The 60948-nt window shown below is 30.5% G+C and overlaps 7 protein-coding genes and 2 pseudogenes across 7 annotated transcripts; 1 reads left to right on the forward strand and 8 right to left on the reverse strand.

The window, feature by feature from the left end:
* Positions 1-1154, forward strand: part of LOC127250421 (pectin acetylesterase 8-like) — a 5130-nt pseudogene extending 3976 nt beyond the window's left edge.
* Positions 1155-2915: 1761 nt separating this feature from the next.
* On the reverse strand, positions 2916-7415 carry LOC127250238 (pectin acetylesterase 8-like). The gene is made up of 12 exons (XM_051273408.1): positions 7246-7415; positions 7073-7155; positions 6701-6830; positions 5886-5965; positions 5688-5774; positions 5473-5597; positions 4857-4917; positions 4728-4781; positions 4568-4645; positions 4108-4213; positions 3865-4001; positions 2916-3299 (listed from the first exon to the last, which is right to left on the reverse strand). Exons 1-12 carry the CDS (start codon positions 7370-7372, stop codon positions 3135-3137), a joined length of 1233 nt encoding a protein of 410 aa, XP_051129365.1. The 5' UTR covers positions 7373-7415; the 3' UTR covers positions 2916-3134.
* A 5257-nt stretch (positions 7416-12672) lies between these two features.
* Positions 12673-15343, reverse strand: LOC127250422 (methanol O-anthraniloyltransferase-like; annotated as a pseudogene).
* A 3428-nt stretch (positions 15344-18771) lies between these two features.
* Positions 18772-21552, reverse strand: LOC127250396 (methanol O-anthraniloyltransferase-like). The gene is made up of 2 exons (XM_051273674.1): positions 21062-21552; positions 18772-19951 (listed from the first exon to the last, which is right to left on the reverse strand). Exons 1-2 carry the CDS (start codon positions 21515-21517, stop codon positions 19055-19057), a joined length of 1353 nt encoding a protein of 450 aa, XP_051129631.1. The 5' UTR covers positions 21518-21552; the 3' UTR covers positions 18772-19054.
* Positions 21553-24240: 2688 nt separating this feature from the next.
* On the reverse strand, positions 24241-26247 carry LOC127250549 (methanol O-anthraniloyltransferase-like). The gene is made up of 2 exons (XM_051273883.1): positions 25665-26247; positions 24241-25323 (listed from the first exon to the last, which is right to left on the reverse strand). Exons 1-2 carry the CDS (start codon positions 26133-26135, stop codon positions 24439-24441), a joined length of 1356 nt encoding a protein of 451 aa, XP_051129840.1. The 5' UTR covers positions 26136-26247; the 3' UTR covers positions 24241-24438.
* A 2239-nt stretch (positions 26248-28486) lies between these two features.
* LOC127250423 (methanol O-anthraniloyltransferase-like) lies at positions 28487-30150 on the reverse strand. Its single transcript, XM_051273703.1, has 2 exons — positions 29680-30150; positions 28487-29371 (listed from the first exon to the last, which is right to left on the reverse strand). The coding sequence occupies exons 1-2, from the start codon at positions 30148-30150 to the stop codon at positions 28487-28489; spliced, it is 1356 nt and encodes a 451-aa protein (XP_051129660.1).
* Positions 30151-33087: 2937 nt separating this feature from the next.
* On the reverse strand, positions 33088-34935 carry LOC127250424 (alcohol acyl transferase 1 allele GSa-like). The gene is made up of 2 exons (XM_051273704.1): positions 34465-34935; positions 33088-33972 (listed from the first exon to the last, which is right to left on the reverse strand). The coding sequence occupies exons 1-2, from the start codon at positions 34933-34935 to the stop codon at positions 33088-33090; spliced, it is 1356 nt and encodes a 451-aa protein (XP_051129661.1).
* A 4678-nt stretch (positions 34936-39613) lies between these two features.
* On the reverse strand, positions 39614-41404 carry LOC127250429 (alcohol acyl transferase 1 allele RGa-like). Its single transcript, XM_051273711.1, has 2 exons — positions 41021-41404; positions 39614-40543 (listed from the first exon to the last, which is right to left on the reverse strand). Exons 1-2 carry the CDS (start codon positions 41402-41404, stop codon positions 39650-39652), a joined length of 1278 nt encoding a protein of 425 aa, XP_051129668.1. The 3' UTR covers positions 39614-39649.
* A 2743-nt stretch (positions 41405-44147) lies between these two features.
* Positions 44148-45837, reverse strand: LOC127250430 (methanol O-anthraniloyltransferase-like). Its single transcript, XM_051273712.1, has 2 exons — positions 45388-45837; positions 44148-44817 (listed from the first exon to the last, which is right to left on the reverse strand). Exons 1-2 carry the CDS (start codon positions 45835-45837, stop codon positions 44254-44256), a joined length of 1014 nt encoding a protein of 337 aa, XP_051129669.1. The 3' UTR covers positions 44148-44253.
* Positions 45838-60948: the final 15111 nt, after the last annotated feature.

Here is a 60948-nt window from a genome sequence, read left to right on the forward strand (position 1 = left end):
GCTGGTCCGCTGTCGCTGACATGGCGCTGACGCAGCTGACATGTATCGCCACGTAAATACCACGGACCATTTTAGCGAAAAAAGTTACTTGCAGGACGGCTTTAAGACAAATTCCATTTAAATGTTCTAAAAATTGATAAAATAGGTCATATATAGGAGTAAAAAATAGTTTATTAAGACATTTTGTAAAGAAAAAAAAAAAATTCACATGTCACTGACGTGAAATCTACGTGGCAATGACATGTCAGCCGCATCAGCAACGACGGGCCAGTGTGGCGAGTCTGGGTCCAAAAGGCCATTTTAGCAAATTTTTTTTACTTACGGTACTATTTTCAGACGGTCTATTTAAAGTTCTAAAATGATAAAAGGGTCTGGGACTTAGAAAACAGTTTTTGATGATCAATATAATGCAATTTTCCAATTTTTATAAAATATTTTCACACTATCTTTGCTGTTGTCTGAATGTTTTGATGTCTTAACTTTCACCATGTGATTAATCTATTTGTGCCCAATTTCACTGATCCTAATGGCCGTTGGACGAAATGCAAGGAAAGTCTTTCAGACTGCTCTGAATCCCAAATCGAGCTCTTGCAAGGTCGATGAGCTATCCTCGAATTTCATTTATTTACTTTTTTGTTTTTACGGTTAAAATATATTTAGAAATAGAGAATTTCAAATTCTTATTCTAATATTTACAACCTCAATCCCTACCAATAGTTCAAATTCTTGATTGAATCGGACAATGTATTTCAGTTTTCAGATTAAGATTTCTAGAGGCACTATTGCGAAATGTCCGGAGCTTGACAGGGTTCTACATCGTCTCTTGCTACTTGCACGGCGAAGTCCTGGGAAATTGGTTTGGCGAGGCTTCTACCCGGTTATTCGGGAAGGTCATATAATATTCTTATTTCTTTGCAGAAGCCGATGTTGTCTTTACATATTTGTGTAATGAATTTTGAATTTGATTGCAGACAATTGCCGAAGCAGTTGGAGATTGGTATTTTGAAAGAGGTTCGATGTTCCGGAAGATCGATGAGCCCTACCCCAGCGACAAAAGTTTTTGTCCTGGTCACATTTCTGCATCGGACGGCTACTCTATACTCGACGCACTACAAGAAAATATTATTTTTCTAACGAAATTTTTTCGTTTCTAAATCCAGTTTTTTCATTACTAATGATATTAGAAACATAATTAAGGATGAAATTACGTTAGCTACGTGAACTTTAGAGACAAAATTCCGTTACAAATATACTATTTTATTTTTTTGTAGTGATGGCTCATAGCAGCCTGCCGGGCTTAGGTGAGGATAGTACTAAGATGGGGTGGTAAAAATCCTCGTGTTGCAAAAAAAAAAAAAAAAAAAACAAAAAAAAAAAACTCGATGTATATTTTGCAAACTATACATATATGTGAGAAGTGTTATTCACAAGATATGCTATGCTATGCTTTGATGACAATGATTCTGTTAAGAAGGGATTCTGAGCTTCGTCTTGTTGAGGACTCCCGTTTGCGGGATATGTAACTTAATGTCTTAGTTTCCCTAACAAGTTCGAGCTTTTAGGTGAGACGGTCATTAGTTTCCGACATGGTATCAGAGCCTAGGTTAGGTCTCGAGTTCGAGTCCCGCCCGTCCCTATTTGTGGCATATGCATGTGCAAGTTTCGCAGACCCACTTGCACCTGAGGGGCGTGTTGAGGACTCCCGTTTGCGGGATATGTAACTTAATGTCTTAGTTTCCCTAACAAGTTCGAGCTTTTAGGTGAGACGGTCATTAGTTTCCGACACTAAGGAGTGTTACATATTTATAAACAACGTATCCAATATTTATTTTGTAATCAATATATAGTATATCTAACAATAATTCCAATATATATAATATATTCTATTTTTATTATAAATTAACATTTACATACAATTCCTCGAATCTCACAGATTATATATATATATATATAAACCTCAACTTAAACCCTAAACAAACAAACCCATTTCTCCAAAATCTGTGTTCTTTTTGCGAAAAAAAAAAAAAAAAAACACACGTTTTTTCTAAAAAATTAATATGTTACACATATTTATTATTTTTTAAAAAATATTTTTTAAAATTATTTTACAAAACAAACACATTCACAAGGAGTGTCATGTTGTGGCTTTTTTGGCTAACATAATAAAACTAATGCATACTCAAATAATAGCAGTTATACATTTACACATCTAAAAAAAAATACAAATCTTGCGAACGCAACCAAACGCTTTATTAAGAGTTATAAACTCATCGAATAGTAGAACACAAAACAATCAATACTTAATAACCATTCGAAGAGTAGCAGGTTTCGATTCTTTTATATAGAAGCATTCATGAATATGTTTTAGTGTATCCCACGTTGAAAAAATATTGAAAAATCCTCTTTGCTTACCAGAGCGAAAGACAACTACTTTTATCACCAATTGATTTTGAGACGTGTCGGAAGCTAATGACCGTCTCACCTAAAAGCTCGAACTTATTAAGTAAACTAAGCCACTAGTTATATCCCGCAAACGGGAGTCCTCAACACGCCCCCTCAGGTGCAAGTGGGTCTACGAAACTTGCACATGCATATGCCACAAATGGGGACGGACGGGACTCGAACTCGAGACCTAGCCTAGGCTCTGATACCATGTCGGAAGCTAATGACCGTCTCACCTAAAAGCTCGAACTTGTTAAGGAAACTAAGTCATTAGTTACATATCCCACAAACGGGAGTCCCCAACACGCCCCCTCAGGTGCAAGTGGGTCTGCGAAACTTGCACATGCATATGCCACAAATAAGGGACGGGCGGGACTCGAACTCGAGACCTAACCTAGGCTCTGATACCATGTCGGAAACTAATGACCGTCTCACCTAAAAGCTCGAACTTATTAAGTAAACTAAGCCACTAGTTATATCCCGCAAACGGGAGTCCTCAACACTTAGCAACGTAATATTCTTCGATACATAATAATAAGCAAAATACATGGAGAATTATGACATCGAAAAATAGCCCCCGAATTGGAGAGCGTCGCTCTTCCATTTCGGTAGCAAATTATTTACTAGTTTAAAAGCCTCGATGAATCCTCATCGAAGCATATAATATATGTATATCATCCAAAGAACACTTCTCACGTATAAGTATGTTCTTGAAATAGCGCGTCGTCGACTATAGATTGGTCGTGAGATCCAAGAACATCGTTGTGACAAGTTTTGTCGCAAGGGAATGGACAGTCGATCACCCGGAACAGTGGACCTCTGTTAAAATACCAATCTCCAGCTGCTTCGGCAATCCTCTGCAATCAAATTCACACATTGATTACACTGAAAGGGATAAAGACATCATCAGCTTCTGCAAAAGAAATATATTTCCTCAGCAGAAACAGGGGATGCCTTCTTATTATCTGAATTTGGAAATTCTCAAGCTTTCTTATTAAAATAAAATAAGATATATAATAAAACCTCAGAAATTTCGAACCTTCTTAGTAAAATAAAATAATATATATAACAAAACTTCTGAAATTCTGAGACCATTTAAATAGACTCAAAAAATTCCGAGCCTTCTTATTAAGATAAAATAATATATAATAGAATTTCTGAAATTCCAAGACCGTTTAAATGGACTCAGAAAATTCCGAGTCTTCTTATAAAATAAAATATTATATATGTGATAAAGCTTCGAAAATTTCGATATATTTACATGGACTCAAAATATTCCAAATTTTCTTAAGAATTTCCGAGACTACGTACATTAAAATTGGTTTTATATTTTTTAATTTTTTTTTAGAGTATCGGAATTGATTCCAAAGTCATTTCCGAGGCAACACACATTTTTTTTTGGGCAGTGAATTTTCATATGACCTTTCCGGCTAAACGGGGAGAATCTTCACTGAACCAAGAGTCTACGTCGATTTGGGTATGCACGAAGCAAGAATTTATGTAGATCCCCGTTGACGGGCGCGCATTGCCCAATGCCTTGATAAGTTTATCTCTGTACCCTGAAAAAGCACGTCGTACATCATTAGAGTGAATATATATAGTTTGTCTCGAATTGTAAGAAAAAAATAGAAAGAAAAAAAAATGCTTGTTTGATAGTTCATTTACCGTCCAAAACCTCGAGCTCCTCTCTCGAGCATTTGACAATATTGAGCTTGCATTTCATCCAAATTTCATTAGGATCCGAGACATTTGGTATGAATATAAAGTTTATCTGGTGAAGTTAGGACATGAAAACATTCAGACAACGATAAGCATCGAATTTAGAGAGTAAAATATATCATACACCCTGCATTTTATAAAAAATGTACATGAAACCGTATATTTTATTTATTGCATAAAAATCTTTCGTGCTAACATAAAGTCGGCATAAAATACTCTTTCTGTCTACAAGTAACTATATCACACACCCTTGTTTCTTGTTCGCTCGTTACTTTTGAATAAAAATATTATTTATGTCAATTTTATTACAATACGAGGGAATTTTATACAATAAATAAAATATCAGATGTTCTGTACATTTTTAATAAAACACATGGATATATTATATAATTCTAGCGCGCATCACCTGATACCAATCGTAGGCGGAGTTTATAAGGAAAAGGGGCGTTCGAATATCTTGAACCACATTTTCCGGGAAAAAGCACTGCAGTTCGAGGTTTTTGTAAAATTCTTACACAGGCCGAGAATGTCTATAAAGAAACTTGAAAGAAAGGAAATTATTTTACCAAACTCGGTTTCATTCTCCGAGTACACGAAGATGGCAAATTCTTGGCTGATCCCTAAAGTGAGAAATTTCAAGAATTACCAATCGAAAGATGCCATTCGAGAAATGAGAGAAATGGTAGGAATCTTACATGCAATGCAACGACTTCAGCGTAAAAACTTTCGAAGTGAGGAGCTCCCGAAATAGTATTTCTATCGAAGCGAGACCAAAAAATGAGACAAGTTTAGTTAAAGATAACAACGCGATTTCTTACAGCATTAAAGTTGTATGCTATACATTTTGTAGAATATAAGAGTTGACGCTAATAATAATGAAATCAAAGGCCTAGATGTGATACAAACTAAAAATATTCAATTAATAATAATCTAATCTAATGCATATAACTAAATAATAACAATTTAATCTAGGGCGACTGCTATAATGTTAAATTTAAAATTCAAGGTACTAATAGACAACACACAATATTATTATTGACAAAACATCATTTATATTAATATAATAAAAAACCCATGCTATAGTCTTACACAATATATATAACAGTTGATTTTAATACATGACATACTCTTATACAATATACAATATACGTTGTAGTTATGAACAAACATCACATCTCTTTATTACAAACAACACATACTCTGTATAATGAAGATATGTATTGTTTCTATATATTTTACGTATGTTCACAGTGATAATAGAAATTTTAATCTAAATTATAAATTAAATATCTAAAATATCTCAATACTTACACATGTAGGAAATAGCCGGCGTCTGCCAAGCATTTTACGTGGATGGTCCAGGGGAGAAGTTCTTTGAATTTATCGCAATGGAGCATCGTTGTCAATCCTCCTGCCGAGCTTCCGGAGATTAGCACCTACAAAGGAAGTGCGATTGTAATAATTTTGGAAGGACTTGGAAGAATTCTCATTGTCAGAAAAGAAGAAGAAACATATTTTGCGCGTACATTATGGGCATCGACCATTCCTAAACCTAAAAATTCTTCGACTACAGCATCGAAGATCCTTGATCCTCTAAAGTGAAGATTCGTAAACTGTTTGGATTCAAAAATTACTGTCGGTTAGAAGCATGTATTGCATTTGCTATTAAATAAGATTATAGACTTTCTCGAAACTTATAGAAGTCGAAAAACCAGATGTCTCACCGGATCCACTTCTTCGACATCGCCGGTATACGATCCTCCGTCGCAGTAATTAACTTGGATTCGATTCCAATTATGAAAATCTGGTGTTGATTCATTATTGGATTAGCAAAAGATAATAGTGTTTAGTTGGTGATTTATTTATTTTTTATTATTTGATTAGTACTTTATGTGTAATGTTTTGTGAAGGAAATTGATCTATTATAGGAAATTATCAAGATTAAATAGTAGACACTGAAAAAAAAAAAATTGCAAAAGAACAAACCATATTGACGTTTGATATTAGAACACCTCCAAATATTCGACTTTTATACTCCAAAAAGTACATACGTCATGGACTTGCCAACATTGACTTGAAAATATACGACCTCCATCCATAAACTAATATCCTATTTTTCTATTTGAAACTTCCAAAAATGATTGTCTTCTTTCTATATTTATACATAAAATTTATTTTTTTATCTTTACTTTATTTATCTTTTTTATATCTATACACAAATAAAGGGTTAATTTGTCAATTTACAACAAAAAACTAATTACCTAAAACAACGTGTAAATATCACTTAGTACATTAGAAAATGGACGGAGGGAGTATAATTCTTAAAATTTAATTTAACTAAAATATACTAATATAACTTAAAAATAAAATATGTTTAACTTCAGATTATTAAAATTAAGATTTGGGTGTAGTTTGTGTACTATAAGCTCAAATACCTCCTCTTATACAAGTTACAAATGGCATGTATATATATATATGTATATATTTCTGAAATATATATAATCCCAAAATCAATACATATCAAAACTCTAAAACAAACCGGGGTTTTTTGTAGCCTTGTTTGAGAGAATTCCGGCAAACTCGATGGTTTTATTCATGAACTTCGAAGAACCTATATAGCTTTTACTCCGGTCGAGGCAGTCGGCAACAGTGTTGCACCATGCTCCTCCCTAGATAGACATCGCCTTAAGAGATACTAAAAATACGAGTAATAAACTAACGACTTTCATTCGTGTGAATTGATTAAAATATTTCACTGTAAATTGTATAGTTCGATCGAGTACATTGATAATAGAAACAAACATTTCATAACAAAATAAAATAATTACATACAATCTACTAATTAATCATAATTATATGGATATTTTAAAAAACATAAATTAAGATTTCGAATTTATTGAAGTGTATTGACCTGAAACCAAATCAACCAATTTTTAATCCCTGATCCAAATCCTCTATCAAAATGGTAGGCTGGAGGACTTCCATCCAAACACACTGTTTCAAAACAAAATAAAATATGAAGACATAATATAATATATGTTGGAATATCTATATATATATATATATGTTATATGTTTTGATTACCAGCCCCTTTTGCGACAGCACTCTCAAGATAAGAAATATGAACAGATTGGCTTTCAACTCTGAGCACAAAAATCAGGAAAATCACAATCTGCACTATCCATTGCTGCTGTTGCTGAATTCTTCCCATTGTTGCTTTCTTGAGGCATTACATATGCTGAGTTGTTATATATATATATAGAGAGAGAGAGAGAGAGAAAGGGAGAGGAAGAGGGAGAGAGAAGCTTGGATCAATGTGAAGGTGACCTGACCTCAGTGGCGGAGCCAGAGTTATTTCACTGAGGGAGTTGAAGACTTTCGTTGAGGTCGAAAATTCAGACACTTTTATTGTATTGAGTGGGATTAACGGAAAAAAAGATGTATCTTCATTTGGTAGGGATGGTTCAACTCTAGTAAAGACAAACAGTCCATATAGTCAACATAATGTAATCAACGTATGTGGATGGGAGGATGAGTTGGGGGGCTCGGGTCCCCTAGCCCCCATGTTGTTCTATCTCTGCCAAACCCATTTGCGCCGGATATGATAAATTAGAACTGCTATCGGATCGAATCAAGATAAACTTTTCATGTTTCAATTTGACTAATCAAGGGCGAAGCTCGGCTTGCATTCATTCGTTAAAAAATTATGTCATTTATTATTATATATAAATTAATGTTATCACTATCATATTTAATTGCAGACTTAACATTACTATATATATTAATAAATAATGACTGTTGAAAAATGGAGTTTGATCAAATCTCTTTCGAACACTTTAAGAAGGACCAACTCCCCAAAATGTGGGTAACTCACTGTATAACAACCCACTGCCAAGAAATAAATATGAACTCCAAAGTAGTAAATGGGACAAGTGTTTCTTAACGCATCAGTTCGGTTATAAATCAGCCTGCATTTGAAGGATCTAATCTGTGCTGATTAGAGAATAAAAACAATCACAAACTCCATCAATCCATTTCTTCTACAATGGCTCACATTGGAATATTTTCAAAGATATTGGTTGTCACAAGCTCGTACGGACAACAATTATAGAGTAAGACAACTGAGAGTTGGTCGTCTCCTCTGGAAACTCCTCCAGCGAGTTTTTTTGATAAACACATGTTGAAAACATAGAGATAAAGTGAGACCAGAATGAGAACTCGAACAATAATTTCTCTCTCTAGAATAAACTTTTAAATATCTTTCTCTCAACCATGGTGTCCCAGTTGATCAAGCACTTTTGTTTTATTTAAATGTAATTTCAATCAATTATTATCAATTTTATTAAAAAATTTTGTGAAAATTTTAGAACTATTATATAATATTATATATATATGTATTCATGTCTAGAAATTATTAATTTAAAATTTTAACAAACACTATCGAACATTTCTTTTGACAAAGCTCAAGATTGTTTATAAATGTAACGAGTTAAATTTTGAATTTTTGTTAAACTAATATATATTAGAAAATGAGTTTTTCACAAGTTTAAACTAGCTTAATCTAGCCGTGAATAATTTGATTGTTTTCAAGCTCTATCATCCATCGCTTTTTAGTTATTGAGAAAGATGTGTAAGTAAATTAAGATGGTCCTAAATTGGGGATGGAATGGACGGTGGTTCTCAAACACTTCTAAGAGAAATTCTACACTCGTGTTTTGTCAATTTTAATTCTCTGAGGACTCCTTGTACTAAATAATAATAATAATATCAAAATTGTAAGACCATACATTTTTTCTTTTAAATGATTTTTTATTCAACAAATCTATGTTGATAATTGTTATGATTTTTTTGGTACCTAAAAATACAGAAGTAGCAGTGGATCGAAAAATATATGAAACATAATTAAAAACTACTACAAAAATAAGAAAGAACACAATATTTATTTGAAACACCCAAAACCGGATAAATCATGTTGTTGGAGACTCGCATTTGCGGATAAATAATTAATGATTGTATTTCTCTGATAGTTCGAACTTTTAGGTGAGACGGTCATTCTACATCCAATATGGTATCAGAGGTTAGACTATGTTTCGAGTTTGCATCCCCATTTTGCGGCATATGCATGTTCAATTTTTGCATAACCCCAGCACCTCAGGGGACATGTTGGAAGTCCTTGACAGTTCCACCTTTTAGGTGAAATAGTTATATTTTGTATCCGATACCATGAGCATTGAAAAATCCACTCTAGATGAATCAAATTATTACAATCATATAATTTTCGAATGGATGGCAAAAAATTCTACCTCAAAATGTTCACGATGAAATCCTTATATAAAATAATAATAATAATAATAATAATAATAACATCAAATCAAGAGCCTTAGAAATTGAAAGTTAAAATCAAAGATATAATAAAAATAAAATCATATCAAGAACCTTAGAAATTGTTTGTGGGCCTAGTTTGTCTCTATTAGGTTCAGCCGGGTTTACCCAGGGCGCACTCTGACTGCGGTTCCCACCGTTATAAAATAAAAAATATATATAAATACACTATAATAAATTACGACAGTTGTAAATTTGATTCTAGGCCACAAATCTTTTCTATCCGTTTTGAGTGCGTAGTGGTTAAACTTTGGATCGACTGATAAACTAAACCAATAAAAAAAAGTGATCTTACGGTCATAGCTTCATTAGACACCCGTAGGTCATTTTAGACTTATTATTATTATTATTACACACTCGAATAGAATTTGTCTTAATTAACTTTTCCGTTTGGTTGAAGGGATTTGAGTGTTTATTTTTTATATAACTGTCAAATTCATTTAATTTTATTTGCCAGTGCAATTTATTTTAAATTTTAAAAGTTGATTGTGATTTTAAATTCACCCACTTTAATATTTCAACTACTTTTTATAGTGTCATTTCAAATATTTCTTGGAATCAGATAATGTATATATATATATATATTTAATTACAAAGTATTTCAATTTCAAAATAATTCAAATACATTCATTCAGGAATTTAAATTCATCCCATCAACGGAACTTAAATCAAAATTAACATGAATAGTAGGACCTATCCAATACATGCCTAAATAACTAATAACTTGCCAAAATTATCATATCATTGTATTGTTTATAGGTTTGGAGTTGGGAATTGTAAAATTTTAAATCGGAATTGTTGTTTGTGCCTTTGTGGTGATATTAAAAATCTTTGGTTTGATGTTTCGAAAATAAAATTAAATTTTAGTATAATATAAAAATAAAAAATCAATTTGATTTGACGTCAGAAAAGATTAGTAAACAGTAAGATTTGATTTTGAAACTCAAACAAAATCAAAATTCATTCAATAGAATTCGTGTATTTCAATGCCCAAGGTCAATCTAATTTAATTTGAAGAAATAAAATAGAATCAATGAATGTTTGCCAAATGGGACAAGATTTGCATATTTCAACTCAAGCTTAAATCCATTTCAATTCTCCTTTGAACATAATGTGCACATAGCTATGTACAGGCATTTGAGGAAAAAAAATGTTGTAGAAAAAACAAAAAAACCGAAGAAGATGACATATATTTTGCACGCCTCAGAAAAAAAGTGTTTGTTCAGTATATTTTTTTTTGTTAGGTGCATACCCAAGTTCCACACAGAAAAATTAGAAAAAAAATGTACTTTATAAGTTCTACATAAACTCTACTAGTTTAAGGTCTTTTGGAGGAAGTCCAATAAGAAAAATTCGCGGGCTAAGCCCAAAGCAGACAATATCAGACAGAGTGTTGAGTTAGCTCAGTCCCAACATTTTCCAATGTCGCGTTATTATGTATACCTAAACTAGGACATTTGAACCGCCAAAGCTAAGTTAGCTTTGAAGTTATATATGGTTGAAATTATATAACAATGTGCGGAAATTATCGACATACAACTATTCTTTTAAGTTATATATGTTGCGACTTTGAGCTCGCTCTAATGGTCTTGATGCTTGTCCACATCATTAATGGATGTGAATTGGAAATTAAAGTTTGTTAGAAATTAGTACTTCACTAATTCGACTTTTTTTTCCCCGGATCCTTATATAGCGGCATGGCATAGTTGGAGTTAAAACAACTTGCCACATCAATGTTGAAAACAATGCTCGCCAACAATGACGCTGTGTCATAAAATCTCGTGTTAAATGAGCGAAATAGGGAAATCAAAGCAGTTAGGATAACATTTCAATGGCTTTAAAGGACATCAATTACAAAGAATCCAACATACAAGACTACAATTATAAATTTTCTATAAAGTTGATCAAAGTAATAGACAAAACTGTATAAAATCAACCCGGTGGTTTGTCCAGATTGCACAAAAATCTTATATTGTTTAAAAATTGTGCCAAACTCTATGGTTTCAAAAATCCTGCATATAATCCACTTTTCATTATTAGTGAATGTTGACTTGAATTTCTAAATTATCTTTAAAGTTAGAGTGCGTCTAGCACAATCACCGTTAACTAACGGTGGAAAAGGGATTATATGCTGGATTTTTGAAACTATAAGGGAGTCTGACGCAAGGGGTTTCGTACAATTTTTATAAACCATAGATGGATTTTAGGTTGTTTTTCGAAAATAATATAATGAATAATTACTTTACTTTTGATCTTGTTTCTACCGTAGGTTGTGTTTCAACTTGTTTGGCCCAACCTATTTTAACCCGTGCTGATTTGGACTTGATTCAAAATCTTAATGCGAACATCTAAATTAACTATTTTGATGGACACCAAGTCATCGTAACGAATTATATGAAAAAAAAACATTAAAATATTTATATAATTAACTCGTCAATCTAGCCCGAACAAAATTGGACTAGGCCCGCTACAATATCAAGTCACTAGTTTGTACCGATCCTTTCGAGCCCATCCCGGTACAACCCACTAAAAGGTTTTAATATTTTTGGACCCAATTAAAATGGGCCTAAATAGGTTGGGCCCATTTCAACAATTTGAATTTTGTTATGTTTCTCTATAAGGATTGCGTGTAACACACAATAATTATCAATTTCTATTATATGATTTTACACGATCATATTTTAGTAGATTTATCAAAAATAGGTTAAGCCCGGTGCCCTTTCGTATAAAAGTAGAGTTGAGTTTTTTTACAATTTCCAGCCCATTTTGAATGTCCCTAAATTGTTAAAGCAAAATAGTTTTTGTGTGAAGTACATTGCATAACTTGTTACTCTCTCCGTTTTTGTTCAATATATATATATATATATAGATCAAGAAAAATAGTATTTTAATATTTTTTTTGTAAAGGTAAAAACTTCGATTTTTTATAAAGTTAAGTAACGTAATTTTTAGATTAAAGTAAATTGAATGTAAAAAATATGTGGGTGTCCATAAGTGACAATGGTGTAATAGATGGAAAATAATGACGAGAAATTTAAAGAACTATTGAACTTTTTTATTAAATATGATATAATTATATATTTTTTGGTTCTATATATATGATTCAAAATATTTTATGTATGGTTAAACACATTTATTATATGATTCAACATATATACTTTTGTTATACCATTCCACATCACAATTTTGAAATGACTTCAATACATGATCGAAATTCCTCTTCTCGAATGTAAACATATAAAGCATATATATATAGAGAGAGTTAGTTATTCGGGCAACATTAATACTTTGAAAGAGGTTGTCTCGTCATCTTCATCAGCTCAAACTGAAACTTGTCGATGGCCAAAGATGGTAGACGTATGGGCACAACAACTCCATCTTCAGCCTCCTTACCATTCTTTCGAATATTTCCACAAACACGCGGTTATCATGTCGAATATTGAAGTTGAGTAACCCGGTGGCAACAAATTGCCGAGCGCTTGAATGTCTTTGCGGCTAAAGAAAATGGATGCGAGAATGGAAGTGTCATCCTCGGAATATATGTCTCGCGACTTTTCATTTGAAAAGGATTCGTCGCGGATGGTTGCCATCACGGCCCGAGGATATGTAGCGTCGAGGAGCTCCCTTTGCCACACGGGTGACACTGATGGTGTCGACACGCCTTTCGCTAGCTCGGCGATCGAATCCAAAAATTGTTTAAATCCAAAACCATCTCCTATATTATGGTTGACAAGAAGCCCAAGGAAAATCCTCCACAGATGAATCGTGTTACCTACATATTACATTTGGCAAAATTTCAAAATTATTTATTATTAATAACAAAATCAGAGAGTAAAATAGACTATAAATAGTTTGCAAACTAAATATTTAAAATATCTTAATGTTTCCTTAAATATAAGTGGTGTCAAATATAAGTGGTGTGGTATAAACCAATTTGAGTTTTACTAAGAGAGATCGAAAATCATATAGTTAGAATTGTTCACCGAGTTAGAGTCAGAAGCTGTCTTTCAACAAATTTTAGAGTAAGAAAGCAAGCACTTAATTTCGTTAGAGTCAAAGTTAGAAACAAGGCTCTTATTTCCCTTATGGTTGAAAACAATATATGAATCTTAATAGAATAAGAAGAAATGATCGAATGTTGAACATAAACTTTAGTAAAGATAAAAAACAAATTTTACAAAAAGTAAATTTGACAAACGGACAATTACATGCATTTCAAAATCAGGAGACCTTAGGTATATTTGAGCTGAGTTTACTTGGAGAATGCGGCTCTAATACTATATTGTATTTTATAGAATTTTAGAGATGCATAATATTAATGATGATTCGGGTGTGTTTCTTTTGGTTGAGTTTGAGAAAAATTGGTTTGATTTTGGTATCAAAATAATATTTGATGTGATATTTTGTGAGAATAAAAAATGTATTTTTTCGGAAAACGCAGAGTCTAAATACTAAAATTTGGAGAAATTGTGTTAAAGAAACACACCGAAATCTTAGTTTGATAAATAGACGTAAGATAAAATAAAGTAATGAAAACTTAATCTAAATCACAAAACAATATCTAAACTATATTTAAAATATTTCAATACTACATGTTATATAAATTTTATGAATTGGGATTTTTTGTTGAGTAATAGTTCGAGTCAAGCTTGAGGAAAATAAACAAATTTGTCTTTTCTATGTTGCCGAGCTACTCGTCGTTCTTTATATTTTACGAGCTCAAGCGAAGTAAAATTTTAAAAAAAATGAAAACTTTAATATATTTTGTGTATAGGATCATTCTTTATTTTTACAAGCTCTGGTAAAGTGAAAGTGAAAAATTTAATAGCTTATAGATAAATCATTAAGCATTTTCTACCTGATCCAAATTTAGGATGAATTTGAGTATGTAGGAACTCAAACTTAATATACTTTATTTTTTGAAATTAATCGTAATATGTGTTATATATATTATATAAACACATATATTATGATATTGGTATATACCTCGTATCTATTGTCAATATATATTTCATTTATTGTCAGCACCGCTCAATAATTAACAAAGGCCAAATTAAAAAATGATCATGTATTATTATAATAATGATATATCTTCTTCATCTTTTAAAAATTTCGGTTGATGTGATAGGTTGACTAATGACCATAAGGTCATGGTTTCAAAGTTTGCTAATGCCTTGTACTCGCCCGATGCTTACTTAATGCGTATTTTCAGATTAAAAATTTAATAATCTTTTTAATCCTTTCCGAGAATTCTTTTCCCATCTTCAATATAAGAAAATTATACATATCCTAAGAATGATATCGAAACAAAAAAATTTCATCGCAAGCACGCAAACCTTACTTGAAATAACATGATAGGAACACCGATGATTCCTTCTCCACGGCGAGTTTCGCAAATAAGTTTCTCCGCATATGGGCATGGCGGAAATATCCCATCCCCAAGCTGCTCGATTTTGACATTTGCCTCAGCTTCCACGAACGCAACCCCTTCATTATTACACTCAACCATAAGTTTTCTGTCTGGCCCTTGAAAAAATCTCCCGGCCAGTGGATAGTAAGCATCGAGGGCTTTGGCTAAGCCATCTCTAACGATCTTAATGGGATCACCTAATGTCATCGCCACTTCAACCCGCGGTGGATAAAAAAAGATGAAGGGGACATCAAATCGAAACCCTTCTTGATCATCCACATCCGAGAGTATCTTTATTTCATGGCTCGATGAATTATTTCTCCTGAGTGCGCGAACCATTTTGGGCTCGCCGCGGTTCACTTCGAAGACCAAAGTTTGTGATAGTGCCATGGCTCGATTGATCTCAAGGGAAATGGACAATTGATTTTGGATCAATGGTTACAATTTTAGTAGAAAATGAGTCCCAAAAAGATCTAACATTTATGTGAGATATATGTTATTCGATTTTATGTATTTCTCAATTGAAAATGATTTATTTTGAGATCAAGAAAGATTATATGCGCCGAATAAATATAATGCTATTGTCCTAAAGTTAATTATTATTATTAAAGATCTACACATAAACCTTAAGATTAGGGCATAGTTACTATGAAGTATTCGATTTGGAAATTAAATATAAAGATTAGAGTTTGTTTGGTTAGGTTTAGAGAATAGTGGGATTTAAAATTGAAATAATTTTTTTTTTATGTAATATAAATAAATATTTGATATAATATTTTAAATATAATATTTTTTAATATACTACATTAAATAGCGGCGGCTACTATATTGGAATATAAAATTCAGTACTTAACACATAATATAAACATAAATTACACCATGTAAAAATTGATAATAAACTAGATAAAGACAAAACATATAGATTATGTTAATATAATACGAATGCAAATGTAACACAAGAGCTTTTATAATACATGACATAGTCTTACATTACACATGTTATAATTGATTTCAGGACAATATATATATATATTTAATCATATCTATTAAATAAAAACATATATTGTTTGGTTGTTTAAACTTACTAACTGAAAAAATCAACATAATGCTGTCAAATCAGCATGATAACTATTCCAAAATTAAATATAAAATAAATTTATGAACAAAAATGATTTTAAAAAAATAAATAAAGAAAGAAAATCATGATGTCTGTCTTTTATATTTTCAAATTGAAATCAACATTATTTATTTTAAATATTTTTCAATAAATATATATATATATTTTTCACAAAATATCAAATTAAAATATTATTTAAATAAATATTCAATTTCAAATTTATTTGAAATCATAACTGAATAAGTTCATATATTTATTGTTTTAGTAATGAGAGGTATGTGTGGATAATGTAAACTTAGACGACATCCTTTGAAAGTAACACATCATTTTAAATTTTATTTATTTATATACATGGCTTTGTTTATATATATATATATATATATATATCAAATATATATTTATTCGTACAAAAGATCACAGATATTTTGTTTTTTTATTTTTAAATTTTTTAAAACTCAAAAATTTCAAAAATCTTTTATATAAACGAACATACTCCCTCTGTCCAATATTTATCTAATAATTTGTTTCTATAGAAAATGAAATTACAGAGAAAATGAAAGTAGATAATGAAATTGAAGAGTAAAATTTTTTGGATAGAGAATAAGAATTAATGGTGTCGTTTGGTAAAATAGAGAATTAAGTTAAGAAATATATATAAAAAAATACAGATATATGAATGGATCAAATAATAATAAATAATTAACCGGATAAAAAAAAGTTTTAACGAATGAGAATTCGTGAAAAATATTTTTTATGACTTTTTTCTTAAAAAAATTGTAAATTATATACAATTTCTTTTTTAAAAAATTATATTTTAGTTCAATTTCTTAAAAAATCGTAAAAAATAAATATGTTACCAATAAAGTAAATTTGATTTTTGTAAAATTGAAATAATATAATTTTAAAAAATTATAAAAATTAAATAGTACAAAAAGATAAAAATAAAAATAGAAATATATATTGTCACATCATTTCTTTGCCTATGGAAGAGAAATAAAAACAGATAAATGAATTATTTATTTTTCAAGTTTCATTTATCTTACTCAAACAAACAAGAGAAATGACACAATTTTTATTTCTCTGACCTTATTTTTCTGTGCCAAACACACCCTTAGACTTTTAGTAATTTATAAATAAATAATGCAATAGAAGGATAATTTGTTTTACCTTTACTAACCTATTTGGTTTTTTTTTTTTTTTTTTTTTTTTTTTATATGGTATTTTTGTTATATTGTATTATGTATAATTTTTTTATTTAACTGAAATGTATAATCACTTAAAAATAAACAAATATATTAATTTTAGACCGATCAAAATTGCAAAAACAAAAAAAAAATAGAGTAAACTGTTTTTGTAAACAAAAACAAAATTGCCAATGACAAGAAAGTTTTTGGGTTCTATTATTATTTGTCAAAACATGGGCACAAAAGTAAAGTTGGGACCAAACTACCACAGTTCGATACTGACATTGCTTCGTCTAATAAATGAACATGCACGAAATATATTTCCTTTATTTGTTAAGTGGAACCTCTTATTATTTTAGTTCCGTAAGTGGAATTTGTCGCAAACTAGTCCCATAAGTAAAAAATTTTTTCTGTTTTAGTCCTCCGGCAACAGAGACGCCCGCGTGGCTCGCCGGAGGTGACGTGTCCGCCAAGTCAGCGACACCTGGCGGACACGTAGATTTATTTATTTATTTTTCATTTTTCTTAATTTTTTAATTGAATCAAATAAAAAAAATAAAATAAATACAAATAAAATTTAAAGTAAATTAAAAATAAGTTTTAAAAAAAAATTAAAAAAATGAAAATAAAAAATAAAAAATCCACGTGTCCGCTAGGTCAGCGACACCTGGCGGACACGTCACATCCGGTGAGCCACGCGGGCATCTCCGGCGCCGGAGAACTAAAACAGCGAAAATTTTTCACTTATGAAACTAGTTTGCGACAGGCTCCACTTACAAGACTAAAATGATAAGAGGGTCCAGTTACGGGACTAAAATAACAGTTTACCCAAACAAATAAAGGAAATATATTTCGTGCATGTTCATTTATTAGACGAAGCAATGTCAGTACCGAACTGCTGGTAGTTTGGTCCCAACTTTACTTTTGTGCCCATGTTTTGACAAATAATAATAAAACCCAAAAACTTTTTTTCATTGGCAAAAAAAAAAAAAAAAAAAAAAAAACGCGTTTACATTACTAGGTTTGTTTATTTAGTATGGCATAATATTTTTTTTATAAATATTATTAAAAAAATAGAATATGTAGGCATTAATAAAGTATAATCCATATATAGTCTTTATTTATTTACAAAAGTTAATAATTTAACAAAATTTTTTATTTTTATATTAATAATATAATTTTCTGTATCTAATATAAAAATACATTACAAAAAAATACAAAGTAATAAACTTATTATTATTATTATATTTTTTCTTTTGAGTTTTGTAAGTTTTTATTACTATGCAATCATCGACTGAATTTGGATGTATGTTTTGGATTAGTTATTTTAATTAATAAACATTATTATTTAAAAAATTAAATATTTATTTATTTTTATATTATATCAATAATTATTTTTATATTTAAAATATTATATCAATACATATATAAATATACCGGGTTAGACAACTATTTTAATTCAAAATTTTACTATTAAAAAAAAAATAAATTGTGCATCAATACTTAATAACATAAGATAACACTCAAATGTAACATCAATTCATCACCCTATTTGGTACAACACGATGACTTCTAGAAGGTCATATGTTCTAATATTAACGTTACAAGAAAATATTATTTTTGTAATAGTTTTTTTTTCGTCTTTAAATTCATTTTTTTTTCCATTACTTATGACATTAGAGATGAAATTATTTTAGGGACGAAATTCTGTTACAAATATATTATTTTTTTTTTCAGTGATTACTCTCGTCCATACATGCTTAACTTCAGAATTCTGATGGGATCCAGTGCTTTAAATGTCTAAACTTTCGAAATAGATTCTCTTGTCATCTTCTTCATCTCATATTGAAACTTCTCCATGGCCATTGCTGGCAAGCTTATAGGCACAACAACTCCTTCTCCTTCGCCATTCTCTCTATAACTGCTGTAAAAACTAATCGTCGGCGTCGCCCACGGAATTCCTCCGAACCGTGCATTTCCCCACCCTAAATCGACCTTATCCATCTCCAAGCGTCGCAAATCCGATACGATGTAGTTCCACATATCGACATACTTTGGCCTTCCTTTTATCACCAAAAGATCCGCGACGGACTTCACATACTCTTTGCTCAACTCGAGCTTCGTCTTCCGGATCAATTCCACGCCATATGACAACGGCGACGTGCACAAAATGTTAGCTTTAGATATCGCCGCGGGATAAGCGAATGCGTTGCCGTAGTATCCTCGAGGAATGCTCAACCCAAACCTCGGGTGGCGCACGTTGGTGAGGATCGAGATGAGGACTGTGTCTTCAGGGTGCGGTTCGAGCGCTATCGTGCGGCATTTCCACAAGCACGCTGTTATCATGTCGAATGATGAGATTGGAGATTTTTGAAGTAATTGGTTAGAAAGTGCGCGGATTTCTTTTTGGCCGAAGAAGACGGATGTGAGGACAAAAGTGTCATAAGGATAGACGAGATTGCGCGGATGATCGGTGGATGAAAGGGTTCGATCGAATTCGTGGTGGACGTACGTGATCTCAGGTGGAGATCTTGCGTTGAGAACTTCCCGACTCCACACTGGTGGCACGGACGGCGCCGCCGCGCCTTTTGCGAGCTCGCCGACGGCTTCTAGAAACTGCTTTAGGCCGGCACCATCGGCTACGGTGTGGTTCAACAAAATGCCCAAGGAAAATCCTCCACAAATGAATCTTGTTACCTAAGTATGTTTGATATAAGAATAACTTTAGGCTGTGTTTTCTTATCAAATTTTACCCAAATTTTACTATTCTCTTCCGTCCTAAAACTAAATAATCATTTGCTTTTTATATGTAGTTTTAGAAATATTGGTATTATATTGGGGTATAATAGAAATAAAGTAAATAATATGTGTGATATAAAGGTAATGACATTTGTGTAATATATTGTAAGTTGTAAGGATATTTGTAATGTTAGGTAGATAGTACAGTTACTAAAAAATAAATTGGATACTTTGTTATGGAACGGACTAAAATGAAAAAAATGGATATTTTGTTATGGGACGGAGGGAGTATTTATTATTATTATTTTAAAATATCAAATCAAATCCCAAATTTTCATTTTATATATTAGGTTTAAAATTAATTTTACATTTAAAATATTACATTATACAATTATTTAAATTTAAATTTTTTACTATTCAAAAGCGAAATCAAAATTCAAAGTCCCAAACAACTAGTGTTTTTTATATTATATTAACAATATTTTTATATTACAATTTTAAATCTTATTTATTTATATCACCTCGTAAAACTATTTAAAATTCAAACTCTTAAACTAAACACAACAAAATTTCAACCCTACACAAAACTCGAACATGGTAAGTTCACTATTCACTTTTTTTTCAAGGGTATTCAATTAAAATATATTATTTTTATTGTGTAAATTATTATATTTTTTTTTTATCCGCCAAATTTACTATAATATTTATTATTAATCTATCTGTTAAATTTACTCCATTACCACATTTGACAAAGTCAACAAATCAAAATTTACACAAATTTATACAAAATGTCACAATATTTATTACATTCTCTCTTGTTTTTTTTAAATTTCTAACTAAATTTAAAAAAATATTCTCAATTATCTTTTTACTTTTATCATTTTAAATTTACCGAACATAGAGAATATTAAATTTATGTTTAAACAAACTGTGTTTTTTTTATCGGGTTTGAATTTTTTTTTTTCAATTTTGTATTAAAATAATGTATCGAAAACCACAAAGTCCAAGAGGTTTGGGGCGTAAAGAAACACACCTAAATCTTTTAGTTAAAAACAACCTCAAACTTACCTGAAGATAAAGAATAGGAGTACCGATGATGGCACCGGAACCCGGTACATCAGCCAAAAGCTTCTCGAAGAAATGGAATGGCGGCCGAAGCCCATCGCCGAGCTGCTCGAGCTTCACGTGAGCCTCGGCTCGGACAAACAAAGCCCCCTCATTATTACAGTGGATCATGAGTTTTCGATTAGGCCCTTCGAAAACTCTACCGGCGAGCGGATAGTATGTCTCTAGTGCTTTGGCTAAGGCATCTCTGATTGTTTGAACAGGATCTGATGCTGTCGACGACTGGCAAGATGGATAGAAGAAAATGATGGGAACAAGAAAGCGAAGGCCTTCTTGGTCGTCGATGTCTGAGAGGTGTTTTATTTCATAATTTTTCGATGTGGGATTTCTGGTTAAGGCACGTACCAGTTCAGGCTCGCTGCGCCTTACGTCGAAGATAACTGTTTTGGACAGGGCCATGGCTGTTGGGGACAATAGTTCTTTGGGGAAGTTGAGGTTTATTTATAGTGGGTGAGAGTATAGAGTACTTTAATATTTTGGAGCTTCGACGAACTAAAATAAGGGGACAAAAAGCTGTGTCGAGAGCTTAAGATTTAAATAAAACACTTTAGTGTTTACCAGTCATGTATCTAAAATTGAAAAAAAATAGATATGGTTCAAAAATCAATTTGAACTCGATATGAAAAAATCGTATTTGAACCTAAAAAATAGGTCTAATTATTGTCTGGCCGGACCAATCTGGCACGATTGATGAACCGTTCCAGTCCCGAGCCCATGTATATCGGACTTACGTCTGGTTGGCCCAATTTAATAAAATTAAGTATATTTTAAAATAAATAATTTTATAAACTTATTAAAAACTAAAGATACCTTAAAAGTGAAGGTATATTTAATGATTTAATTTTTATATTAATAACATTATTTTTCAGTCAAAAGTATATTTTCTATTATAACAGTAAAAATTACATATGCTAATATTAAAATATTTTAATTTTACATCAAATAAAAATATACTATAATATGTATAAATAAGATATAAAGGACAAAAATATCAAAATTAGTTACGCATTTCCAATAATTAATAAAATATTATTATATATATTTTTTTAATTTACTAGAAAAAAACAAATGAGTACATTCGACTTGAAAAGACCCCTTTGTCTCTTTCAGCTTTTATTAAACGTGTTTTTATCGAGTGGTGATTATTGTTCTGAATTATTAAACTCAATTTTCAAAAATAAAAATGTGTTTCGTTTTGTGGTGATTATTATTCTGAATTATTGAACTCTTGACTATGTAACAGTAGTACAGTACAAAAATGTCTCCAGAAAATTAATAACTAAAACGTGATAATAAATGTCTATGTGACTCAAGAGTCAAGAATGAGTAGTGTTAGGGCTAAAAATATTCAATTGTGGTATATTATCTATATCTTGTCGAAAAAATAATTAGAAATACTATAATTTTCGGTAAAGCATAACACCATATTGTAGATTTTTTGTACGACAATGATATATAATTATGTATAATATTGATGTATACCGAATATCCAGTGGCGGAACCAGAATTTGACAAAAAGAAGAACTAATTTTTAAAATTTTCGAATTAAATAAAATACGAAGTGTTTTATGCATTTTTATTAACATACAAAAGAATATTATATAATTTACCTAAATCAAAATAAAAAAATTGACGGACATGATTTGACATCAATGGACATCCATTGAACCTACCTCAAGCAAGGCAAGCCGAAGAAACATTGCCTGTGTTCAACCATTTAGCCCCAATTACAAGGCAAACTCAAGAAACCGATTCTAACTTCTACAAAAGAAGTGTAATTAGATATACTTTCTCTTGGATGTCTCCGAAATAGAGCTGTTCATATTGTAAGCTTCTTGGGTCTTCTTGCTCACAAATTTTGTCTATATATTATTATGTATTAGTGAAACTTGAAATGTTTAATGTACTATCTTCGACATTGAATTGAGACAATTGAATCAACGTATTTCAGAGGTCGAAGTTGCACAACTTCAGAAGAACTTTATAACATGGTTCTATGAGTATATACATATTTGGTGTTGACATGCAACTACTTTAGTATAATTATCTACATCTTTATATTAGGCGGTGAATTGACACACATTGAAATTTTTTTTCGAGATATTGCGCACAGCCCGTTGGTCGAGGTTATCTTGTATCTAATTTGTTTTATCAACTGTTACCATTTTCACACAGAAACACATGGATCAAGTAGGTCCAGTTATAACTGCGAGGTTAATTTGCCTAGATGCTGGAGGTTAGAGTACTACGGAAATGTTCAAAGAAATTATGGAGGAGGTAGAGTTTCATGCGCTGTCCATTAAAAGATGTGTCTTCTTTTGTTTTAATTGGTTCGATCCAACTAATGGTGTCAAACAAAGAAACATGAAAATTACAACTTGATTGAAGAACACAATTAGCATAAAAAAAAGTAGGCAGTTATGAAACTTTCATATATACTTGGGATGTAAGCTACATAAGTCAATTATATTTCATTCCCAAGTTGGAGAAGTGACAAAGATGACTAGTTGGCTGTTTTCTGAGTAAACTGAGCATTTGTTGAGGCATGTAAGAATTGAATCCGTAAGAACCGGGGAAGATATAAATTTGGCATCAATAGGTGGCGGAGTTAGTATATTTTTGCAAATGTCTGACGACTATATTATTATTATTATTAAATTTATGGCTTACCTTTGTATCAATATATTCTACCGGACGGGTTGTGTTTGTTCATGGATTTTTAATACCGACTTTACTATTAACTAATTTGTTTATCTAAAATAAACTCCCATTTTCCTTTTCAAATTATATGAAAAATTAATTTTATATTGAAAATAAAATCATCAAACACATATTTATATATTTATTCAAATTAAAAAATTTTACTATTAAAAACCCAAACTCAACTTCAAAATCCACATGCAAATACAGCGGAATTAAAAAATTTTACTATTAAAAACCCAAACTCAACTTCAAAACCCACATGCAAATACAGCGGAACTCAAGAATTAATAAATCATAGGTTGAGGTCTTAGCAATTGAAATGAAATGCTATGTAAATACAAACAATATCGATTCAAGTTTCGTGAGAAATCCAATATAACTTTCAATCTTCAAATTAAAATTTAACAAATATGTGATTCTTTTGCCATAACATTAATGGTATGGTAAAGATTAGATTCAGAAATTGATCAAGATTCATAAAGGTAAAGTATAAAACACAATCACACCATATAGTACATTAATTCATATCCATGGAAAAACATAGATAGGCTTTCCAATTTATTATCGAACCCTAATTCATATATATATATATATATATCATGGATATAATCACTATTTCAATATTTTGAAATTGGTCCTCTTGTCATCTTTTTCACCTCAAACTGGAACTTTTCAATGGCCATAGATGGCAAGCATAAGGTCACAAGAACTCCATCTTCCCCTCCATCACACTTCACATTATTGTAGAAAGTATATATTGAAGTTGCCCACGGAACTCCGGCAAAGGAGGGCTCTCCGAAGCCCAAGTTGAGCTTATCAAACCCTATTTTCCTTATATCCGAAACCCCTACATTCCATGTTTCGGCTAATTTGGATCGACCTTTGATCACCATATGATCTGCAACCGATTTAATGTACTCTTCATTCATTTTGCGCTTCGTCTTTTGAACCAAATTTGCGATATCCTCCAAAGGGGAATCACACAAAGCACTAGCCGTCGATATTTCTGCAGGAGAAACAAATGCATTGCCATAGTATCCTTGTGGAATGCTCGCCCCAATTGCGCCGTAGCGCATGTTCACAACTACGGAGACACGAACAATATCATCCGGATGCGCCTCAAGCGCAATGGTTCGGCATTTCCACAAGCAAGCCGTTATCACATCGAAGGATGAAAATCGACCTTTGGGTAATTGATTACATAGTGTTTGGATTTCTTTAGGGCTGAAGAAAATCGATGTGAGAATGAAGGTGTCCATCGGATATGCTAGGGGTTTGTCGCTTGAAATTTTGTGGTCGTATTCGTAGTGGTGGCACGTGATCCTCGGAGGAGATCTTGCTTCTAGAAGCTCCCTTCGCCAAACCGGATCCACGGATGGTTTCGACACACCTTTCGCAAGCTCACCGATAGCATTTAGGAACATCCATAGGCCTGAACCATCTAGTAACGTGTGGTTGAATAAAATGCCCAAAGAAAATCCTCCACATGTGAATCTTGTTACCTACATTTGATTTAAGAATCCATCTAATGCATTTTTGACATTATTCATAAAAAATACTTTAGCAGTAACTTAAGAAAAAAAAATATTTCGTATCAAATACTTATGTTAGAGAATAATGATAACAGGGTCGAATCCACATGGAGTGCGTTTTTTGTTTCTTTGGTTGATTATTCAATTATAAAAGGGAGAATTTCAATCAAGAATTAAAACAATTATCTAGGAAAATTCAATTAAATCAAATAAAGTCAACCAATTAAAAAAAAATAAATAAAAGAAGATTTATGAAGAAGTAAAAAATATCTCTTATAATCAAAACATAATCCAAGAAGAAGAAAACTCACTTGAATAAACAAGAGAGGGTTACCGATGATCGCATCAGATCCAAGCACATGACAAAAAAGCTTCGGCAAATTAGAAGAAAGCTTCGGTACAAATGAAAATTTCGTCAAAATCCCATCACGAAGCTCCTCGAGCTTCACATCAGCCTCAGCTTCGACAAACACAACCCCTTCATTATTACAATCCACCATGAGTTTTCCATTAGGCCCTTCCAAAACCCTACCGGCGAGTGGATAGTAAGCCTCAAGTGCTTTGGCTAAGCCATATCTAATGATCCCAACAGGGTTTATTGTCGAAGACGAAGGAGGATAGAAGAATATGAGAGGCTGGAGAAACCTATGCCCTTTTTGATCATCAATATCCGACAAGCGTTTGATTTCATGATTTGTCGATGTGGGAGTTTTGGTGTTGGCACGAACAATTTCGGTCTCCTTCTTTGTTACATTAAAAATCAAATTTTCTGAGTGTGCCATGGCTGTTGCAGAATGTAGGTTGACTTCCCAGGATCGATCGGAAATCAAACTCAGGCGAAGTCGAACATTGAACAACAAAAACAATACAACAAATTGTAAAGCAAATTGGAAAGGAAATAGATACACTATATTATATATAAATATATAGAATGACGTACGTGTACTCTAGTGAGTTAGTGAAAGAGATTTATTGAAAAGAGGACAAAGTATATATATATATATATATATAATGTAAATGAAGAAGGAAGCCCATTAATGGGAAAGAAAAAGTGAGAATTAAAGTAAATAACAGTTACGTGCATAATGTGAAATGTTGACTTACAAGGGTTTTTTTTTTTTTTTTTTTTTTTTTTAATATGACGTGAGAATCCACAGCAGCACATACAAATTTTGTAAAATTAATAATAAGGTGAAATTAATTACATGGATATATATATATATGTATGTAAGGAAATGAAGGACGTTGAGAAATGGAACCCTCGGCCACCTATATGCTTTACGACGTCTTCACGTTCCTCACCAAAAATAATATATATACTCAGTGCGCACTTTCGGGTAGCGGCTGCGGGTTCTCACGTCATAAAAATATATATAACTTATTTGTATATATATATATATACACGTATATGTTGTATATCATATATATATATATATACATATTGTGTATACACTACAAAAAAATATCAATTTTGTAACAAGATTTTTTCGTTCTTAAATCCACTTTTTCCGTTACTAACGATATTAGAGACGAAATTATGGATGAAATTACGTTAGCTACATGAACTTTAAGAACGAAATTCCGTTACAAATATACTATTTTTTTTTTTTTTTTTGATAGTGATATATAATTATATACATATACAAAAATATATTAGAGAAGGCTGACAGTTAAGAGGGGCCAAGGATCCCTTCCTCGAGCAAATAGGTTTCTTTATTCTGACTTTTAAACTAGTTAGAAAAAATGATTATGTATAAACCTCCAAACTATCGGATAAACATAAAAAATAAAAAAATTGGAACTGAAATGTCTAAAAATATAAAACGAATCTAACTAGATTTTTAAAAATAAGAAAAATTATCAATAGTTGATATGTTTTTTAGTTTTAGTTGATGATGGTCTGCAGGAACTTCGGTCAACCGGTGAAGTCCAATAGTGTACAGAAATCCAATTCAGTTTGGGCTCATCAATACTTTGAATGTAGCCCATAATGAAGATATCTAATCAGCAAATCCAGAGAGAAAATAAATGAAGGCTGATCCAGCGGTGGTGGCAGCGATGGCCGTGGCGACGGCAGCTCCTCCTCTTTCTTCTTCATCTTCTTCTCCGACGGCGGGGCAACAGCTACGAGGAAGTAGTGGCGCAAAGTTTATATATATATATATATATATATCAAATTTAAAGATTGCTTTGAAAATTACAAAACTATTCACAATAGCCTTCGAAAATTCCGAGACCATTCAAAATAATTTCAAATATTCCGAGACTCTTCTTAGCAGCAGCGAGTTTTTAGCATTGGGTACTAATTTGAGAGAAACTCCGAGGCTAATTAATATTAGCATCGGACTCAGTTTAAGATCGGAAGTATTTTTGGAGACTAATATTATTTTTTCTGGTGGTGGATAAAAAAGACAAAACAATAAAAAATTTTAAACCAAGCAACTGTCTTTCTTACATATTAGGAAGACAAATATAAATATTTTAATATTTAAAACATCGTATTATATAATTATTCAAATTTAAAATTTTATTATATAATATAAAATATATATATAGTTTTATTATATTATATAACTATTCTAATTAAAAATTTTACTATTAAAAACTTAAACTCAAACCGTGAGATTGGAAGTTCAAACTTTCCACGCCTCTGGGTCTTGCATACTGCGTATAGTTCGCCAAGTGTCACTTGCCTGACTAAGCCAATTTCCAGGCTATTAGGTTTGGTCGGAGTTTACTCGGAATGCACTCGAAAAATAACAACGGTAAACTCTCACGCTTATTAAAAAAAAAAAAAGAAAAAAATTAATAAATCACAGGTTGAGGCCTTAGAAATTAGAATGAAATGCTGTGTAAATACAAACAATATCGATTCAAGTTTCATGAGAAATTCAATATAACTTTCAATCTTCAAATTAAATATAACAAATCTGTGATTCATTTTCCAGAACAATGGTAAGGTAAAGATTAGATTCAGAAATTGATCAAGATTCATAAAGGTAGTTTAAAACACAATCAAACCATAGTACATGAACTCATATCCATGGAAAAACATAGATAGGCTTTTCCAATTTATTATCAAACCCTAATTAATATATGTATATATAGCTCATGGATATATATAATAAGTATTTCAATATTTTGAAATTGGTTCTCTTATCATCTTTTTCACCTCAAACTGGAACTTTTCAATGGCCATAGATGGCAAGCCTAAGGTCACAAGAATTCCCTTTTCCCCTCCATCACACTTCACATTATCGTAGAAAGTATCAAGAGAATTCGCCCACGGAACTCCAGTGAAGCAAGGCTCTCCGAATCCCAAGTCGGGCTCACCGTACCCTATTTTCCTTAGGTCTGAAACCACGAAATTCCATGTATCGGCTAATTTGGGTCGACCTTTGATCACCATAAGATCCGCAACCGACTTAATATACTCTTCATTCACTTGGCTCTTTGTCTTTTGAATCAAGTTTGCAATATGCTCCAATGGCGACTCGCACAAAGTACTAGCCTTTGATATTGCTGCAGGAGAAACAAATGCATTGCCATAGTATCCTTGTGGAAGACTCACCCCAAATGCGCCGTAGCGCAGGTTCACAACCAAGGTGATACGAACAATATCATCCGGATGCGCCTCAAGGGCAATGGTCCGGCACTTCCACAAGCAAGCAGTTATCACATCGAAGGATGTAAATCGACCTTTTGGTAGTTGATTATGAAGTGCTTGGATTTCTTTAGAGCCAAAGATGATCGATGTGAGAATGAAGGTATCCTTAGGATATTTGAGTGGTTTTTTGCTCAAAAAATTGTGATCGTATTCGTTATGAATGCACGTGATCTTCGGAGGAGATCTTGCATCAAGAAGGTCCCTTCGCCACACCGGCGCCACGGATGGTTTCGACGCACCTTTGGCAAACTCGCCGATCGCATTAAGGAACAACATTAGGCCCGAACCATCTATTAAGGAGTGGTTGAATAAAAGTCCCAAGGAAAATCCTCCGCATGTGAATCTTGTTGCCTATATTGATTGAAGAATCCATCTTATAAATTTTTGCACTCAAAATAAATACTTTGTTTGCATGCGTATTAAGTTTTAACATTATTCATATAAAATAGTTCAATAGTAACTAAAAAAAATACTAAATCTTGGTTAAAATTTTAAAGTAAAAAAATATTTTTTCCCTAAAAAATATCATATTTAATACTTATTTGAATTGTATTAAATGCTTGTCTTTTATTCCACTTTTTACAATTTTCAAAACTTGGAAACTTTCAAAACTTTTATGGAACTCAAAGAAGATAAAGAAGAAGAAGAAGAAAACTCACTTGAACAAACAAGAGAGGGTTACCGATGATCGCATCAGAACCAGGCACATTACAAAAAAGCTTTGGCAAATTAGAAGAAAGCTTCGGCACAAATGCAAATTTCGTCAAAATCCCATCACGAAGCTCCTCGAGCTTCACATCAGCCTCAGCTTCGACAAACACAACCCCTTCATTATTACAATCCACCATGAGTTTTTCATTAGGCCCTTCGAAAAGTCTACCGGCGAGTGGATAGTAAGCCTCAAGGGCTTTGGCTAAGCCATATCTAATGGCCCCAACAGGGTCTATTGTTGAAGACGAAGGAGGATAGAATAAGATGGATGGTTGAAGAAATCGAAGCCCTTTTTGATCATCAATATCTGACAAGCGTTTGATTTCATGATTTGTCGATGTGGGAGTTTTGGTGTTGGCACAAACAAGTTCGGGTTCCTTCTTCGTTACGTTAAAGATCAAATTTTCTGAGAGTGCCATGGCTGTTACAGAATGTAGTTGACTTCCAAGGATCGATCGGAATCAAACTCAGGCGAAGTGGAACATTGAACAACAACAAAAACCCAACAAATTGTAAAGGAAATAGATACATTATTATAGTATGAATACATTGAAAGACGTACACGCAGTGTACTTAGTGGGGCATGGATACATACTATATATTTATACGTACCGCTCTCTCAGCATATTTATAATTGAAAATATATTATATTTTAAGTTAGCATATATTGTTTTATAATGTAACATATGCTATTTTATAATATAACATATGATATCAAATCAATACCATACTAATTTGGTCGAATCAGCACAGTATCAGTAGCCGTACTAGCTAGTTAGTGAAAAGAGATATATTGAAAAGAGCACAAGAGGACAAAGTGTGTATATATATACACTGCATTCGTATCGATTCAATAACTTTTTTTGTTTAATTTTAGATAATAATATTTTATTAATTAATAATAGTAAATTAAATATTATTTTATTTATTTTATATAATTAATAGCATTGATAATTTTAAAATAAGTTTAATATATATAATTAAAAAATTTAGAATATGTATTTAATATTTTAAAAATTATATTGTAATAAAAAAATATATGCAATATAAAGATTATTTTGTAGAGAATAATTTTTTTTATAATACAAATAAGTAAAAAAATATGTTTATTTATCTATATTTAACATAATCTAATTTTATAAAAGACGGTGAATTTTAAATATAGATAAAAATATTAAATTTTTTAAAAAATATATAGAAATAAAGTAATTTTGAGTGAATTTTATTACTCCCTCCGTCTCGGCTATGATGTTCATATTACTGTAAATACGGGAATTTAAAAAGAGTATAATTAGTAAGTAATTAAAAATATATTAGTGAAAGTAATTATCATATAATAAAAATAATTATAGATTAAAATAAAAATAACTTATTAATCTAATTAAAATTAAAAAATTATAAATTAAAATTTTAAATGAGATTAAAGTATATAACTCTTTTTTTTTTTAAAAAAAAGAAATAAAATACATGGGACATACGAAAATGTAAAGATGAACACAATCACCACAAAAAAAAAATCATTTTTATAACAGAACTTTTTTTTTTTTCTAAATCTACTTTTTCTATTACTAATGACATTAGAAACGAAATTATGAATGAAATTACGTTAGCTACGTGAACTTTAGGGACAGAATCCCTTTACAAATATATTATTTTTTTTAGTGAATAAGTCAGACAAAAGGTACTATATATAGTTAATTAAATTGATTTACTAAATTTCATTCAAAATAAATATATATCAATTATTATAATATTGAAAATATGTGAATTAAAATGGAACAAGATTATATATGAAAAAGAAGCAATTAATGAAAAATAAAGTGACAATGAAAGTAAATGAAGGTTACGTGCATGATGTGAAAGATGTGGAAGGTAGATGGATAAGTTCTGTAAAAGGGGTAATAGGGTGAAAATAATTACATGCGTATGTATATATATATATGTGAGGAAATGGAATGGACATTTAATAAGTAATGGGCAATTTAACAATAAATAAAATAATTGTTTTAATATTTAAAATATGATATTATGTAATTATTTAAATTTAAAATTTTATTGTATAACATCAAATATATATTTATATTATATTAAATATCTATTTCAATTAGAAATATTTACTATTAAAAACCCAAGCTAAAACCATTAGGCCGGTGGTTCAAATCTCCAATGTCGGTCTTGTTTGTCGTACATTGTTCGCTTAGTGTGATTTGACGGATGTAGTTTGCAAACTATTAAATTCGATTAAATTTTACTCAAAATGTATTCGAAAAATAGCGTCAGTAGATTTTATAATAATAAAAATTCATAATTCATAGGTTGAGGCCTTAGGAATTAGAATGAAATCACAGACCGCTCTTAGCTAGGGTAAACATCTGTTCCGTAAGAATAGTCTGGTGGTGTAGGGGTTGGACTTGTGATCATGAGGTCATGGGTTTAAACCCCGGACGCCTCAGGTCACTAGCCTGTTCGCCTAGTGTAACTTTTCCGTCGAGCCTGGTTTGCAGGGTATTAGGTTCGGCGGGTGGTTTACCCAGTCCGCTCTTTCGGGTAGCGACCGCGTGTTCCCCGTCATAAAAAAAACAAAATGAACATATTATTATTAAATTTAACATTAATTTTAAATTTTAGTTTTTATTTTTTATTTTTCATAATTATCCAATTCCATTTTAGTTTAAAATTAAATTTTAAATTATAATTATATATTTTTCTTATCTCTTCTTCCTATGTACTTCCGCACTCCATTTTTTCAAATTCAATCGCCGTCTACACCTCCTCCCTTAATGCTCTATCGCGCCGCGCCGCGCCGTGCCCACTCATTCACCCAGATCAAATACGCCTGACCTCTCTATTTTCTCTCTTTCTCCATCACTCGATCCTCTATTTCTTTGAATTTCCGGACACTACCCCGCCGTCGCATCTTCCGAATTGACACCGTCAAATCCCTGCTTTTAACCTCTTATCCAGCCGACACCAATGTCGGTGATATTATTTTAAAAATATATATAATCATATATTTATAGGGCTTACAATACATTTTTGTTCAGGGTCCCAAAAAAGTTCGAGACTGTCGTGAATGAAATAATGTGTAAATACAAACAATATCGATTCAACTTTCACGACAAATTCAATATAACTTTCAATCTTCAAATTAAATATAAAAAATCTGATTCTTTTGCCATAACAATGTTAAGGTAAAGATTAGATTCAGAAATTGATCAAGATTTTCATAAAGGTAAAGTTTTAAACACAATCAAACCATAGTACATGAATGAACTCATATCCATGGAAAAACACAGATAGGCTTTCCCAATTTATTATCAAACCCTAATAAATCTATCATGGATATAATCACTATTTCAATATTTTGAAATTGGTTCTCTTGTCATCTTTTTCACCTCAAACTGGAACTTTTCAATGGCCATAGATGGCAAGCTTATGGTCACAAGAACACCCTTTTCCCGTCCATCACACTTCAAATTATTGTAGAAAGAATCAAGTGAATTCGCCCACGGAACTCCGGCGAAGCACGGCTCTCCGAAGCCCAGGTCGAGCTTATCATACCCTCCATTCCTTAAATCCGAAACCTCGAAGCTCCATGTATCATTTAAATCAGGTCGACCTTTGATCACCATAAAATCCGCAACCGACTTAATATACTCTTCATTTACTTCGCGCTTTGTCTTTTGAATCAAGTTTGCAATATGCTCCAATGGCGACTCGTACAAAGTACTAGCCTTTGATACTACTGCCGGAGAAGCAAATACATTGCCATAGTATCCTTGTGGAAGACTCGCCCCAAATGTGCCGTAGCGCAGGTTCACGACCAAGGTGATACGAACAATATCATCCGGATGCGCCTCAAGGGCAATGGTCCGGCACTTCCACAAGCAAGCAGTTATCACGTCGAAGGATGTAAATCGACCTTTTGGTATTTGATTATGAAGTGCTTGGATTTCTTTAGGGCCAAAGATGATCGATGTGAGAATGAAGGTATCCTTAGGATATTTGAGTGATTTTTCGCTCAAAAAATTGTGATCATATTCGTTATGGATGCACGTGATCTTCGGAGGAGATCTTGCATCAAGAAGGTCCCTTCGCCACACCGGGGCCACTGATGGTTTCAACGCTCCTTTGGCGAACTCACCAATAGCAGTTAGGAACAACAATAGGCCTGGAGCATCTTGTAGGGTGTGGTTGAATGTAATTGCCAAGATAAATCCTCCACATGTGAATTTTGTTACCTATATTTGATTTAAGAACCCATCTTATGCATTTTTGCACTAAAATAGTAACTTAAAAAAAAAAATCGTATCAAATACTAATTTTTCATTAAAATACTCCCTCCGTCCCATTCCAAATGAACTCCAAATGAGTCATTTCCGTTTTTGCAGTAGATTGAATAATAGTATTTTTGCACTTCACTTTGTGTAAATTAATTTTATATATAATAGTATATTTATAATTTATGTATTTTAAAATTAGGTATGATTCCTTTTACTGAAATAGAAAATGAGTACTTTTGAGTAAAATATACGAAAATGGTAAAAAAAATTATTTTGAATTGGGACGGGAAAGTATTACCTTAAAAAAATATCACATTTAATATTTATTTATATGGTATCAAATTTCTTATTTTTAATTGAACTTTTTAATATTTTTAAACTTCTACGAAAAACTTTGAAACTTCTAAAACTTTCATCTAAATAGACTCAGAGAAGAAGAAGAAAACTCACTTGAAAAAACACGAGAGGGTCACCGATGATCACATCAGAATCAGGCACATTACAATAAAGCTTCAGCAAATTAGAAGAAAGCTTCGGCACAAATACAAATTGCGGCGAAGTCCTATCACGAAGCTGCTCAAGCTTCACATCAGCCTCAGCTTCGACAAACACAACCCCTTCATTGTTACAATCCACCATGAGTTTTCTATTAGGCCCTTCGAAAAGCCTACCGGCGAGTGGATAGTAAGCCTCAAGTGCTTTGGCTAAGCCATATCTAATGGTCCCAACAGGGTCTATTTTTGAAGGCGAAGGTGGATAAATGAACATGCTCGGTTGAAGAAATCGAAGCCCTTCTTGGTCGTCAATGTCCGACAAACGTTTTATTTCATGATCTTTCGATGTGGGAGTTTTTGCGTTGGCACGAACAAGTTCGGGCTCCTTCTTTGTTACTTTAAAGATCAAATTTTCTGAGAGTGCCATGGCTGTAGCAGAAGGCCGATTTCTGGAAAATATTATCTCAGATTTTATTTTGTAGTGAATGATAGTTTAAAAATATGTAGTGATTTGGCCACATATATATAATTATGTGAGGCTCCAATTCTACATTATGCTCTTTTAAGCTATTTAACGGGTATGTTTACTTGTAAGATTTTGATTTTAGTTTTTTTATTCTTTTTTTTTTTCTCTTTACAAATATCAAATAAACAGTTTTTTTTTTTTTTTTTTTTTTTTTTTTTTTTTATTATTAGTAGTTAGATTACACTAAAATTTAGTGTCGAAACATATCTATCTATCTATCAATACATATCTAAATCACATGAATACATATCTATTTATCTATCAATACATATTTAAATCACATGAATACATATCTATCTATCAATACATATCTAATTCATATCAAACAATTATTTAAATTTAAAATTCTACAATTTAAAATGAAAATTCAAAATCAAAACCCACAAATAAACACACTAAAAGTTTTTATAGAATATTTGAGAATTAACTGCATATAACATATTTTCCCCAAATTTATTCTCACTCTCATTCGTCCTTCCCATTAAATATATCCATGACTATATTTAGTAAAGTAAAAAAATTAACATTTAATTATTATACTTATTTATAACAAATACTACTAATTTTATTATATTTTCTTTCATTGTCATCTTTAATTGCCAACAAAATTTTCAAAAATACTATCAACTTTTTTTTTTTCTACCTTTTCAATAAAATAATACTCCCTACGATCCGTGCTTATATGTCCATATTACTTTAGATACAAGAATTTAGTTAAATTATAATTAAGAAGTAATTAAAAAATATATTAGTATAAATAATTATTATATAATAAGTATTATAATTACACTCTTCGATTGAGTTGAAAAAAAAATGTAAGCAATATAAAAAATAATATTTTAATTAAATATTTGACTTGATCGGCATTATTTATGTGATATATATATATATACTTATTGTATTACGTTTGATACAAATCGAAATGGTGTAGTTATATTGGTTGTTGGGATGAACAAAACCTATATGATATCAACATCTCAATAATGTCAATTGATGAATGTAATCTAAAATTATGTATATAATCGATAGATTCTATGATTTAGCTAACTTAAAGTTAGCAAGCCTATATATTAACATCTTATCCTACATTCCAACCGTAGCTAATTAAATATAAAATCTTGAACACCCAACCCTAAAAGTGAAAGCCCTTCGTGGTATCTCCAAATAGCTTAAAATATTTGGTAAAAAGTAAAGATAAATGATTTGTTTGCCCTTGTAAGTATATTAGTGTAAAAAGTAGGGACAATTGTGTAATAATAATGAAAATGTATGGATAATCTTATGGTGATATAATTATTTATGAAAATGAGACTATTGTTTTGGGATGGACAAAAATAGTAAACAAAACTATTGTATTGGAATGTAAAGAGTATATTTTTGTCCCTTTACTTGATTGTATATTTGGTGATCCAGTTTAATCAGGATAATTTACCTTTGGAGCGGTCAAGTCTAGTTGCACCCAAGAGAGTTTTATATTTTTATTTACAATTATTATTATTTTTTTAGAACTATAATAGTTGTATAATATTAATCCGTACTGATTTTTTTTTTTTTTTTTTTGTCTTTGGATAGAGTTCATTAATTAATAGTTAGATGGTTGTCATGAGGTTTGGTGAAGCTTTTTATCACTACCTAAAATGCTAAATTTTAGGATGATATTTTTAATAAAAAAGAATAGTTGTTTGAATGAATATTTCTTAGTCTATATATATATGATATTTTTTTTTTATTATTTTAGTCCTTAATTTTTATTTTATTTTTTATTTTTATAAATCTCTCTGATTAAACTCTACAAACTAGGAACAGCAAGGCAGCAAGATCGGAGGCGGGTTTTAACTCATGACCTATAGGTTTGCCCTACACCACCAGCCCATTGTTTACGAAACTTATTTTGGTGCTTAACTTAAATCATGTATGACATGTATCTAATCCATAATGTTAGAAAATATCATATACAATTTAAATATTGCAACATGTCGTGACATAACACCGCCATTGTTGACATTGACTAGTCACGTGACGAACAAATGCGAAGAAGATTCAATTTTGTATATTTATAAATAATATTAATTGATTGTTTAAAAATATTAATAAAATATATATATTTTTTTCGTTGTTTCACATCTACCCCTCTTAGAGCTCTAAATGGAGATACATAAAAACTGTCCCGCAACTAAATTTTTGTGTTATACGTGTGATATGTTATTTTTCTCTAATATCTGTACTTCGAGTGCGCAGAGCAACAAAAGGAGATAATAAAACCCGTTTAAGTTTCAATAAGAATATCTTATAATAGAAGAAGTTGGTTAAATCATGACCAAAATAAGTGAATAATTGTTAGTTATTTGGATTTTTCATAATTTAATTCAACTCGTCCCTCGATAATAATAAATAAGTTGATCCACATCATAGTCCGGAGTACCATGTCCAACTAAAATCCTGTTTTGTTTTTCTTTATTTCCTAACCGTCTTCCTTGGTCTGTCTAACCGTGTGACTAATTGAGACTTTGTTAACTTGGTTTTCTAGAGTATGCAACCTTGTGTTAGTTAGGAGATATTTTAGAGTGAGAGGGAGAGGGCCGAGTGCGAGAGTTCTTTGTGAGTTCTTCGGCGGTAGCTGTGGAGGTTTTGAGTGTCCGTCGAATTCCACCTTGAGATTGTGGTTGCCATAGGCCATATACACCTAGGGTCTGAGCCGACACCACCATTCTTGTCGCCTACGAAAGAAAGGAGATGTTGGCTTGACCGGAGGAGAAGCTGTCCGCCAGAGTTGGAGCTGCTACTATAAACAACCGAACAAAGGAGATCCATTTGCTGCTGCTGCTGTTGCTGTCCGGTAGGTGTTGGTGGACTTCCGGAGCTGTTTGTGGAGCCGTCGGAGGAAGCTTTCGCCCATCTCCGGCTGGCTCACCCGAGAAAGAAGATGATATAATCGTGGGCTGCGAATTGGGCTCTCTTAAACAAAAATATTTCCCTATTACCTCTTTCGGCATATGAACAAATCACTTTCTGCGGAACTGCTGTCGCCCGATTTCAAAAACAACAAAGTTGACTATGTGAGTTGCAGACAGTCACAAACTGCATACAAACAAATTAGTAGAACGGTGATAGTCAATAGAATATCAGATTCATGTTGAAATCGCTCCATTCCCATTTATATGATAAGGAAATTAATTGATCCTTAATTTACACTTAAACCAGGTTGTTGTATATACAACATGGGATAGACTATTGAGAGATTATTCTAGAGTTGTTTTGAGATGGAGTACAATTGAGAGATTATTCTAGAGAGAGAAATATTATTTGAAGCTCTCATCTATGTCCCTCTCCATCTCCGTGTTTTAATCTTGTGTTTTATACAAAAAATTCACCGGAAGAGTTGCCGGAAGAAAGAGATTTCGGAGTTCCATTTGGAGAAGACAAACAGCTCAAGGACTGCATTACTCTGGGCTTGTTATAGACACTGGTGTCAGTATGCGTTTGTGACGCTTAGTATCTGTGCATTGAATGCAAGATAAGCTTTTATGGAAGATATAAATTAAGTGAGTTTGAGGTCATTTTGTAGTATATTTAGTATTGATTATAATGAAGCATCTCTTGGATTATAATTCTCCATACGTTGTTATAACAGAATTGAATTAACAAATCCTTGTCTTCTTTATTGCTTTGGTGTTCCGTTATTTACTTCCTTGACAGAGGAGTTATTATTGTGAGATAACTATACTTCGGTGAGTTGTCCTCCTTTTTTGGTGTTCGAAGGCATTTTGATCAATCCACGCTCAAACCGGACGAACCTCTTTGGAGCTTGAAGGAAGTTGTTCGCTGGTCCGCGGCTGCCGTGAACGGCCGGAGGAAGTCCGGTGAGCTGCCGCTGCTGTCAACTGTGATCCTCCTCGGAGTGTTTGTTTCAATTTAAGGTGTTGCTTATTTGGTTTTCTCCTCTTAATTTTCAAAATTATATTTAACTTTAGATTATATTTTCAGTTTCAATTTCCATTTAAATTTTCTTGTGTTATAAATATTAATTTCCAAAATTATATTTTAGCTTTAGATTATATTTTCAGTTTCAATTTCCATTTAAATTTCTTGTGTTATAAATACAATTTCTCGTATTTATAAGTTATTGTTCGAAAAAGTCCACCAATTTATGACAAATTCACAACATTATGTACAAAGAATATGAATTCAAATTTTGTCCAAAATTCAAAACAGGTATAATCATCAAATTAAATATAACAATTTTTGAAATATTTTAGATATTTGATTTTAAATTTAGTAGATTTATATTTATATTAAGTCGATTACTTAAATATAACTATTTTATTATTTTCCCCAAAAAATTCTAAAAACTAAAGAGTGGTAGGTGAAATTGTCAGCATTAGGGATTCAGAACTTGTAATCAAGATCAATCAAGGTGGTTTAAATTAAAACACAATCAAGCAGACCATCTATTATATTTTCAATGATGGGAATGGGAAACAAAAGTAGAGGAACTCATATCCACGGAAAAACATCATAAGATCGTAGATAGGCTTTCCCAATTCATTATTAAACCCTAATTAATTTTATGGTTTTCATTGGAGACAACTGAAGAATTGATATATCATGGATATAATCAATATTTCAATATATATACTGATATCGGTTCTCTTGTCATCTTTTTCAGCTCAGACTGGAACTTTTCAATGGCCATAGATGGCAAGCATATGGTCACAAGAACTCCATCTTCCCCTCCATCACACTTCACATTATTGTAGAAAGTAAAATCTGAAGTCGCCCACGGAACTCCGGCAAAGGATGGCTCTCCGAAGCCCACGTCGAGATTATCAAAACCTATCTTCCTTAAGTCCGAAACCCCCAAGCTCCATGTATCAGCGAATTTTGGTCGACCTTTGATAACCATAAGATCTGCAACAGACTTAATATAGTCTTCATTCATTTCGCACTTTGCCTTTCGAATCAAGTTTGCAATATGCTCCAATGGCGACTCACACAAAGTACTAGCCTTTGATATGGCTGCAGGACAAGCAAATACATTGCCATAGTATCCTTGTGGAATGCTCGCCCTAGATGTGCCGTAGCGCATGTTCACGAGCATGAAGACACGAACAATATCATCAGGATGCGCCTCGAGCGCAATGGTCCGGCACTTCCACAAGCAAGCAATTATCACATGGAAGGATGAAAATTGAGCTTTGGGTAATTGATTATAGAGTGTTTGGATTTCAATAGGACTAAAAAAGATCAATGTGAGAATGAAGGTATCCTTAGGATATACTAGGGGTTTGTCGCTTGAAATTTTGTGGTCGTATTCATAGTGGTGGCATGTGATCCTCGGAGGAGATCTTGCTTCTAGAAGCTCCCTTCGCCAAACTGGATCCACGGATAGTTTCGACGCACCTTTCGCAAGCTCACCGATAGCATTTAGGAACAGCCATAGGCCTGAACCATCTAGTAACGTGTGGTTGAATAAAAAGCCCAAAGAAAATCCACATGTGAATCTTGTTACCTACATTTGATTAAGAAAAGACTCTGTTTATATGGGCAGTTTTGAAAGTTTTAGTATTATTAATCAATTGTATCTTTTGAAAAAAAAAGCATGTCATCGTTATTAAGTACTTAATTTTCATTTAAAATATTATATCAAAAATTTATTTTCTAAATATCACATCCAAAGCCTATTTACATATCTCATCAAATGTCTAGAGTGTGTTTATTTTGTGAAATGATTAGAAAGAAATTTTTTAAAGTAAAATATAGAAATTGCGTAGAAAATATAAAAATAATGAAAAATCTATGCGAAAGAATATATATAAAGAATACACCCCTATTTTTTATTCAATTTTTTTACTTATTTCAAAACTCTCCGAAAATTCAAAAGTTTGAAAACTCTTATTTAAATAAAGGCAAAGGAGAAGAAGAAGAAAACTAATTTGAAAAAACAAGAGAGGGGTACCGAAGATCAGACCAGAACCAGTCACATTACAAAAAAGCTTTGACGAAGATATGAATGGTGACGAAGTCCGTCCAATCCTGAAGCTCCTCGAGCTTCGACAAACACAACCCCTTCATTATTACAATACACCATGAGCTTTCCATTAGGCCCTTCAAAAACCCTACCAGCGAGTGGGTAGTAAGCCTCGAGGGCTTTGGGTAAGCCATGTCTAATGGTCACAACAGGGTCTATTGTCGAAGACGAAGGAGGATAGAAGAAGATGAGAGGCTGGAGATACCTAAGCCCGTCTTGATCATCAATATCCGACAAACATTTTATTTCATGATTTTTCGACGTGGGAGTTTTGATTTTGGCACTAACAATTTCGGGCTCCTTCTTTGTTAAGTTAAAGATCAAATCTTTTGAGAGTGCCATGGCTGTTGCAGAAGGCCATTCGGAGAATACTATATCAGTTTTTATAGTGAATGATGGTTTACAAGTAGGGTGATTTGTGGCCACGGCATACTATATAATGTGAGCCTAGCTCCTGCTCTATGATGCTCTTGCAATAATATATATTTTTACCTACATACTTATCATTTACATATTTAATTATTATCCTCCATTTAATATTTATTGACAACAAATATCATTAAATATATATACGCCCTCCGTCCCTAGATATTCATTTACTTCTTGCACAAAGTTGTATGCATATTAGTATTTAAAATAGAAATTATTAAAATAACTTTTTTAATATTATGTGATATAAAAATAATGACGTTTGTGTAATATATTACAAGTAACAAGGGTATTTGTAAATATTAGATAGATAGTACATTACTACATAAGAAAAAAATGATATTTTTTATAAGATGGATCAAAATAAAAAAATGGATAGTTCGTTAAGGGATGAAGAGAGTATATATATATATTTTATGATTTTGGAATCCGTAAATATTACTCTTCGAGTGCGCTTTGGGTAAACCTCTGCTCGAATCTAATAGTCTGCAAACTAGATTCGACACAGCAAGTAACACTAGGCGAACCGATTTTGAATCAATGATCTCACAATTTCGAGTCCACCCAACATCATCCAGTCATTCCTTACAGGACCATCTTAGCGAAAGATGGTTTAAATGTAGTGTGCTTTGTGGGCACATATTTGGCTAACATTAGATAGCATGAGCCTCCTATTCTATGACTATTTCAAGCTTCTCTTTCACGTGTTTTTATAGAAAGTTTGAGAAATATTTGAGCATAAATATCAGCTGTAATCTCTTACAACTTTCTTACATATACCATGCTCAAGAAATCAAATTGATTATTTTACCTTAATAACAACACCATCAAACTATTTGTAGCTAAAAGTAAAAAAAAAAATCTTACTTTCTGAAACATCCATTCAGTTTGTAAATCGGATTGTTCTTCGTAAAATGAGCATTTCAAGCACCGTTAAGAGTTCTGCAGCATCATTTTCCTAGAAAGAATGGCAACGAGCACAAAAGCAACTCACACAAATCTACTCTATATCAAGTGAAACAAATGGTTGTCTTGTTTGTTTGGGGACAACAATCCATACCTCGCCAACGTCTTTCACTACCAGAAAGAAATGAAATCTGCCTCGGAAAATAGTCTCAGAATTTGAACTAGATCCAAGACTATTTTTTTTAAAGCCTGGAAATTTGTCTCTTGCTGAGGAGTAAAGCTCGTTGTCTTTTAACTGGCTTCGGAAATTTGAAATTATTTTAAATAATTTTGAAATTTTCGCGATGAATTTTTTGGCCTTGAAATTTGAAATAATTATTGAATTTTCTTTGAAAAAATAAATATATAATCAGATTGCTGGAGACCACGGTTGCCGCTGCCGCCCTGCCTCCACTACCCCTGCTGCCGCAGCCGCTGCTACTGCCGGCTCCGCTTTCGCCGCCGCCACCGCTCCCGCCGCTAGGGAAGAAGGACACCGCAACTGTTGCCGTTGGACAAGAAGCTCGAGGAGTTGCCGCCGCCGCCGCTGCCGCATAAAAAGAAGGTTGGAGGAAGAAAGAAATAAAGTCGAAAATTTATTTTGGTGAGGGTAGGTGGGGGGGGGGTGTGGAATTTTTCAAGGTTTTTTCAGTTTTTTATATTTTTTAAAAATAATTTTTAAATTATTTGAATTCTTTTAAATTAGGGAAAGATATCTGAAAAGTTTGTATTATCTTATAAGTTTGGAAAATTTTGGACTTTTCCTTTAAATAAAATAATATATATAATAAAAGTTCTAAAATTTTGAACTATTTAAAGTAGAATTTGAATTTTTGAAGTCTTTTTATTAAAATAATTAATATATATATGTATATATAATAAAGATTCTGAAAATTTGAATGCAAAATTAGAAAAAAGAAAATCTGTAACAATCTAGCTCCCTTTTTTTTAAGATATTCAAATGCAGCAAAACAACACAATCTCATATATTTTATCTGTTATCAAAACTTATGCCTATGGTTCTTATTTGATTGTCATTGAAAAATATTTTTATTTTTTAGTAAAAAATATTTCTTCTATTACAACTTAAAATACTCTTTTTACTATTTTTGTCTTACTATTCAAATATTTTTTTTTATTTTAGTAAAAATAATTATACACTAATATCAAAATATCTGATTTTTATTTAAATTATCATTACACATACCATTTATTTATAAATAAAGTTAAATTAAAAAAATATCAAAATTTCTTACATTATTTTTTACTAATAAAATACTATTATTTTTTAACCTATTAAAAAATTATAAACTGATACTTTCATACTTTTTCTTTACTAAAACTAATTTTTATTTTTATTCGTATTTTATATACTTGTGTCCGGTCAAATTGATATATTTTTTTTAATGATGAAGGGGGTATTATTATTCAACCATTAACAAGAATTCAAACTGCAATCTTGATACATCATGCCATTATGATGCAGCTAATCAATATTTCAATATATGTATTTTTACTTTTTTTAAATCGGTTCTCTTGTCATCTTTTTCAGCTCAAACTGGAACTTCTCCATGGCCAAAGATGGCAAGCCTAAGGTCACAAGAACTCCATCTTCCCCTCCATCACACTTCACGTTATTGTAGAAAGCACAAAGTGAATTAGCCCACGGAATTCCGGCGAAATACGGCGCTCCCAAGCCCAAGTCGAGCTTATCGAACCCTATCTTCCTTAAGTCGGAAACCCCAAAGGTCCATGTATCCGCGAAATTTGGTCGACCTTTAATCACCATAAGATCCGCAACCGACTTAACATACTCTTCATTCATTTTGCGCTTTGTCAATATGCTCGAAAGGCGAATCACACAAAGTACTAGCCTTTAATATTGCTGCCGGACAAGCAAATGCATTGCCATAGTATCCTGGTGGAATGCTCGCGCCAAATGTGCCGTAACGGATATTCACAATCATGGAGCAACGAACAATATCATCCGGATGCGCCTCGAGCGCAATGGTCCAGCACTTCCACAAGCAAGCTGTTATCACATCGAATGATGAAAATCGACCTTTTGTTAATTGATTATAGAGTGTTTGGATTTCTTTAGGGCTAAAGATGATCGATTTGAGAATGAAGGTATCCTTAGGATATGCTAGTGGTTTGATGCTTGAATTTTTTTGGTCGTATTCGTAGTGGTGGCACGTGATCCTCGGAGGAGATCTTGCTTCTAGAAGCTCCCTTCGCCACACCGGCTCCACGGATGGCTTTAACGCGCCTTTGGCAAACTCGCCGATAGAATTTAGGAAAAGAAATAGGCCGGATGCATCTAGTAAGGTGTGGTTGAATACAATGCCCAAGGAAACACCTCCGCATGTGAATCTTGTTACCTACATTAGATTTACGATGATAATGTTCTCGATGCGATTGGTTGCAAGTTTCTCTATTATTCAACAAAGAATGCCGAGTGAAGTTGTACTATTATACCCGTAACTAACAGAATCTCTAATCTATGGGTCTAACTGTACAAAAGGGCCAAAGTAACTAATAAGAAACAAGTCCAAAAAAGCGAAAGAAAATGGAGCCCAAATGATATTCTTCCAAAGATCATAACGACCTGCTCCCTTCATTATTAGAACTGAGTGTTGACGATGATGAATTCGCTGTTTCTTGTGAATTCTAATGCATATTTCCACTTAAAGAAAGACTCTGTTTACATACATATTTTAGGAAGTTTTAGCATTATTAATCGACAACCTTATAGAAAAAATGTCTGGCATCAAAATACTTAATTTTCATTTAAACTAATATGTCTTAATTATATTTTTTTATACAAAATATCACATTCAACCCCTATGTATTTACATCTCATCAAATAAATGGTTTTTACCCGACATTTTACTTATTTCGAAACTTCTAAAACTCTTATCTAAACAATACCGAAGATGAAGAAAACTCACTTGAAAAAACAATATAGGGGTACCGACGATTGCACTCGAATCAAGCACATCACACAAAAGCTTCCGCCAAGATGGGCATGGCGGCAAAATCCCATCATGAAGCTGCTCGACCTTCACATCAGCCTCAGCTTCGACAAACACAACCCCTTCGTTATTACAATCCACCATGAGTTTTCCATTAGGCCCTTCGAAAACCCTACCGGCAAGTGGATAGTAAGCTTCAAGGGCTTTGGCTAAGCCATATCTAATGGTCCCAACAGGGTCTATTGTTGAAGACAATGGTTGATAGAAGAAGATGGCCCGTTGGAAAAGTCGAAGCCCTTCTTGATCATCAATATCCGACAAGCGTTTTATTTCATGATTTGTCGATGTGGGAGTTTTAGTTTTGGCCCGAACAAGTTCGGGCTCCTTCTTTGTTACGTTAAAGATCAAATTTTTTGAGAGTGCCATGGCTATTGCAGAAGGCCAATTTCTGGAGAAGGTTATATCGGTTTATATAGTGAAAGATTGTTTAAATTTAGTGTGCTTTATTGGCATATATTATATATAACGTGAGCCTCCTATTCTATGTATGATGCTCTTTTACAGTCTTGAGAATTAATTAATTAATTGCATGTAACATATATATGTCTACATCATCTTAATAATATTATTTAATTTCTTTTTAAAATTATCAATCTTAGAAATTAGCCCTTTACTCCTACATTTAAACCATAGCTAATAAAATCATAGCCACCCTAGCTATATATATCCAACCCTAAAAGTGGAAGCCCTTCATGCTATCTCCAAACAGCTTAAAATATTATTAGGATCAAAATAATACTCTTTCAATTCCGGATAATTATATCTCTATTTTTCTTTCTCCTAGTTTTTTTTTTTTCTTTTTAATATGGGAATTTGCAGACAAGATCTGAAAGTGTCGGAATTTGAACCTATGATATCACTATCATAAGACCATCCTTACACCACCATCAGGTGATCCGTTACGGGGACATGTTTTATTGCGCAAGCAATATATAATAATTAGCAGAGAATAATTTACTATTAGAGTTAAAAAGAATTGCACCAAAAGGCACGGAAGCGACAGTAGGAAAAAAACCTTACCTGAAGATTAATAAATTACTAAAAATTAAATTCCAAGAGCAAACAACTGTACTTCATTAATTATATATTTAAAATATTGTAATTAAGGAGCAGTAATCGTACTTTTTTATTTATTACAAATAAATAAATATATATATATATATATTTATAGACATGTATACTGAATTGGCAGCAGCAGTTACCATGCTAGTTTAATCCTACACTTATAAAGTTATAAATCCTAGATTTTAACTTTTCAATCCTACATTTAAACCCTAACTATAAAATCATGAACACCCTAATAACCCTGACTATTTTATTTGAAAAAATGATAGGTATTTTTGAAAATTTAGTTAAAAATTAAAATAAATAATAAAAAGTAATGTAATAAAATTAGTGGTATTTGTTGTAAATAAGTGTCGAGTAAAATAATAATAATTAAATATTGATTTGTTGATGATGGACTAAAAATGAAAGTAATAATAAATTTGGAGAACTAATGAAGTATATGAGAATTACTTGCATATAACACATTTGAGAGGTTATTAGTTGATAAATCTTTATTCGACTTGTTAAAATATATTTAGAATCAATATATTATATTTTTTGTAGTTATCTTATTTAAGAGATTCGTGGAATTCTTGTTTATGTACACGATTTATATATCACTATAAATATGTACATATTCTTATTATTGAAATAGAGAATTTTAATTTTATATTCTTACCAGGACTCTTGATCCTTTAATTTTTTTGCTCATCTGAACTCGATACATATTTAATAAAGTATACGAGTAAGTTAATGAAGTGAGATAATTTTTAATAAATATTATGTGTAAGCACGTAGTTGTAGTATATTTGTAAATAAATATAATGTTGAAAAGTAAAATTAAATAGTGTGTAAAAATTATTGGTTATAAATAAAAATAAATACGTATTTTTATGGATGTCAAAAAAACAAAAATAGCATAAATTGGGTGGACGAATGAAATATCTATAATTCCAAGCATAAATTAGTTGCAACATCAACCAGTCGTTGTTATTGTCGTTTTTGTTGTTAAATCTATTGTTGATATAATAAAGTTTTGGCCGATATTATCTAAAGATCAGTCGGATGACCACATGTTGAAATACAATGAGTAACAACTTTTTGCAGTAGAGGCCGTGTAGAAGAAAAAAAATTCACTATATCTTCCCCTGTTCGATTTTCAGTCTTTGTGTCCAATTTTTTTTCCCCAATTGGCTCATTCTTCTCCGTTACGAAGTAACAATTGACACCGATGAGAGGAATTTTGGCTTGAGGAAGTGGAAATCTGCATCGTCGTGTCGATATTTTCTTTGGACCAAAGCTTCTTCTCTTTGCTATATAACAAATAACACAGAAGACCTTCTAAGTGCTGCAATGTAAAAGAAGATTCTTCTTGATCGGTGCTTTCTGTATTGAAGTTTTTTGTCGAGAAATAAACAGTGTGTGTTAAAAGTTGAAGAAAATGTTTTAACCAATCTATTTCTCTCTATTTGGTACACTTATTGAGTCACCAGAGCATTGTGAGACGATTTGTTGCGAAGATTTTTATTTGCCTAGACAGGACACTTTTACGCATAAGCCGTTGTATTTGCTCTTAGCTCAGCATATCGAACTTGCAGATAGAGAATAAATTTGCCAAATTAACTTCTTTGGAGTTGTAGTTCACATAAAACTACCTCTTCAACATACTAACTGTCGTGGACTTATATTGAGTGAAAAATAATTTTCTTCTTTCGGGCCATGAAACATCTCGTCGCCCAAGCATCTTTTCGATCGATTACAAAAGCTCAATGACAATCAGGTTGTGAAGATTACCTAACAGACTTGCAATGTTCACAGAAATGTTTGCTTGAGGACTGAAAACTAAGTCGAAATTCATTCCATTCGATTTCTTTGTGGTAATTCAAGAAACACGAGCTGAGACCTAGTAACTGTTCCTTGAAGGGGAGCTTTGGACATATGGGTATAAGATTACTTGTATGCCTGTTGTCACGAGATTAGTCGTACAATTATTCATATTTAAAATTTTTACAAACAAACACTTTACCTTTAAAATAAAATAAATTATTAGTAAGAAATAATACTTCATCGGCCAATACTAGTAGACACTTTTTTCATTGTATCTATCTCATAATAATTGATATCTTTTTATTTTGAAAATATACTTAACAAAGTTAACTAAATTAACTACAAAATATATAACATTATACATAATGTATAACTCCTTCAATACTCCTTTATTTTATTCACTTTAAAAAAAAAAAAAAAACAAATATTTTTATTGATATTTAAAACTCTATATCTTTTATAAAATTTATTTATATTATCATAAATAAATAAATAAATGTATTTTTTATTTATTTGTATTATAGAAAATTTTATTTTATATACGTAGTATATACTTTTTATTGCAATATAATTTATAAAATATTTAAATATATATTCTATTTTTATTAACTAATTAAATATCAGTATCTTAATAGTGTATCACTAATGAAATGAGCTAATTATTTTGGAAGGAAATAATATTTTATTTAGAATATATAAAATTTATGGTTTAGAGAATTTGAGGATTTGTGTGGTCGAAGTCTTTTGGCATAAATTGAGTAGTCAATTCAAACGGAATCTGACTTGTGTCTTCAAATTTTTTTGCAATACATTAATTTGTGGTGGAAATATAAATATCGGAAGTGGGTGGACTTGTGTTGATATTAAATATACTTTTAACTATAAATTAATGGATTCTCAATGATTACTTAATTTAAATAAATAAATATGTTCCTAATAATACTATTATATATATATAGGACATGGCCGATGAGCGGCTAATCCGACCAAGTAATATGGTGCTGATTTGATCGGAACAGTATATGTTATACATGTAGTTAATATATATTTATATGTATTATATATGAATATATGTCGGTTATGTGTATAACATATGTTTATTCGAATCAGCACAGCTGGATCTGCAGCGGTGTGTATATATATATATATATATTAAAACGAAATTAAGCAATTTATTAATGATCAATCATTCTTATGAATTTCTTCAGTTGGGTTGTGGTATTGTATCTAATAAAAATTATTTTTTTCTTTCAATTTTTGAATTAGCGTAGAAAAAAGTTGTGTTTTGCATTCGGATGATGTATATACATATATTTTTTAAAATTAATAAAATGAGATAAATATGAGTTGATATATATTTTATTCTTTTTTGCGATCAACATAAGATCATATACATTACGCGTTACGATATATTATTGTTATTATTATTATTATTATTATTATTATATCAATTGCTTGATTGATTATTAAATTTGTAGACATTGTGTTACCATAACTAGATTTGTTATTCAAATCAAATAAAGATTGAATAATATAATGGCCATATTTTCTAATGGTAAATTTTATTACTTCAAATATTTTTGTTGCATCTTTTTTTATAGAAAGTAGTGTGTTTGTTTGGAGAATTGAATTTTAAATACATTATTTTTTCTCCCCAAAAATATCAGATCAAACATCTATTTTTTATTTTTTATATTATACTAAAAATCTGTTTTACATTCAAAACATCACATCAACACTTATTTATATCACATCATATAGCTATTCAAATTCAAAATTTTTACTATTCAAATCTCAATTCAAACTCCAAAACCCCAAACAAACACACATCATTCAATATATTTCATTCAATATATTTTGTTAATACAATATGCCATTATATTTGAGTATAAATGAATACTAGGTATATATATTGAATCGTGTTAATAATATATATATATATATGAAGTAATCTGATCAAAAAAATTTAAAATCTGATCATGTAAAAGTAAACTCATACAGTTTTGATACGGGTTTTAAGGTACTGTGTGTTTTTGTTTTGTATAGTAACAAAAGTAAAAAATAAAATAAAATAGTTTAAAATACTAAAAAAGTAATGATTTCTTACTAAAAATGAAACAAATCTAATTTTTATAATAGACAAATAAAAAAAATAAGCATATTTTTTACGATAAAAAAGTATTAAAATTAATACAAAAACGAGACTGGTATTAACTGAGTGAACACAATGTTGCAAAAATTGATTGATGTTGATTTTTTTCCAACAGTTAATGTATGTTTTATATATGTGCGATGCGACTAATATATCGTTACACATTATGAACAATATACTAAAATTACTACGATATTTTCACACATTTTACTCAACTAATATCTCAATTGTTTGAGGTACTATACCAAAAAAAATAAATAAATAAAAAACAGGATTCTTGCTATTATTTTTTTTTACAAATAATACATTATCCTATCCTTTATTTATTTTTTGCTTTTTTATTTATATATTATATGGTATTGCTAACGTGGATTTGAATCATTGTCCAACTCATACATATATATTTCATGAAAATAGTGTACTACATAGGAGGCTATAAACAATAAATAATTATTACAACATGCAAAAGTGTATATGATGTCCAAAAAAGTGATCACTAATAATAATATTTATATGTTCTAAGTAGGCACATTGGTGTAATTCAATTCAATTTTCTATTGAACAGATAACAATTCAATTAATTTTTGTGTCAAAAACAATAATGCATTTGATTAATTGCTATTATTGATTGTTTTTTCATTTATATTATGTAAGGGGATTATGTGTGCTGAATTTAGTTAAAGATTATACTATCGAATAAAATAAAATAAAAAAATTATTACATCATACGAGAAATTTGATAGATTGTTTAAAACATAAAAGTCACTATCAACCGATGAATCATAATGTAAATCTATCAAGTTTCTTTATATTTAACGACAAAAAAATATATATTTCATTAATGAAATGTAGAAAAAGAAATGACATGAATATATAGTTAATTTAGTTATTCACACAATGAATAATGATATTAATTGATTCCAAAATTATATACCAATCAACCAATAGATATTGAATACAATAGGATTCACTTATACAAGTTAAAGAAGTCGAAAGTGTTTTCTTCGAATGAGTGCAAGTTCGAAAGTTGAGAAACTTATTTTAATATGTTTTACATTTCCGCGAACCTCAACTATTTTTCTAGCTATCCTAAATCGTATATTCATCTAGAATTTATTTTTCCGTTGGTTTTTCTTCTAATAATTTTGAGCGCGAAGAACTATAAGTTTATATTCAAGATCAAGATTTCTAAATTTCTGCTATTTAAATTGTATTTTTTAGAAAAATATATTAATATCAAACTCAAATCAAAATTTTTCGAAGTTTATCAAAAGAAACACACTCTGAGTTTATGGTCATACTTGTAACCATACATCTTGAGATAAGACACGTTTACCATCACAAATTATACCAACTTAAATGGCATAGATTTACCTATGTTCAAAATTTTAAACGTCAATAATAATAATAAATATTGATATTGTTTTAGTACAATTGAAAAGTGACTAGCACTTTATGTAGTGGCAAGTTAAATTAATACATCTGGATGCTCAAAATTACGTTCACAAATTTCTATTATTTAAAAAAAAGAAAAAAAAAAAAAAAAAAAAAAAAAAAAAAAAAAAAAATCTTTACTAGAATATATAGTACTAATTTATTTTTGGAATGTGTATCCACTACAAAAAAAAAAAATAATAATAATAATATATTTGTAATTGAATTCCGTCCCTAGAGTTCACGTAGCTAACGTAATTCCGTTCCTAATTTCGTCTCTAATGTCATTAGTAACGGAAAAAGTAGATTTAGAGACAAAAAAGTTTTGTTACAAAAATGATTTTTTCTTGTAGCGATCGAATGATAAATAGTAAGTGTGTAATAACTTGCAAACTTTAGCGGAGTCGTAAATGACAAGTTTGACTTGGAAAAACATTGGCACGATGATCCGAAGCTGAAACAAAAGAATTCAAAGTTAAATTTGCTAATAAAGTATAGTTCGATTTAAGTGTTTTTTGAGTCAAGTAGCACAGTGTTGATTTGATCTAATCGGCACATAGTTGATAACATGCCATATAATTTTATATAATACATAGTTAACAACATATGATATAATTTTTCATAAGATTATATATTATTAATTTCAACCTAATAAGTATTATTTATATAATACGAACATAAATATAAAAGATTACATTACATACTTTTATCACAAATTATAAAACATGTGCTTTCTACATTTACTATAAAGTATGAGTTTACATCATATATAAAAGAGATCATTAATGTTATTATAAAAAAATAATAATAATAAAAAAAAATAATGAAGAAGAAGAAGAAAGAAAGAAAAAAAAAAAACTCTTCCTTTAGGTTTGTCAAACCCCAACTTAAAATAAGGTTTGAATGTATTTGTTTAGCGAAATAGTTTAAAATGATAATTTTTTATATAAAGTAATATAATAATAATAATAATAATAATAATAATAATAATAATAATAAGTGTGTATAATATATTAATTTTTTTTAAAAATATATATATTTACTTGTTTTGGAAAAAAATATATATAATATCGGCATATTGGCACTATATTCATAATTTTTAAATTTTAAATATTTTAAATTTTTTTAAGCGCACGTTGGCACCATGTTCATAATTTTTTTACATTAACTATTTTTAATTTGCTTTTTTAAAGGCATGTTGGCACTATGTTCATAATTTTTTTTATTTTAACTATTTTAAATTTTTTCTAAGTGGAATCCACTTGTTCTTATATTTTTATTTTCTTAAAGAAATAAATATATTTATATACATTTTAAATTATCTATTTTTAAAATTAATTTGAATTAATCATGTATAAATATACATATTATTTATTTGTATTATATACATTTTTATTCTCTATAAATTAGTATTCATATCATGTTAAATATATTTATTGAAGTGTAATTTAAATAGCATTCATAGTACAGTATTTATTTTTCTAATACAACTAAAACTCGTTATTTCTCATGTATGAATAAGTATATATATTGAATAACAATTATTATTATTATTATTATTATTATTATTATTAAATAATATCCACTTGTAACAATAAGATAACACAACTATCATGGTTGAACTACTTTGGAAGACAATATTTTAAAGCACTATGAATTGCAATCTTGCTTTATAACTTCAAAATCAATAAACGAAGTAAGAACACATAAGTTTGATTCTAAAAAATAAAATGAATCGAATAAAGTTGTGAAGAGGACATTAAAAAATATAAAAAAATAAAATAAAAGAGGATTATCTAGTCATAGCAACAAGAATCGTATACCTTGTATATGTATATCGAAATATTATAATACTCACTTCATTTCAAATTTTTTGTCATTATTTTTAGTTTACAAGTTTTTTAAACTTTCCGCAAATTTTTTCTATTTATATATTTTTTATCCATTTGAATACAATTATGAAATCATTACAAACAAAATTAAAAATCGGATAGTAGAAAGAACTGTCAAAAAATTATACAATCTTAGACAATATTCTCTCTATTTGCGTATAGCGTATTTGTTTTTCTAGTTTCGGCCATGCAAATAAAAAGTATCTATTTTTATTTTTAGCAAAATATAAAACATATTACATATTACAAATATTTCAAAATTATAATTATTTCTATCAATACTATTTATTAATTAAAGACAAAATAGTCGTCTTTACATACAAAAAGTATTCACCAACTACTATTAGAACAATATTTATTAAGCATTTTTCAAAATAAGTATTTATTTTACAATATGGAGCAAATATATTTATATCTTTATATTGCTTTGGTTAGGATGCTGATTGGAGATTTATTAACATCATATTAATAGTCTCAATCAACATATGAAAATATTATAGATAACATCTAAAATATAATATTCAGTATGTACGGTTCAAAGTAAAGTATGTATTGTTAATTATATTTTATATATATACTATAAATTTATATATTTATTATTGATTTCATGTAATCAGTACTGTAACAGCCGTCATCTTTTATATATATATATATATATATATATATGTCTTGATCAATCAATCAAGAAAAATTAGTTTAAGATATTTGGTAAAGATACCAAAAACATACATGTGGCCTCTAACCCCACAAATCCCTAGTGGTCTTTGTGTGCAAATCATTAACTTTTGGATATATTTTATGAACCATGACTTAGACTTTAATAGTGAAAGAATACATATAAAAATACATACATTGTCCTTCGTTGTCGTAATAGTGTGCCACTTTTTCTTTCTATCTTTTTTTCAATAAAATAAAATAAAATTCTTAGAATATTAGTTCTTCAATTGAGAGAATGTTCGATTGAGACAATCAACTGTAAATAAATAGTTTGTATTGTTAAAGTGTGACGAATATTAAGAATTTTTATTATTATTATTCAATAGCTCATGAAAGGTTTCGAATCTCTCTCTATATATATTTATGTGGTGTAATATAACTCGATTGACCATCATATGTTGCCATGTCTATTCTCATGCGCACGCAACAATCCACCTATTATTTCATGAGTTCTTAACATCGCTACGCTATATATATGTGTAATAACTATGTTAGAATCATTCGTGCAAGGACATCAATAACACTACTCACATTCTAACTTCAAGACAACACTCGCAACCCTTTTTCAAGCACTTTAATCCTAAAGAACACGAAGATTGCTTTGTGACGACGCTAGAAGATTTTTTATGGCGAACCCTTGATGCGACAATACATGAAACCCTAATCTTACACATCAAGGTTGTCTTAAGATCTTTTAAGGAGAGCCCAAACAGTTACGCGATTCATGATAAGTGTATCATATGTATAAGGTAGACACAATTATATATTTAGGGTTGTAGATCATTTTTCGACATATATCATAATACCTTCATTCAAAAATATATGTTCTATAGTTTGATAATTGCCTACCTTACAATATTAATAAAATCATTTATCATTCCACATAAAAGTATAAAAATATTATTTTTAACACATATTCAATATTAAGTAAAATCCCTTTAACCAAATGAACTGAATATATTTTTTAAAACACATTCAATATTAAGTAAAATCCCTTTTAACCAAATGAATTGAATTCTATATAAAAATTGTTGATCGAATTGTAAAAAAATTTTTGTGTAGTACAATATATCTGAATATGAATAATCAAACTACACTATACCATATTATTTCCCTTAATACACATCACATTCGACGATTATTTTTCATGAAAAAACATTAAATTCAAAACATATATACTAATTCAATCTTATACTATTCGGAAAACAATCGAAAATACCAAAATGCCCGAAGATGAACACAAGTGGACCGGAATTTTCATCGAGCTGGAATATAATGGGATATGAATCAGATGTGTGTCATATTACTACAAATTAAATAACCCATGTTTCTTTACAAGGGACTGGTCAAATGTAGGAAGTGTTTATATATATTATTACATATATATATATATATATATATATCTTTGTCCCAGCAGCTTAATGTATTAAAACTAGGTTTCATATAGGGTTTCCTTAAATGAAAAAGGGGTTTGATGGTGACCTCAGAAATACTACAACCTAATTTGACAATTTATTTTGTTTGTCATGAAAAGACAAAAGTGTATAAAAATAAATAATATGAAGCCTTAATTTAATATTCATCCATGATTAGATTCATCACCCACAAGACTGCTTCAGAAATCTGTGGGTGCTTTTATTTATATGAGAATCATATAGGTACTTCTTACTTTGTCGAAATGACAATAAATAACTAAATAGATATGTGTTTATATCAAAAAAGAAAAAGTGATCATGTGTGTATATGGCTCAGAGTAGAAAGATTTGCCTCGGGATTTGGTAGTTCCGTCATTACAAGAAAATAGCATTTTTGTAATGAAATTTTTTCATCCCTAAATACACTTGTTCCGTAATTAAAGATATTAGGGACGAAATTAGAAACAAAATTTAATAATTTTCATCCCTGAGGTGCATGTAGCTAACATCATTCATCACTAATTGTCGTTACAACTATGTTATTATTTTGTAGTAAATAAATTTTTTTACTATATGAATCTCATAGAAATATATTATTTTTTTACAAAATATTAAATCCAGCCAACTATTTGAACCAAAAATCAAATTAGAACTCAAAACAAAAAAAATAAAATCATTGAGTAAACTTCTTTTATAAGGCCCGACAATTGTCACACTGGGCGAATCTTGTGTGGCAAGAAATATCTGGAGGTGTCGGAATTTGAACAACCCATGACTTCATAGTCACGAGTTCATCTCCATCCCCACACTACTAGGTGATCTTTTATGAGACACTATTTTATTTTATTTTTTTATTCTACAATATCATGTGATAGCATGATCTCTTAAACTCTAATTTTTTTTTTTTTTCCGAACGAACACTAGGTAAACTTTTAGAGTAAGTGCAATTGCTTGCAAACCGCGTCAATGATGGGCATGACCGGTAAACCACACTAAAAAAAACTCTCTATGACGGGCTTGACCAATAAAAGGGTCGGCGTTGTTTTAACTTGCTATTGTAAGTTCGCTTATTTCATCGACATTGACATACTTTAACTTCTCTTTTCGACGCACGCCTTTTGAATATATCATTTTATTTGTTTAGTTGTGTTTTGGTGTTTTTTAAATAGTAAAAAATATATATATAATAATTATTTGATATAATAAGTATTTAGTGTGATGTTTGAATATTTTTTATTTTTTTTGGTATTTGATAATTAAATAAAAAAAATAAATATGTATAATGTGATATCTTGGGAGAAATTTAAATTATTATAAATTTTTGTTCTTACGATTGTATATTAGACATTATTATTGGTTGGCTAGAAAATCTATATAATATTTATTTCCAATAGTTGTTACATGTTTGATCCTACCTAACATAAAATAAAATAAAATGAAATGAAAAGTATGAATTGACATGTGGATAGTTATTGTTTTCTTGTTCTTAATTATTATTACCCCCAAAAGAATAATAACTATAATAATATATAAATCTAATTAACCATATCTCCTTGAATAAACCGACCCTAGTTAATTCTCTTTGAACATAAATTTAATTTTATTATTTTTTATTGATTATAATATTTTATATAAAAAGTTAATAATATATATATATATATTGAAAGAGAACCTCCAAAATAATTTTTCTTTCCTTCTTTCTTTATCAAAACTGTCGAAAACAAATTAAATGAATTCAGTATATATATATATATATATATAATTATAAAAAAGTAAACAGTTGGTGTGTGGTGTCTAATCATAATGTTCCCAGCAATTAGTCCTTTTTTTTAATTTATAAATTATAATAATTATACTAATAATATAATAATTAATAAAGTAAAATTGTGCATATAGTATTTAATTAATTCGTCCATTGGTGATGGAGTGGTCGTCAGATAATAAAATGTAAATGGTCCTCGCTATTCTTATCTTTACCAAATCAAGTAATATTCGCAACCCTCACTTCTGTACTTTCATTATTTTTTCCAAATTCAGACACACCCCATTACACCCCTCCTTTTAATTAATTCATTTTTCTTAATATATATATATATATAGATATATAATATACAAACACACATACATGGAGGCTATTACGATGCTTATTAAATATAATCAGCATCGTACTAATAATAATACAATAATTTATACTAGTAGTACATTAGATATACTATCTCCGTCCGATTATAAGGGTTTTATTTACTTTTTGCGTGTTGATCTTTGAATATTAATTATTATATCAAAATGTAGTACAAATTAAGAAAAAATTGCATAAATACTTCCATTAGTGTCTGATAATACTAATAGAATGACATTTGTAAAAAAAAATATACAAATATAAAGATATTTTTAATGTTAAGTAAGATTGCGCAAAAGGTAGATGTAACCTTTAGAGGCGGACGGAAGAAGTATAAAATTTACCATACACATATAATACAAAATAGAAATGACAATACATACTTAAATTTTATACAACATTGTTATCTGTTTTATTTTTATGTATTATCTATAATATTTTTACGTGTTAATTGAGACAATCAGTATAGTATATCTTCATAACCGAGTGACATACATATATATATATATATATATATACATATTTTTCAACATGCCCTTTTTCGTGGGTCCTTCATTGCCCTTAAATAACACTCCCATCCCTCTCAAAAACTTCATCACTTCCACCCCATTTGTAATAAGGATCAAAAAAAAAAAAAGAAAAAAAAAATTCAAAAAAAAAATCAAGAAAATTATCCATGGCAATACTCAACAAGAAATATGTTCATATCTTCATCTACTTCCTTCTTCTTCTTTGCGTCGCAACTTCGCGGAGACTAAATAAGATCGAAGCGCCGTCACCAATAGGGCACGCCTTGGGCAGGCCGGGCAGGGTGAGTCGTCGGGCGAACCAGTACAATACAGATCAAGACGCTTACCGGCCAACAACACCAGGAAACAGCCCGGGAATGGGCCACGATCATCCACCCGGAAAATCACACAAATATTGATCATCGATCATCGAATATTTTTCAATATTGCATGTGTTGTTTGCTTCCAATCTTTGGTGAGCTTTACTTAATTCATCTAAAATTTTGTGCTTCTCTTTTTTACCTTTTTTCTTTTTTTTTTGGTGGAAAAAAATAAATAAATAAGAGGCCTCCTTGGAGATTTAACAAAAAGCCCTTATTTTTGCAAGTCATTAGACCCTATTAGGGTTTATATATATGTATAAGTATTAGGGTTTGTTGCATGCATGCAATATTTTGTGCTCTTATGTAAAATTGGATTTGTGACTATGTAAGTATGTGTTGTAATAATTGCTTCGATTTAATTTTCTTGAGGATGATATTATATGATATGACACGATGTGATACTATTCTCTCCTATGACCTTGGAAATATCGACACTTTCTAGGACCACTTCCCCACTTATTACTACATACAAATAAATCCCTATAACAAGGTTTTTAATCATATTTTCTTCTTGTATCTTTCTTTTTTCATTGGTTGAATAAATTTGTTATAAGAAGTAGCTTTGGTGCTCGAAACTCCAAAAATTTTCAATTTTGGTATTATACTTGTATGTGCAATCAATACTTTGGTCCTCTAACTTTCTAAAGTTATATTTAATCATTCAAACTATTTTATTTTGATTATTTTCATCATGAAGTTGGCTGTCACATGTCATTCATGTGAGCATAGAATTTAAAAATAAAAGTATAAAATACGATAATTTATAATAACACAATTGAAATATTACTAGTTGATATACATGATCAAAATTTTAATTTTTGCTCGACAATCAAATCGACGGTTGTGATTAAATGTTAGTGTTCTTACACGTAAAGAAATGGATAGAGTGATTAAAGATCTAATGCAATAACAATTTATTTAATTAATTTTCATTTTTTTAATTTGTCCTTGTCTTAGACAAGAATATGTGCTTATGGATTCGGATGATCTTTTCTTGTGATCAAGAGACTAATCCAAAATTAATTAGTGATAATCTTTTTAAAGCATATCTTAATACTTAATTATGTCTAATCAATTACAATTACGACTATAACGAATCCCATTTCTATAGGGCCCCCCACACACACACGATTAATTAATTAAAGTTTTTAGCTAAGAATTGTTATCATCATTTTATAAAAGTTGGCATAAATCATGTGTTAGCACCATCAAGTTCTTTGTTTTTTCTTTTCTTTATTTTTTTTATAATGAAGACTATTTTTCTTGGGGCAAATCATCACCAAATTAAGAATTTGTTTGACTGTGTTTTTCCCTCGTGATTTGCACTATTCATCTACAATAAATTAAAATGTTTTCTCTTAAAATTTTGCATTATGTATATTTTAATTTAATATATTATGTACAAAATATTTATATTGGAAAGATAACAAGAATTACCTTTTTATATATCACATTCAATTATTGCAATTCAAAATTTTTATTATTTCAAAATACATCAAAATATCAAAACACAACTAAACAAACCTGAAGTTCTAAATGTTATAGGTAGTGCGCTCATCTTCTTCGTATCTTCTTTTCTATAATTTTAAAATATTCTGAATTCAGTCGTGTAACAATCAGAGTGTGTCACTTTCGATCTTCAATGCAAAAAATAAAATCAAAATATTATCGTTTTTTGGATCTTACTAGTTGAGGTTGTATAGTTGGAAAATGTCTATCTATGTAGGTTTGCCGAATCAAATTTAATTCAGTGTCCTGACTCAAAGTATTTGATTAATACATTAGAAACCTTCATTGTTAAAGAAGAAAAATAACTAACTCCAATAATTTATATAACTAACTTCAAATTGGTTTCAAATAAACAATAGAAGTAATGAAGAGTTTCACAATCATCATCAACACTAAAAGTATCAATTTTTTTTAATTTGTCTTCTTAAAAGTATTTTTAAAATACATGTTTATTATTGATTTGGGCAAGTATA

This window comes from Andrographis paniculata, unplaced genomic scaffold (assembly GCF_009805555.1).
Source record: "Andrographis paniculata isolate CXL003 unplaced genomic scaffold, ASM980555v1 Contig37END, whole genome shotgun sequence".
NCBI lineage: Eukaryota > Viridiplantae > Streptophyta > Magnoliopsida > Lamiales > Acanthaceae > Andrographis > Andrographis paniculata.

Excerpts from the sequence above, each read along its gene's own strand:
- LOC127250238 (XM_051273408.1), bottom strand. The coding sequence starts at position 7,372 with ATGGGAAGAATTCAGCAACAGCAGCAATGGATAGTGCAGATTGTGATT. Across the intron at positions 5,775-5,885 it reads ATGTCGAAGAAGTGGATCCG|TTTACGAATCTTCACTTTAG; the intron begins GTGAGACATCTG and ends GAATCCAAACAG. Across the intron at positions 3,300-3,864 it reads CTCCCCGTTTAGCCGGAAAG|AGGATTGCCGAAGCAGCTGG; the intron begins GTCATATGAAAA and ends ATTTGATTGCAG.
- LOC127250396 (XM_051273674.1), bottom strand. The coding sequence starts at position 21,517 with ATGGCCCTGTCCAAAACAGTTATCTTCGACGTAAGGCGCAGCGAGCCT. Across the intron at positions 19,952-21,061 it reads CTCCTATTCTTTATCTTCAG|GTAACAAGATTCATTTGTGG; the intron begins GTAAGTTTGAGG and ends AAACATACTTAG.
- LOC127250549 (XM_051273883.1), bottom strand. The coding sequence starts at position 26,135 with ATGGCACACTCAGAAAATTTGATTTTTAATGTAACAAAGAAGGAGACC. Across the intron at positions 25,324-25,664 it reads ACCCTCTCTTGTTTATTCAA|GTAACAAGATTCACATGTGG; the intron begins GTGAGTTTTCTT and ends AATCAAATGTAG.
- LOC127250423 (XM_051273703.1), bottom strand. The coding sequence starts at position 30,150 with ATGGCACTCTCAGAAAATTTGATCTTTAACGTAACGAAGAAGGAACCC. Across the intron at positions 29,372-29,679 it reads ACCCTCTCTTGTTTGTTCAA|GCAACAAGATTCACATGCGG; the intron begins GTGAGTTTTCTT and ends CAATCAATATAG.
- LOC127250424 (XM_051273704.1), bottom strand. The coding sequence starts at position 34,935 with ATGGCACTCTCAGAAAATTTGATCTTTAAAGTAACAAAGAAGGAGCCC. Across the intron at positions 33,973-34,464 it reads ACCCTCTCGTGTTTTTTCAA|GTAACAAAATTCACATGTGG; the intron begins GTGAGTTTTCTT and ends AATCAAATATAG.
- LOC127250429 (XM_051273711.1), bottom strand. The coding sequence starts at position 41,404 with ATGGCACTCTCAAAAGATTTGATCTTTAACTTAACAAAGAAGGAGCCC. Across the intron at positions 40,544-41,020 it reads ATCTTCGTCAAAGCTTTTTT|GTAACAAGATTCACATGTGG; the intron begins GTAATGTGACTG and ends AATCAAATGTAG.
- LOC127250430 (XM_051273712.1), bottom strand. The coding sequence starts at position 45,837 with ATGGCACTCTCAAAAAATTTGATCTTTAACGTAACAAAGAAGGAGCCC. Across the intron at positions 44,818-45,387 it reads CCCCTATATTGTTTTTTCAA|GTAACAAGATTCACATGCGG; the intron begins GTGAGTTTTCTT and ends AATCTAATGTAG.